This window comes from Papio anubis, chromosome 9, assembly GCF_008728515.1.
Source record: "Papio anubis isolate 15944 chromosome 9, Panubis1.0, whole genome shotgun sequence".
Taxonomy (NCBI): Eukaryota; Metazoa; Chordata; class Mammalia; order Primates; family Cercopithecidae; genus Papio; species Papio anubis.
Genome location: NC_044984.1, coordinates 59,093,134 through 59,156,235, shown reverse-complemented (window position 1 = coordinate 59,156,235; position 63,102 = coordinate 59,093,134). Strand labels below are relative to the sequence as shown.

Here is a 63,102-nt window from a genome sequence, read left to right as displayed (position 1 = left end):
CTACAGAGCAAGACTCCGTCCCAAAAAAAAAAAAAAAAAAAAAGAAGCAGTCTGACCATGTTTTGGTAGAGCAGCTGTGCTGTGCTGGGGGATTCCTTCCACCCTCAGTTGGTTTGGACTCTTGAAAGCCCACAGGGTGGAATGGCTGAGTTTTGCAAACAGCAAAAATGTGTCCCCAATTTTAGTATTTTTTAAAGCCATCAAACCTTAGACAGAATTTAGGAAATGCATATTAATACATAGTATACCATGAGTAAATAAGAGCTATTAATGCAGAATGATATTCAAGTCATGAGGCTTACAGGAATTTTGGGTATCTAATTTCCTACTTAATTATTATTACACAAGATTTCAGAGTGACAGAATATAACCTTTCCTTTGCAGTAGCAGAAAGAAACCTCAATACATATCAGCTAAAAATTAAGCCTCTGTCTCTCATCTGTATTAAAGTGATTTTCTTTTTCTAGAGACAGAGTCTTGCCCTGTTGCCCAGGCTGATCTAAAACTCCTGGGAAAGTGACATTGTTTTAAAAGAAGTGATGTAGGCTGGGCACAGTGCCTCATGCCTGTAATCCCAGCACTTTGGGAGGCCAAGGTGGGTGGATCATGAAGTCAGGAGTTCAAGACCAGCCTGGCCAACATTGTGAAACCCCATCTCTACTAAAAACACAAAAATGAGCTAGGCATGGTGGCAGGCGCCTATAATCCCAGCTACTCAGGAGGCTAAGGCAGGAGAATTGCTTGAACCTGGGAGGCAGAGGTTGCAGTGAGCCAAGGTTGCGCCATTGTACTCCAGCCTGGGCAACAGAGTGAGACTCTGTCTCAAAAAGCATAAATAAAGGAAATGATGTGCCTATTGTACCAGCACTTCAGTGGCCACCAGCAAAGTCTGGTTAATATCAATTGGCTAAGCCATTTTGTCTAATTGGTTGTCTAGTGCCTCTTCCATCATGAATGCTTTCTGCTGGGCATAAGCATGTGATACAAAGATCTTCACACTTTGTGCCTATTCCTTTTTTTTTTTTTTTTTTTCTTCTGAGGTAGAGTTTCACTCTTGTTGCCCAGGCTGGAATGCAATGGCACAATCTCGACTCATTGCAACCTTCGCCTCCCAGGTTCAAGTGATTCTCCTGCCTCAGCCTCAGGCATGTGCCACCACCCCCAGCTAATTTTTGTATTTTCAGTAGAGACAGGGTTTCTCCATGTTGGTCAGGCTGGTCTAGAACTCTTGACCTCAGGTGATCTGCCCGCCTGAGCCTCCCAAAGTGCTGGGATTACAGGCGTGAGCCACCGCACCTGGCCATTTTGTGCCTATTCCTATATGTTCATCCACATGCCACAACTCCAGACCTCCCTTTCTCCAGTCTTCTGATTTTCCTTCCAGGCTCATGACCAGCCAGCCGACACCATTCACCACTGCCAATGAGACCATATATATTCTAACCTCAGACCACTTTTCCTTCTACACAAACTGAATGGTCAGGTGCACCACCCAAAGCTCCTCCTGTTACTGTGTTGTTGTTGTTGTTGTTAACTACTATGATTCAAGGCCAATGCTGAGTGATTGCAGCTATCATCCATTTCTACCTTGCACCTATACACCACACTGCTTTGTCTATAAACCAAGTTGGGGCTTTTTTCTCCTCCTTCAGCTGGTCATACAGGCCCTTGGGCATGAGCTGAGACAGGAGCAGTGGTGTAACTATGACAAGTGATATGGGAGTCTGGGCTACCTATTCATGCACTTGTTTGTTGCCCTCTGGTCCTGTTTGTGCTTGTTCCCAAATGTAGTGTTTTAGCTTACAGAGGATTAATGCTGGTCCTGACCAACTTAATGACTTGGTAGATCCAGGAGAACCCAACTCAGAAAGCATGGTCATTTGGTGCCTTGTGGTTAAGAGTTCCATCTCTATCTGGGCTCAGTACACTAGGAGCTATTTTTCAAATGGTATATAATTCCTGCTATAGATGTCATGACCTTGCCCCAAAACCCTGTGGGCCTGCCTTGTGATTTTCCTACTGGGGTTTGCAACACATTGCATCTTACACACGGAATACCTTAGGCTCTGCTGGAGTATATGGTCCAAGCAGAAGGGCTACTTAAACCACAGCTAGGACCTGCTACCAGGATGGGCGTCATGGATATGTTGTACAGAACCCCACTCTCAGAAGGTCTTTACTCCTGGTTTAGTGCTGTATTATCACCATCTTGAAATGGTGAATAATTTTGTTTTTAAATTTGGTGTTTTGGCTGGGCACGGTGGCTCACAGCTGTAATCCCAGCACTTTGGGATCTGCCGAGGTGGGCAGATCACGAGGTCAGGAGATTGAGACCATCTTGGCCAACGTGGTGAAACCCCATCTCCACTAAAACACACACACACAAAAAAAATTAGCTGGCCATGGTGGCATTTGCCTGTAGTCCCAGCTACATGGGAGGCTGAGGCAGAGGAGTCGCTTGAACCTGGGAGGCGAGGTTGCAGTGAGCCGAGATCGCACCACTGCACTCCAGCCTGGTGACAAAGCAAGACTCTGTCTCAAAAAAAAAAAAAAAAAAAAGAAGAAGAAGAAATTGGTGTTTTATAAGTGCAGTCATATGGGACAATGGTCATGTGCATGAGAAGTGGAGTTATGCCAAACTAGGAGGTCCAGCAGGCAGCACCAGGCACCATGTGATTGTCACACATGCAAACCTGAGGGCAGTCATGGGCACTTAAGGGCCCCAAAGTAGCTAGGTAGGGACCAGTGCCGGCTGACAGCAGCAATAGCTGAGAAGCAGCAGCAGTGGTGGAAGCAGTAGGAAAGTAAAGGGATTCTGCATAAAGCCAGCCCTGGGACCTGCTGTGGAAGCCTAGCTTGCCTGGCTACTTCCCAAATCCCATCTCTGTGGCATTTGCACAAATCTTAATTTTCAGGCTTGAGAGACAGGACAGAAATTGCCAGTTCAGGTAGTACACACTGTCATTAAATTATTACCAAAAAAAAAAAAAGCATACTCAGACATTGTAATAAACCATATCAGGGAACTATTACAATTCTTCAGAGTTTAGAGTCTCTACTTTCGAAAACTTCTGCAACGTGGCAAATCAAATATCCCCAGTTTTAGAAATATAAATTTAAAGATGTTTGTATTTGACAAAAAAGAACACTATTTTCATAGGAAGTTTCGGATGAGCCAATTATTAATTAAAATTACTTTTTCCTTGTAATTAGAGGTACGGTGATAGAATGTATAAATAAGCACTTTGAATTGTATAAAAGTTTGAAGCCATGGAGTTTTTCAAATGACCTTCAAAAGTTACTGGAAATGTCAAAGGAAATGTTACAATGTAATTGTTACGCCAGTTACAATTTTACAATTGCAAAATTACAATAATTTATACTTTACATTAAAAATTAAGTTCAACTTGAAACTGATCCATAGGAAGAGTTAAATACTTTTCAAAAAAATTTTTCAGCCAAGTCCAGTGACTCACACCTGTAATCCCAGCACTTTGGGAGGCCAAGGCAGGTGGATCACAAGGTCAGGAGTTCGAGACCAGCCTGGCCAACATGGTAAAACCCCATCTCTACTAAAAATACAAAAAGTAGGCCAGGCGTGGTGGCATAGTGGCTCACGCCTGTAATCCCAGCACTTTGGGAGGCTGAGGCAGGCAGATCACGAGGGCAGGAGTTCAAGATCAGCCTGGCCAGATGGTGAAAGCCTGGCCAGATGGTGAAACCCTGTCTCTACTAAAAATACAAAAAAAAAATAGCCTGGCGTGGTGGCACACGCCTGTAATCCCAGCTACTTAGGAGGCAAAGGCAGAGAATTGCTTGAATCTGGGAGGTGGAGGTTGCAGTGAGCCGAGATCACACTACTGCACTCCAGCCTGGGCAACAGAGGGAGACTCTGTCTCAAAAAAAAAAAAAAAAAAAAAAATTACACAAATTAGCCAAGCGTGGTGGTGCATGCCTGTAATCCCAGCTACTCAGGAGGCTGAGGCAGGAGAATCACTTGAACCTGGGAGGCAGAGGTTGCGGTGAGCCAAGATTGTGCCATTACACTCCAGCCTGGGCAATAGAGTGAGACTCCGTCTCAAAAAAAAAAAAAAAAAAAAAAAAATTCCACAGGAATCGTCAGTTCTACATGTACTGAAATTTCCTTCTTTCTAATGTTTTTTGAGACAGGGTCCAGCTTTGTCACCCAGGATGGAGTGCAGTGGTACAATTACTGCTCACTGAAGCCTCAACCTCCTGGGCACAAGCAACCCTCTCATCTCAGCCTCCTGAGTAGCTGGGACTACAGGTGCACACAACCATGCCCAACTAATTTTCATATTTTATTGTAGTGATGGGGTTTTGCCACGTTGCCCAGACTGGTGTCAAACTCCTGAGCTCAGGCAATCCGCCTACCTCAGCCTACCCAAGTGCTGGGATTACAGTCATGAGCCACCACAACTGGCCCATGTGCTAAAATTTCTATTTTGAAATAAGTTGTCATAAATTTATTCCTTTGCTATACAGCCTATAAAATAGTCTTAACAGCAATAGTGACAGTTATATCGGAAGAAAGATCCTTCTCAAAATTAATGTTATCAAAAAATATTTGCAGGCCAGGCACAGTGGCTCACGCCTATAATCTCAGCACTTTGGGAGGTTGAGGCAAGCAGATCACGAGGTCAGGAGCTCAAGACCATTCTGGCTAACACGGTGAAACCCCGTCTCTACTAAAAATACAAAAAATTAGCTGGGCGTGGTGGCGGGTGCTTGTAGTCCCAGCTACTGGGGAGGCTGAGGCAAGAGAATGGCGTGAATTCTCCTCCAGCTACTGGGAGGCGGAGCTTGCAGTGAGCCAAGATTGTGCCACTGCACTCCAGCCTGGACGACAGAGTGAGATTCTGTCTCAAAAAAAAAAAAAAAAAAAAAAAAAAAAAAATTGCAGTCTTGCATTTGCAAGAGTCACTGATATTGCTTTCAATTATATCCATTGAAAATGAATTTGCTGAAAACATATGATGGCCTAGGAAATGAATTTGCAGGCCAGGCATGGTGGCTCACACCTATAATCCCACTTTGTGGAGGCCAAAATGGGAGAATCACTTGAGGCCAGGAGTTTGAGATTAGCTTAGGCAAGGTAGGGAGAGCTCATCTCTACAAAAATATGTAAAAATTAGCTGGGTAGCATGCACCAGTAGTCCCAGCTACTCAGGAGGCTGAGGCAGGAGGATTGCTTGAGCCCAGGAGGTTGAAGCTGTAGTCAGCTATGATTACACCACTGCATTCCAGCCTGGGAGACAGAGTGGGACCCTGTTTAAAAGAAAAAAACATTGAATTTGCAGAAAAGCAAGTCAGAAGAAACTTGCAATCAAGATATCACATAATAAAGTCTCATTATTTATATCATATAAATTTAAGATTATGTTGTTACTTATATATTATTATTATTATTTTTTTTTTTTTTTTTTTGAGACGGAGTCTCGCTGTGTCTCCTAGGTTGGAGGCGTGGCTGCATCTCGCCTACCGCAAGCCTCGGCCTCCTGGGTTCACGCCATTCTCCCGGGCCAGCCTCCGAGAAGCCATGTGGACTACAGGCTCACCACCACGCTCAAGGTTTTTGTATTTTGCATGAGACGGGTTTCACTGTTAGCCAGGACGGTCTCATCTCCTGACCTCGCGGATCCGGGCCCCGCCTTCGCCTCCCAAAGTGCTGGGATTACAGGCTCTTGAGCCACCAGCCTGCACTTTATGCAGAGCATTATTATAACCCCTATATATTTTGTAAGTAATAAGATACTTTTAAAGAAAAAGTTTTATATTTTAGTAACTTAAGTGGCACATTTTTTCTGCTTTTTGAACAAAGGACCCCATATTTTTGTTTCACACTGGACCCCAGAAATTATGTAGCCAGCCTTGCCTGTTACAGAGCACTTTTATGCTCCAGTCCCCATCAAAGCTGGCAGCCTTTCATATATGGGCTGGGTCAATGTTCCTAAGCATACAACGTATTTCACCCAGAATCCAGAGAGTTCTACCAGGCACTGTGCTTCTTTCTCACTAGTAAGAAATGCAAAATGCAGCAGTTTGTTTTTACTTTGGAGGCAATGCCATGACACACTCCAGGACCCCTAAAAATCTTTACTGAAGTACCAAGTTTCTAAATTTTCACAGAGCCTGTCTCCCACCCCCTGGAGCACGTGTATCTCAAGGTGTCCAGATGCTAGTCACTTCTTTTTCATCATGCCTGATCAGCATGATGTCATCAATGTATTGGATGAATAAGATGTTCTGCAGGATGCCCGGGCAGTCTCTGGATTTGTCAGGGCTGTATTATAACACATAGTCACATAGTACATATTGTGACACAGAGATGAGTTAACATAACCTTGGGGCAAAACTGTAGCTGTCTTTTGTTCATTCTGTATGAATGTGAAGTTTTTCTGAGCCTCTTTTCTGATTGGGACAGAAAAGAACGCATTCACCAAATTGGTGGCTGCTTACAATTTACCTGTGGTCGTATTGATCTTGTCTAGGAAAGGTATCAAATCCAGCATGGCCACAGCATCAGGACTAATACTTGGTTGAGCTTGTGGTAGGCCATGATCACTTCCCATGATCCTTTCTGCAGGGGCCAGACTGGTTACTTAAATGGAGATATGATAGGGACCACCAAGATTTGGCAATTTTGTTAATCTTTCCAAAGGATCAGCTTTTGCTTCTATTGATTTTTCTCTATTTTTTTTCTATCCTCTGTTTCATTAATTTCTGCTCTAATTTTTATTATTTCCTTCCTTCTGCTTGGTTTAGGTTTATTTTGCTTTCTTTGGTGTCTTAAGGTAGAAGGTTAAATTAATGATATGAGATCATTCTTCTTTTTTAAATATAGGCATTTACAGTTGCCAGTTACTCTTCAAGCTCTATCTTAGCTGTATCCCAAGTTTTAGTATGTTGTGTATTCATATTCATTCATCTCAAAGTATTTTCTAATTTCCCTTTTGATTTCTGTTTTAATCCACTTATTATTTAGGAGTATGTTGTTTCATTTCCAAATATTTGTGAGCTACCCAAATTTCTCTGGAACTCTTATCATGTTCTCATTTTGTTTCATTGTGGTGAGAGAATATACTTGTATTATTTTTATCCTTTTGGATTTATCGAGGTTTGTTTTATGGCCTAGTACATGGTCTAGCCTGGAGAACATTCCACAGGCACTTGAGAAGAGTATGTACTCTGCTCTTGTTGGGTGGAGAGTTCTGTAGATCTCTGTTAGGTCTACCTATTTTATAATGTTGTTCATGTCTTCTATTTCCTTGTTCATCTTCTGCCTAGCTACTCTATCTATTATTGAAAGTGGGGTGTTGAAGTTTCCAACTATTATTGGGTTGTCCATTTTTTCCTTTATTTCTATCAGTTTTTGCTTCAAGAATTTTGGCACTTTGTTTCTTAGGTTCATATATAATTGTTGTATCTTCCTGATGGATTAAACCTTTTATCATTACAGAATGCCCTGTTTTATCTCTATTCATATTTTTGTCATAAAGTCTACTTTTCTTTATTACTAGTTTCCAGAATTTTGATTGTGATGTTTCCCAGTATGATTTTCTTTGTTTTTTCTGTATGGGGTTCATTGAATTTCTTGAGTCTGATATCAGAGTTTTCTCTATATGTAGACAGCAACTATTATTTCTTCAAAAAATTATTTCTTCCTTCTAGAATTCCAATTATGTAAATAGTAGACCCCATGATTTTGTTTCACAGGTCACAGGTGCCCTGCTCATTTTTGTTTTCACTTTTTTCCCTCTTTGCTTTATTTTGGATATTTTTCTCTTGCTATATCTTCAAGTTGACTTATCTCCCCCCTGCATATTGTTTAATCATCTGTTAATCCATGTAGTGAATTTTCAGATATAGGACTATACAGTTATAGATTTTATTTGTAGTTATTTATTTTTGAGACAGGGTCTCCCTCTGTCACCCAGGTTGGAGTGCAGTGGCATGATCATGGCTCACTGCAGCCTGGACCTCCCAGGCTCAAGTGATCCTCCCATCTCAGCTTCCTGACTAGCTGGGACTACAGAAGCATACCACCAAGCCCAGCTAATTTTGTGTATTTTGTTTGTTTGCTTGTTTGTTTTGTAGAGGTGGGGTTTTGTCAAGTTGCCCAGGCTGGTCTCAAACTCCTGGGCTCAAGCCATCTGCCCACCTAGGCCTCCCAAAGTGCTGGGATTACAAGTGTGTGCCACTGAGCCTGGCCCAGTTATATATCTTCTACCTCTCTTCTCAATTGGCTCATGATTTTCTTTAGATACTTGAACAAGTTATAATAGGAGTTTTAACACACTAATCTATGTTATCTTCTTCATCCCTATCATTTATTATCTGTTTCTATTGACAATTTTTTCTTCTGGTCATGGGGTTACATTTTCCTATTTGGGAGCCTGTATGGGGTCACATTTTCCTATCTGGGACCCTGTAATTTTTTTTTTTTTTTTTTGAGACGGAGTCTTGCTCTGTCGCCCAGGCTGGAGTACAGTGGCACCATCTCGGCTCACTGTAAGCTCCGCCTCCCGGGTTCACGCCATTCTCCTGCCTCAGCCTCCCGAGTAGCTAGGACTACAGGTGCCCGCCACCAGGCCCGGCTAATTTTTTGTATTTTTAGTAGAGACGGGGTTTCATGTCATTAGCCAGGATGGTCTGGATCTCCTGACCTTATCATCTGCCCACCTCAGCCCCCAAAGTGCTGGGATTACAGGCGTGAGCCACCGTGCCTGAGCCCTGTGTAGTAATTTTCTTATTGGACGCAGGACATTGTGAATTTCATACTGTTGAATATCTAGGTTTCATAGTCTTCCCTAAAAGAGCGTTGAGCCTTATTCTGGAAGGCAAGTTACTTTCCTTGCAGATTAGTCTGATCTTTTGAGGACTGTACCCAAGCTTTGTTTCTGTGGGTGCAGAGTACATTTTACTCATGATAGTTTAGCTCCACTATTAGGGCATGACCTTTCCAGGTTCTTAAGGAATGCTCCTGATGATCAGGGAGGACTTTCCCCTATGGCTGGTTGGATCTCAAACATTCCAACCTCTCTGAGAGTTATTTATTTTACATTACCTTGGTCATTCTTTGCTTTGCCTTCTGGTGGTGTTGCACCCTGTGAATGCACATCTCAGTGTTCAGCAAAGTTTCAGAAAGACATCTGGGTAAACTTATGGAGCTTTTAAATCTATACAGCATCCTTCTCTTTGGAATTCTTTCCTGCAAACTTCCAGCTGCCTCGATCTCCCTCAACCTTGATCTCTCTCCACCCAAAGTTAGCAAGTCAACTTTGTCAGGCATGAGATACTCTTTCCTGCTCTCTGGTTCAGAACGTCCCTCCATCAGGCAAAAAGTTGGAGCAATTGTTTGCTTCTCTTTACACGTGGATCACAGTACTTCACTATTGTTCCTTGTATAAAAGCATCTATATTGCCCTGTTTTCTAGTTGCTTTTAGCAAGAGAATTAGTCTGGCACTGTTACTCCATCATGGCCAGAGATAGAAGTTTTGAGGTTATTAAATGTTAAGTGAAAGTTATACTTCAGAGGTCATGATGAAAAGTACTATTGTTCCTATAATGAAAATTCCACAGGAATTTTCCAACTAATAGCTGAATTGGATCCATTTTTGCGTAAGCTCTTGGAAAAACATGTCAAAATGAAAAAATGACTTATTTTACTACAAAGATTTGTGGAAAAAATTGAAATAATGAAAAAATATGTTTAAAAAGTGGTAAGTCAATGGTCGGGCACGGTAGCTCACACCTGTAATCCCAGCACTTTGGGAGGCCGAGGCAGGCAGATCACCTGAGGTCAGGAGTTCGAGACCAGCCTGACCGACATGGAGAAACCCCGTCTCTACTAAAACTACAAAATTAGCTGGGCGTGGTGGTGCGTACGGTAATTCCAGCTGCTTAGGAGGCTGAGGCAGGAGAATTGCCTGAACCTAGGAGGCGAGGTTGCAGTGAGCCGAGATCGCACCATTGCACTGCAGCCTGGGCAACAACAGTGAAACTCCGTCTCAAAAAAAAAAAAAAAAAAAAAAGAAGTGGTAAGTCAAACACATAACCAAACACCAAATAATACTATATATTCTATTCTGGATATGACAACCACTGATTAGTTGGCAATTATTAGGCACTACTTTCTAATAGGAAACCCTATGAGCAATTTTTAAACATTTTTAGCCAACTGAAAACATCTGAGACATTATTCAACAAAGTAAAACAAGATTGTTATTTTAACCTGTGGTTAAACAGCATTTACAATCAGTCATCTGTTAACACAGCTATTATAATGATTAGGAAAAAGGGCTGCACGGTCTTTAAAAAACAACTTGGCTAGGCTGGGCGTGGTGGCTCATGCCTATAATCCCAGCACTTTGGGAGGCCAAGGTGGGTGGATCACCTGAGGTCAGGAGTTTGAGACCAGACCAATATGGCAAAACCCTGTCTCTACTAAAAATACAAAAATTAGCTGGGTGTGGTGGCGCACACCTGTAACCCCAGCTACTTGGGAGGCTGAGGCAGGAGAATCGCTTGAACCTGGGAGGTGGAGGTTGTAGTGAGCTGAGATTGTGCCACTGCACTCCAGCCTGGTGACAGAGGAAGACTCTGTCTCAAAAAAGAAAAAAAAAAAAAATTAATAGGACACGAAACCAAAGTGATAAAGATGAATGAGAAAGTAAAGAGAAATCATCCTGACATTGAGAAGTAAAGAGTAACAAAAAAAAGTTTCAATCATAAGAAGAACAGTAATTCATTAAGAGGAAGAGAATAATCATTTCACACTGTATACATATATGAAAACATGTACACCTTAAATATACATAATGTTGTCAATTATATCTCAATAAAGCTGGAAAGAGGAAGAGATAAATTGCAAATTAAAGTAATAAATAGGCTATTAAATTGATAATTTGTGAATTATATAAACTCATTGAAAAATATTCAAATTTCTTTCTGATTTGATCTCACACTAGCATTGAGGAAGATGACATAAAACTCACAATACATGATTACAATGAGTACCTTGATGACAAATGAGTGACTTCAATTCAAAAACTACATAAGATTAATAACTGTGTAAGAAAAGGCCAGGTGTGGTGACTCACGCCTATAATCCCAGCACTTTGGGAGGCCGAGGCTGGTGGATCACCTGAAGTCAGGAATTCGAGACTGGCCTGGCCAACATGGCGAAACCCCATCTCTATTAAAAATACAAAAATTAGACGAGCATAGTGACGCATGCCTGTAATCCCAGCTACTCAGGAGGCTGAGGCAGGAGAATCACTTGAACCTGGGAGGTGGAGGTTGAAGTGAGCCAAGAGTGCAGACAGAGCAAGACTCCATCTCAAAAAATAAAATAAAATAAAATGCAGAATGTCACGAAATGCCTATGTTAAGAGGATATTTGATAGAGTTTTCTGAAATTTGACAAAAATACTAAACATATATATATATAAAACCAATAATGAACTGTGCAGGTGAAAAATAACTTTTCTGAATTATCACTAATAAAAAGCAAATACTGATCAAACACACTAGCTAAAAAACTAAATCATCTTTCTATTCTCTTTAGAAAATATGATAAACTATCATCAAATGAAGAGATGATTAAAGAGTATATAGCCATATAATGTAAGCGGGAAAAAGTATGAAGAAGTATGCCTGGCGGTTACTTAACAAAAATGTTACTTTAAATTTTTGCATTATTTGTAATATTTTTCTTTTTTTTTTTTTTTTGAGACAGAGTCTTGCTCTGTTGCACAGGCTGGAGTGCAGTGGCAGCGATCTCGGCTCACTGCAAGCTCCGCCTCCCGGGTTCACGCCATTCTCCTGCCTCAGCCTCCCGAGTAGCTGGGACTACAGGCGCCACCACCTCGCCCAGCTAGTTTTTTGTATTTTTTAGTAGAGACGGGGTTTCACCGTGTTAGCCAGGATGGTCTCGATCTCCTGACCTCGTGATCCGCCCGTCTCGGCCTCCCAAAGTGCTGGGATTACAGGCTTGAGCCACCGCGCCTGGCCTATATTTTTCAACTTTTAAAAATGTATAACGTTGTATTTTGTTTTAGTCTAAGTACATATTCAGTTGTGTACCTACTTTTGTATCTAAAATTATTATTCTTTTTCTTAAAGAACCCCCACTCGCCAAATGCACATAAACTTCAGGCCCCACAAAATTTGAATCTGCCCCTGTTAGCTACTTTTCTCTCCACCTAATTGGTCTACCCTTACCCATACTTGTCCTCTTCCAATCTGTTCTTCATGCCACAGTCTAAAGGATCTTCTAAAAGTTCATGTATGATTATATTTCTCTTATATTCTTTCAGTAATTTCCAATTAGCCTTACTATAGAAACCCAAGTCCTCACCACCTCTCTCCCTCTGCTCTAACCACACTGGCTTCTTCTAGTTATTGCAATGCACCAGCTCAGGACCTTTCCATATGCTGTACTCTGTGCTTAGGAGACATTCCACCCAATACTCCATTAACAAATTATCTCCTACTCAAACTTCAGATTTCACTCAAAGATCACTTCCTCAGGGCACCTTAGACTAAGTGAGCCTCCCACCACCTTAAATGCTCACTGCACCCTTTACTTTTCCTTCATAGCATGTCTATTTGTAATCATATACAAGATACAAGATTAGATTGTCAATCTCTCTGCCATTAGACTGCAAATTCCATGAACGAGAGACAGTGTCTCTTCGGCACTAGTGTAGCAGTGTTACCGGAAAGGGGTCCTGATCCAGATACCAAGAAAAGGTTCTTGGATCTCAGGCAAGGAAGAATTCAGGACAAGACCATAGAGTAAAGTGAAAGCAAGTTTATTAAGAAAGTAGAGGAATAAAAGAATGCCTACTCCATAGGCAGAGCAGCCCGAGGCTCCTGGTTGCCCATTTTTATGGTTATTTCTTGATGATATGCTAAACAAGGGATGGATTATTCATGCCTCCCCTTTTTAGACCACAGAGGGTACCATCCTGACATTCCCATGGCATTTATAAACTATTATGGTGCTGGTGGGAGTTTAGCAGTGAGGACGGGCAGAGGTCACTTTCATCACCCTCTTGGTTTTGGTGGGTTTTAGCCCGCTTCTTTACTGCTACCTGTTTCATCAGTAAGATCTTTATGACCTGCATCCTGTATCTTATATCTTTATGACCTCCTATCTCATCCTGTGACTTAGAATGCATAACCATCTGGGAATGCAGCACAGCAGGCCTCAACCTTATTTTACCCAGCCCCTATTCAAGATGGAATTGCTCTGGTTCAATCGCCTCTGACAGCAGCATCCTGAACAAAGTGGTCAACTAATTACACAATTTCTGGCCTCAAACAGTTTATAATCTAACCTTGAAAAAAAAAAAAAAAAGAAAAGAAAAGAAACAATTTTACAATTTGGGACATCAATACAGTGAAATAGGTTTTTTTTGTGTGTAAGAAAGTCTTCCTGGAAGTCTTGAAACGTGACTACCTAAGGATTAGTTCTTCTAACTAGCTTGAAAAATTGGCCTAGGCCAAGGTTGTAACCAAGTATTCTGGTTGTCTAGGAACTGCTCTGGCCATATTTCCGGCATAATTGTTTCTTGCAGAAAAACTACTTAATTTTTTTAAAGTTTATTTTGCCTTCTGTAGGCTTACTTAAAAACAAACAAACAAACAAACAAAAAACAGTATTAAGATCCTTTTGTGGTTCATAAGCCTGATGATTGGGTTTTCACGCTATTGTGTGAGTTAACGACCCCTACCTCAAACCCGTACCTCAAACCTTGTTAGGACTCAGCACATTACTCCTCTGTGGTGAAAAAAACAAAGTAATAAAGGTAATTCTTTTTTTTTTTTTGCATAAGCCCTATCCTTGTACACATGAGGTTTCAAAGTGTTTCCATCATTATTTTTACCTTATAGTATAGTGTTTTCACGAGTTTCTGTATTTTTATTTATTTTTTATTATATTTTAAGTTCTGGGATAGTTTTCACGAGTTTTAAGAGACTCTTCTTGGCAAACAGATCAACTCAGAGAAAATACTTTTACCAGCAAGGAGGTTATACCCTGTTATATTAGTCTGGGGACATGACTTGACAGTTCACCTTGCCAGGAAGATCTCTGTGATTTTTTGTTTGTTTGTTTGTTTTGAGACAGAGTCTCGCTCTGTTCCTGAGGCCTGAGTGCAGTGGCTCACTGCAAGCTCCGCCTCCCGGATTCAAGCCATTCTCGTGCCTCAGCCTCCCGAGTAGATGGGATTACAGGTGCGTCCCACCATGACCGGCTAATTTTTGTATTTTAGTAGAGACGGGGTTTCGCCATGTTGGCCAGGCTGGTCTCAAACTCCTGACCTCAGGTAATACACCCGCCTCAGCCTCCCAAAGTGCTGGGATTACAGGCGTGAGTCACCGCGCCCGATCAGCTCTGTTTTTATAGACGTCAGGAGAGGGGCAAAGTCAAATTGTTCCAGAGCAGCCACAGAAATATCTGGAACTAGTTTCAAGGGCTATTCCCCGCTAAAGATTACTTAATAATGCAGTTGGATGACCATGTTTCAAGATTTTTGTTCGATCTGTACAACCTCCAAAATCTTCCAAGAGGGTGTTTAAAAAGTCAGCAAGGACCATTAGGATCAGGACATCCCTAAATTGTTTCAAACTACGATGTCAGCTGAGGAAAGCAGAACATAATCAGGCTTTGGAGTTAAGAGAGCAGGCTTTCGAGTTAAGAGAGCTGAACTGGAATCCAGTTCCAAATTTAATGGCTGAGCCAAATGAGAATGTTAAGACTTATTTCACAAGTTGTAGAGAAAATAAAAAACGATTAAACATCTGGGCCTTGAGTAAGTGCCCCTCGACTTGGAGATTAAATATGGTACAGTCTACTTTCCTTACCAGCTGATAATAGTATCTGTTAAGTACAGTCCTCTTTTCCTTAATCTGTTGCTTAGTATTTGCCAACTCTTTCCTGCTTTTCATCTTCTCTTCCCTCAATTTAAATCTTCCCACCAAGCACTCAGAAACAGGTCCTACCAGAACGCAACCCGAGCCTGCGCGTGAGGTATGCACGGGTCTCGACCTTTTTCCGGTTCTCCGCCCTTTTTTCCGGTTCTCCGCCCCTTTTCCGCCACTGCCTGGTGCCTCCCTCCCGGCTGCGCCTGTCCGCGGCCCCGCCCACGCCGACTGTCACGTGACCGCTCTGCGTGCTCCGCCCCCTGTCCCCGGCTCACGTGATCGCGCCTAGCGAGAAAACGCCTGACCCCAGCCACCGGCCTTCAAGGCACGGCTTTTTCTTCCTTCGGCTGGTTGGCCTCTCGCCCTTCAGCTACCTGTGCGTCCCTCCGTCCCGTCCCGGGGTCACCCCGGAGCCTGTCCGCCATGCTGCTCCTGCCTCTAGCCCCAGGTCGGTTCCGGCAGGGCAGCCCCCGCCACCTGCCCTCCTGCAGCCCAGCGCTGCTGCTACTGGTGCTGGGCGGCTGCCTGGGGGTCTTCGGGGTGGCAGCGGGAACCCGGAGGCCCAACGTGGTGCTGCTCCTCACGGACGACCAGGACGAAGTGCTCGGCGGCATGGTAACTCTTCTGTTTCTGCCCCGCCCCTCTATCTCTGGGGCTGACTCCCCGGTTTCTTGCTCTCTTTCCCGGTGCCCATCCCCCCTCCCCGAACTGGCTGTCTTATCCCTGGGTAGATTTGGTTTTCCCACGTGAGGCCCTTTATGCCGGTGTTAGGGACTGCAACACTCTTTTCCCTTCTGGATTGAGGCACTTGCGTACAGCACACACAGCTTCCACTCTGGACCGTACTGCTGTGGAGTTTACGTTAATATCTCAAGATAAACATGTGGAGACCAGTGGAGGATGGGTTGAACCAATGAGGATCAGGTGCTGGCTAAAAGCACTCAAACCCTGATTGTTTTTCTTTTGGATTAGAGGATCAAAGACAAGTCCAGTCCCTTTTATGAGGGACCTAGACCACCTCCACATTTGTGCCTGTATACAATGTCTGTATCTGATGTCTATAAAAATAAGACTGGGCCGGGCGCGGTGGCTCACTCTTGTAATCCCAGCTCTTTGGGAGGCCGAGGCGGGCGGATCACAAGGTCAAGAGATCTAGACCATCCTGGCCAACATGGTGAAACCCCGTCCCTACTAGAAATACAAAAATTAGCTGGGCGTGGTGGCGCACACCTGTAGTCCCAGCTACTTGGGTGGCTGGGGAAGGAGAATCGCTTGAATCCGGGAGGCGGAAGTTGCAGTGAGCCGAGGTTGGGCCACTGCACGCCAGCCTGGCGACAGAGCGAGACTCCGTCTTAAAAAAAAAAAAAAAAAAAAAAAAAAAGCCTGAAGTGAACTAATCTGGTAGGCCGACCGTCGAACTATTGAGGGTGTGTTTTGCCTCACAAGAATCAAGAAAATTCAATTAGTCTGATTGAACACCTGACTGTTGCATTAGAGACTGTCAGTGTTTCATTTTCTATCTAATGGGTGTTGTCACAAGACTTCTTTTTTTTTTCCCCCGAGTTAATTTTGCTTGTGTATTGCAGAATTCTGGAATATGTGACCTTTGGAAACATCCACTCCAACCCCTGCCCCATGGAGGTCCAGAAAGCAACTTGCCCAAGACATGAGTAGTTGAGGCAGAGTCCTCTAACCGTGGGTTCAGCATTCCTCTCTACGCTTTAAAACCAAATGTTTTATTGCTTTATTCGTTTCAGTTCTCTTTTTGCTTTCAGCTGAATGCTGAGACTATGAAATACTCCAGGCAAGATGTTCCTAACGTCTTGTGTAGTTACACACCCTCGCTCAGTGTCCTTCAAACCCCTGGTCCCAACCCGTGAGTGAGTTGTGAAATCAGTTTAGTGACTACCAACGTTTTTTATTTCCTCTGGAATAGAGTAGAATACAAAATGGCCGTGTGTGAGTGTGTGTGTTACACTTGATAAAGGTAATCATTATCTATCTTTCTTCCCGAGTTGTAAAATATATTTCTTTTTTTTTTTTTTTTTTTTTTTTTTTGAGACGGAGTCTCGCTCTGTTGCCCAGGCTGGAGTGCTGTGGCCGGATCTCAGCTCACTGCAAGCTCCGCCTCCCGGGTTCCCGCCATTCTCCTGTCTCAGCCTCCCGAGTAGCTGGGACTACAGGCACCTGCCACCTCGCCCGGCTAGTTTTTTTTTTTTTGTATTTTTTAGTAGAGACGGGGTTTCACCGTGTTAGCCAGGGTGGTCTCGATCTCCTGACCTTGTGATCCACCCGTCTCGGCCTCCCAAAGTGCTGGGATTACAGGCTTGAGCCACCGCGCCCGGCCTAAAATATATTTCTTAGGTTGTGCTCAAGAGCTTGAGTCTTTTATAGCTGATGTTTAAGATGCTTGCATTTTGATTACACACTTCTTCCTGCCATATATGCTTCATTGTCTGTTAGTTTCTACCAAGCCATGTTGACATCAGTCTTGATTTAATTTTCCTCCTACACTTTAGTTTCACTACTCTTCCAACTACTGCACTTACTTGTCTGCTCACAACATTCCTTTTTTATTTAAACAACAAAAAAAATTGTGTCCTTGAAGAGTGTTTTGTCCAGAAAAAGCAAGCCTTCTCTAGCAGTGACTACAGTACTCAGTTAAAAGGTCAGGCTTTTTTAGGTGTTGAAAACAAAATTCTTTACTTAAATATGAGGTATTCAAAGTTCAGTTTCTTCAATTCTTATAAACCACGGCTGTAGTCTGTGTGTATTTGAGGTCTCTTCCTTTTAGTATGTTAATCCAATTTGCTTCGTTAAGCCAGCAGCAGATTTCTTGAGTCAGGGTCTTGCTCTGTTATCCAGGCTGGAGGGCAGTGGTATAATCAAGGGTCGTTGCAGCCTTGAACTCCTAGTCTCAAGCAGTCTTCCTGCCTCAGTCTCCCTAGTAGCTGGAACTACAGGCACACATCACCACGTCCAGCTAATTTTTAAATATTTTGTAGAGACAGGATTTCTCCAGGTTGCCCAAGCCGGTCTTGAACTCCTGGACTCAAGTAATCCCACCACCTCAGCCTCCCAAAGTGCTGGGATTACAGGCATGAGCCATTGTCTCGGCCGAGATTTTTTTTAAATAAGTGTTTCTACTGGAAAGAGGTACCAAAATCGAGTAGAGGAGATAAGTCAGATTTAATGTTCCCAACTCAAGAATTCTGGATTCTCTTCTAGCCTTTTTCAGAATATTCTACCACTAATTGTCAAACAGGACTCCAAGGGGAAGAGCTAAGACAAGAGCATTTGAGAACTTACTTGGAGCTGAGCAGAGCATGAGGATTTTTATACTTGTGCTTCAGTCATCACGGGAGTCCTCTACTGTACATAGTATCCGTATCTTAAAAGGAAACTAAAACTGGAAGGTGGTTAAGTGACATGACTAAGGTTCACATAGCTAATACTGGACAAAGCCTGGGTATCTTATGATCTCAGAGTACCATGCTTTTTCTCCTATTCTAGAATACTGTGATGATAATCAGATTTCATTCCACATACCCATACCAGCATAATCACATCATAGGTCAGTGAGTCTGCAGGTGACATTCGGGGATGCCAGTGACATCATGGAACTCCTTAATTTACATGTACAACTTTGTATATAATATCTTCATTTTGGGGGAAAGAGAGCTCTAACCTAAAAAAGATTGCAGATTGCTGCCATAGTTGGCAAAATAAACAGTGGTCAACCCCTACCAGACTAACTCAGGTCAAAGGATTGTAGATAGCGCTTACAACATGATTTAGATTTATAGTGGAATTTTTCAGGCATCTTTGAAATGTTCTTTTATATAGTAGCATCATCTTTAACATTTCATTGTATTTGTTCCACGTATCTGTGGGACTCTGTTTTTATTTTTTATTTTGCCAGGACACTGTTCTTACCACTTTCTTGATTTTACTTAAACATCATTGTAGTGTGGTGGACACACTGTTCTTCACAGAAGCATAAGTTGCTCTTTTAAAAATCATTCACGGCTGGGCGCTGTGGCTCACCTCTATAATCCTAGCACTTTGGGAGGCTGAGGTGGGCAGATCACGAGGTCAGGAGTTCAAGACCAGCATGGCCAGCATGGTGAAACCCCGTCTCTACTAAAAATACAAAAATTAGCCGGGCATGGTGGCATGTGCCTGTAGTCCCAGCTACTCCGGAGGCTGAGGCGGGAGAATCACTTGAACCTAGGAGGTGGAGGTTGCAGTGGGCCAAGATTGTGCCACTGCACTCCAGCCTGGGTGACAGAGCAAGACTCCATCTCAGGGGGAAAAAAAAATCATTTAAGAAAAGTGACATTGGCCTGGCGTGGTGACTCACACCTGTAATCCCAGCACTTTGGGAGGCCGAGGTAGGCAGATCACGAGGTCAGGAGATCGAGACCATCCTGGCGAACATGGTGAAACCCCGTCTCTACTAAAAAATACAAAAAAATTAGCCGGGCGTGGTGGCGGGTGCCTGTAGTCCCAGCTACTCGGGAGGCTGAGGCAGGAGAATGGCGTAAACCCAGGAGGCGGAGCTTGCAGTGAGCGGAGATCGCGCCACTGCACTCCAGCCTGGGCAACAGAGTGAGACTCTGTCTCAAAAAAAAAAAAAAAGAAAAGTGACATTTGGCCAAAACCTCAGGCAAGTGATGGAAGAAACTATGATAAAAGGTAGGGGAAGAAATTTTTTTTTTTTTTTTGAGATGGAGTCTTGCTCTGTCACCGAGGTTGGAGTGCAGTGGCGCCATCTCAGCCCACTGCAACCTCCGTCTTCCACGTTCAAGCGATTCCCCTGTCTCAGCCTCCAAAGTAGCTGGGTTTACAGGCACCCACCACCATGCCTGGCTAATTTTTGTATTTCTGGTAGAGATGGGGTTTCACCATTGGCCAGGCTGGTCTCAAACTCCTGACCTCAAGTGATCTGCCAACTTAAGCCTCACAAAGTGGTGGGATTACAGGTGTGAGCCACTGTGCCAGGCCGGGGAAGAATAAATATGTCATTGCTTAATTGAAAGCAAAACAATTTCCATTTTTAGCCACAGAATTATCAGAAGTGTCGTTTCAGAACAACTATACATGGAACCAGGAAAGTAAATGATTCTTTAGGGTTTTAATGAAAAGGATTCTGCTTGGGGTGAGCAGAGAAACATGTTTGCCCACATGAGGACATGAAATTGGCTACTGCTTAAAGACTCTTGCGTGACCTTAACTTGATCAGCCGCTGTCTTTGCCTAGATCTTAAGGATTCATTTTTCCTTCTAGTTTGCATAGAGACACATACACATTTTGGGTACAGTATGGTTTCTTGTTTAGGACTTTTTCAATTAAGCACAGATGATTATTATCTTTTGTACTATTGTTAGCAGTATAAAGATGACAGTTAATAACTTTTTTTTGAGACAAAGTCTCACTCTTCTTGCCTAGGCTAGATTGCAGTGGTACAGTCATAGCTCACTATAACCTCAAACTTCCGGGCACAAGCAATCCTCCCACCTCAGCCTCCCAAGTAACTGGGACTACGGGCATGCACTACCATGCCCAGCTAATTTTTGTATTTTTTGTAGAGCCAGGGTCTTGCTATGTTGCCCAGGCTGGTCTCAAACTCCTGGTCTCAAGCAGTCCTCCTGCCTCTGCCTTCTAAAGTGCTGGGAAAACAGGCGTGAGCCACTGCACCGGGCCTAAAGTCTAAATTCCTATATGGCCCTGCATCACTGACTCCTGCCTACCTCTCTGACCTCATCTTACCTCCCTCTCCCTTCTCCTCAGTAAGCTGCTTCCATCACCACACTGGCTTCTCTGTTTCCTCCCAGGTGCCTCTCTCCTTCCTCTGGCAGCCCTTGTATTGCTATATACCCAGCCTGAAACATCTTCTGAATCTTTGCGTGACTGACTCCTCATCGCATGGCTCTCCGTACAAGTTACCTCCTGAAAGAGAGGCCTTTCCTGACCACCCATCTAAAGTAGTTCCCCTTTCCTCCCACCAGCTGCAATCACATCATCCTGGTTTATTCTCTTCACAGCACTTATCACCACCTGAAATGACTGATTGTTTACCTGTTAGTTCTTTTAAGTCCCCGAGAGTGCAGGGATCATGAGGGCAAGGACTATCCTCTGTCCACCACTGCCTAGATTAATGCCTGGCACACGTTGTGTTTAATAAATGTTATTACACAATATTACCGTAAATCAGATATTCTTTCATAGTTTTACATATTTATCAGTTTGACAATTAAGTCCTATACAGTCAACTCTGGTCCTTTTCTCCACTTACTCTTTGAATCTTCATTTCATCTTCGAATGTCCTCATAGTAACTCAGGTTTTTTTTTTTTTATCAAGCCAGTGTCTCATTAAGCCCAGTATTCTTTTCCTGAGGATGGTACCCAGTGATGGCTTTGAGGAGAGTATGGTTGATGACTTTGCTTCGGAAGGTTGGCGAAGATCTTCTGCATCTCTGGCATCTCTTGACAGCCTCTTCTGAATCTACTCATGAAATTATCAGAGCTTTTTTTGGATAAGTTAGAATCCTCATCCTTTTGAGTTTATGGATTCCGTAGGTTTTGTATTTATATAAAACAATGGGGAAAAGTCATTTATACATTATTAAAAATGAGGCTCCTGTTAACCTGCTTACATATTTAGATTAGTGATCTTTAAGGAATTATTTCACAACAAAATATACTTAAAACTGCATTCAGTATGGTCTTAGATTTCAATGGTATCTCAGAATCATCATGAACTGACTCATATTACAACTAAAATGACCTCTTACAATAGTGCTTTTTTTGTCTGGAATCTGAAGAATATTAGTATTCCTTTTATTCGTATTTAAATGACTCTTCATATGTTTGTCCTCACTCTAGGGGGAACTTAATTGTCTCTGTACTTGTAAGGATCTTAGATTTTGAACAAAAGATGAAAAGCAGGACATAAAGTAGTTTCTGAGTAGCCTTTTGCCTGACAGTGTTCTGTGTACACCTGCTTACCACCTGGTTCAAGTCCTTATCCTGAGGTGCTGGTGGGTCTATGCAGACAACAGTAGCTGGTAGTTGAACAGTGTGCGTCTGACCTCCACCACTGAGTGTGTGAGGTTTGAATCAGTCTCAGCCCTGGGGCCTTGTCTGGCTTTCAGAATCCAACTGTTGTCTTACTTCTGTTCTATAGGGCGGAAGGTTCCCTTTGTATATCATTTCCCACATCCTACTTCTAAAGATTAATTCATGGAAATAGGTCTGCCCTCTCTGCCTTATATGGGGGCAGATGACTAATAAGGGCACAAAGATGTTATTGCCATTGACTGAACTTTCCCTTCCTGCAAGCATTTTGACCTCCTGCACTTCTACACAGGATGGAGCTGGCTGGAACCAAACCTGTCTCTAGAATCATACAGGACTGTCTTTGGCTGTTGCTTAGAGCTGACCATTTGGGAATAAAAGATTGAGTAAGATGTAACCAAACAGGAATTCTGGCCTGTGTGTCTCAATTTATTGGAATAAATTGTTTAATGGATAATTACTTACTTTTACAGACACCACTGAAGAAAACCAAAGCTCTCATCGGAGAGATGGGGATGACTTTTTCCAGCGCTGTAAGTTTGAAAGCTAATTCAATTTTGTTAATTTAACTGTTTGTATTCTAAGAAGAAACACTCTTCTCGAGAATCTGGTATGATCTATGTGGTTTTTTCCTTGTTAAATGCCTGATCTGAAGGATTTATTTAATGTGATAAACTCTTTTCGTTGAAATATTGCCTCTTATCAATTGAAGATGAATTGCAGATATTTCTAAGCCAGTCTCAGAACTAGGGAATTTTATTTTAAACCTCACCATTTGAGGTTTGAAAATGGATTATAAAAAAATCAAGATATATGTATGCTGTGTAAACTTTTCCATGGTAAAAACCCAATTAACCCTGATAGCCAAAACTGACAAATAGCAACACACACACCCCATAAATATAGATGCAGAAATTCAAAATAAAGTATCAATTCATTTTCAAGAACCATGTACATAACCAAGTGAATGGTAGTCTAGGAATGTAAGGGAAATTCCTTGAATAGTAGCACAGTGTTAAGTTTAAGTGCTCAGACTCTGGAGCCAGACCGCCTAGTCTGGAATACCCTCTCTGCCTCTTTTCTAGCAGTGTGACCTTGGACAAACTAACCTCTCTGGCCCATTTCCTCCCCATTTATAAAAGGGAGTACCAAAATCATCTTCAGAGTTGTTGTGAGGTTGAGTTAATAGGTGTAGAGCACTTTTGTCAGTGCCCGACTTCTTTTTTTTCTTTTTCTTTTTCTTTTTTTGAGATGGAGTCTCGCTTTGTCGCCCAGGCTAGAGTGCAGTGGCGCGATCTCGACTCACTGCAACCTCCGCCTCCCGGGGTCAAGCAATTCTCCTGCCTCAGCCCTCTGGGTAGCTGAGATTACAGGCACCCACCACCATGCCCTGCTAATTTTTTGTATTTTTAGTAGATACGGGGTTTCACCATGTTAGCCAGGCTGGTCTTGAACTCCTGACCTCAAGTGATCTGCCCTCCTTGGCCTTCCAAAGTGCTGGGATTACAGGCATGAGCTACCTTGCCCTAGCCAATGCCTGAGTTCTTTTTTTTTTTCTGAAGCAGAGTCTCGCCCTGTCACCCAGGCTGGATTGCAATGGCACGATCTCAGCTCACTGCAAGCTCCGCCTCCCAGGTTCATGCCACTCTCCTGCCTCAGCCTCCCAAGTAGCTGGGACTACAGGCGCCTGCCACCACACCCGGCCAACTTTTTGTATTTTTTTTAGTAGAGATGGGGTTTCACTGTGTTAGCCAGGGTGGTCTCGATCTCCTGACCTCGTGGCCTCCCAGAGTGCTGGGATTACAGGCATGAGCCGTTGCGCCCGGCCAATGCCTGACTTCTTATAGTATATACTACGTGGTGTTGCTTATTATATGTCTACCAACATGATACAAGTAATTGAAAGAAGGAAAATTTATTGTTCTTCCCAATAGATACTAGAAAATACTCTGAAATTTTAGCATTCTTTCCTGGTAATGTATTAAGCAATTATAAGAATACATCCTGACTATGATGACTATTTCAAATACATAAGGTAAAAGACTCAGGGCATTGTTGTTAGGGATGAAACAAGTGCTCCATTTAATGTTGTTCCGACTAGTCATTGTCATAAGTCTTATGGAAATAAGAGGTAAAAATATTGGAAAAATTACTTCTGATTGTTTGGATTTTCTATCTAGGAACACAGGAGAATTATTGAAAACCCTTTAAAATCACTAGAATTCAAGATAAAAATGAAAAAATGAATTTTTTTTCTTCCATGTAATCAGTTAGAAAAATAGAAGGTGGGAGACAAAGAAAATATTCATAATTGTTTATTTTTATTTTATATAAAGGTAGAGAAAAGGTCTCACTCACTATGTAGCCCAGGCTGGTCTGGAACCCCTGAGCTCAAGTGATCCTCCCATCTCGGCCTCCCACAAGTGCTGGGATTACAGGTGTGAACCACCATGCCCGACCTCATTTATAATTTATAAACTCTCTAAGAGTAACTGGTTGGGGCCAGAAATGGCTATGACCTATGTAAGTTACAAAATGATGTGAGTGGTAAGATAAAAAATATTTGATACATAGATATGCACATCATTTTATATACATTTCTTTTCCTTTTTTTTTTTTTTTTTTGAGACAGGGTCTCAGTCTGTCGCCCATGTTGGAGTGCAGTGGCATAGCTCACTGAAGACCTGAACTCAAACTCCTGGGTTCAGACAATCCTCCTGCCTCAGCTTCCCAAGTAACTGGGACTACAGGCATGCATCACCACACTCGCCTAATTTTTTTCCACTTTTTTTTAGAGATAGGGTCTCGCTCTATTGCTCAGGCTGGTCTCAAACTCCTGGCCTCAAGTAATCCTCTGCTTCAGCTTCCCAAATAGCTGGGATTACAGATGTGAGCCACTGTGCTCAACTAAGACACAATATTATATAATAAAATGTTTATTCTAGTTGTAATCTTAACAAGATTGTTTTAGACTCAAACGATTCCAAAAGTTATCTGGAATAATAAATAGATGAGAATAATCAAAGTAATTTTTTAAAAAAATTACAGTGGCTGTATAATCCTAGCACGTTAGGAGGCTGAGGCAGGTGGATTGTTTGAGCTCAGGAGTTTGAGACCAGCCTGGGCAACATGGCAAGATCCTATATCTACTAAAAATACTTAAAAATACCTGGGCATTGGGCCGGGCACAGTGGCTCAAACCTGTAATCTCAGCACTTTGGGAGGCCTAGGCGGGCGGATCACCTGAGGTCAGGAGTTCAAGACCAGCCTGCCCAACATGGTGAAACCCCATCTCTACTAAAAATACAAAAAATTAGCCAGGCGTGGTGGCGGGCACCTATAAACCCAGCTACTCGGGAGGCTGAGGCAGGAGAATTGCTTGAACCCGGGAGGTGGAGGTTGCAGTGAGCCGAGATTGTGCCACTGCACTCCAGCCTGGGCAACAGAGTGAGACTCCGTCTCAAAACAACAACAACAAAATACAGGCATGGTGGTGCCTGTCTGTGGTCCCATCTACTTTGGTAAGTTGGGGTGGGAGGATTGCTTAACCCTGAGGTGGCGGAGGTTGCAGTGAGCTGAGATCGCACCACTGTACTCCATCCTGAGTGACAGAGTAAGACTGTCTCAAAAAAAAGAAATTGCTCTACCAGATGCCAAAATGTAATATTAAGATAAACTGTGTACTGGCTATAAAATTGATCAGAAAGCAAAAAGGGAAAGAGTTAAGAGTTGCCAATTTAAACTTAAGAAGTCAAACATCTAATAAAATTAAAAGGCAAAAGTAAAAATGGGAAGTATTTGTATCATGACTGAATTCTTCCTTAACTTAAATCTTATGTAACAAGAGGCCAACAGCCCTAGAGGAAAAAAATGAGCAAAGCATATGAACACACAAACAGTTGGTCGGTACCTGTGGAGAATGTTCATCCTCACTGTTATTTTAAAATGCCAAATCGAATTTGAAAGGCAAAAAGGCTTGCTAGTATTAAAAGGATAATACCCAATTTTGGCATGAGTCTGTGCTCAAATGCTCATTCCTTCTCTGCTGGTCCAAGTGTAAGCTAGTATTACCTTTCTGTGAAGTGGCTGGGTGATGTGGACCAATATGATTGGGTAGAATGGGGAAAGTCTGTTGCTGACAGTAGCTAATGGAAATATAATTACAGTAGGGAAAAAAGTCTGTGTCCAGTGTTTAAAGTGATATAGGAAATGTGTAAAGCTGCAGATCAGCCTGCAAATGAACCACTGTGTCTCAATTAGATCCTGGTAGTATTCTATCTTTGGTTAAGACCCGTCTCTCACCATGCTGTGCTCCTCATGTATAAATATTATTTCTGGCTGGGTGCAGTGGCTCACACCTGTAATCCCAGCACTTTGGGAGGCCAGGGTGGAGGGATCACTTGAATCCAGGAGTTTTAGATGAGCCTGGACAACATAGGAAGAATGTTATCTCTACAAATAAAAAAATGAAAAAAAAAAGCCAGGAGTGGTGGCAAGCGCCTGTACTCCAGGCTGTTTGGGAGGATCACTTGCGCCAGGAAGTCGAGGCTGCAGTGAGCTGTGCTTGTGCCACTGCACTCCAGCCTGGGTGACAGAGTGAGACCTTGCCTCAAAAAAAAAAAAAAAAAAAAAAAAAAAAACCTCTATGGCGGATGAGAATAGAATTACTATTATCCTGCAGAAAGAAGCCACTTGAAAAAGAAATCTGTATTCTCAGTTTGTTTTATCTGCTTTGATGTCTCCACTATGTGACTTAAAGCAGCCCTGAAGTATGTCATGTGTAGAAAAAAATACATATATTCCATGAGAAACAACATATTTGAAGTTAGAGTATTAAGGAGCTTTTCTTTACCCTCTTTAGCAATGATGAGAAGTTCATCTTTCTTGTGTGACTTTGTCCTTTTTGCTTCCTTTCCTTTGTAGTATGTGCCAAGTGCTCTCTGCTGCCCCAGCAGAGCCAGTATCCTGACAGGAAAGTACCCACATAATCATCATGTTGTGAACAACACTCTAGAGGGGAACTGCAGTAGCAAGTCCTGGCAGAAGATCCAAGAACCAAATACTTTCCCAGCAATTCTCAGATCAATGTGTGGTTATCAGACCTTTTTTGCAGGGAAATACTTAAATGAGGTATGTTGAATGATCTCTTTCTTTTTTTATAATGACTTTTAAAATGTGAATATAATTCATGTTAATTTTATTATTAGTATCAATTAATGTTAAAGGATTTCTTGGTGTACGCTGTTTTCTGTGAATCTGCCTGTTAAGCAAGATCAAGTACCCACATCATGTAAATATGTTCATATAAGTACACATGTACATATTTACATGATTTGGGTAAGTACAGTGTATTTATATGATGTGGGTACTTGTTCTTCCTTTCAGTAGTCCCAGGAGCATGTATTTAAAAATTGTCCTAAGAGTGCTGCTGTCTGATGCATCATCCCTTTTTCCTCAGGAATTCTGTTTGTCATGTGGCTGTCATGGTATCTTTGTTTCCATTCCCTGTTACCAGTACCTAACTGAAGACATTTTTTCATCTTAGAATCTTTCCTCAGATTTTTAGAATCTTTTCTGAATTATAACAACTTAATGCTTAACTCATTTTGTAATGTGAAAAGTGGCAACAAAATGTGGAGAGATTAGTGATGAAGTACCCAGAGTCAGGGTCCTGCAGGTCATTAAAGTATATGGCCAGCAGCTGGTACACCAGCCTTGTAGACCTAGATGGAGGGATACGCCTGGTGACCTGTCAAGGCTAGATTCCATGTGCCCACATTCACACACTGGCCTTAGCTGTTACCCAGAGTCCAAGCTTAAAGGAAATAGTTTGTTTCAGAATGTTTGGGGTTAGCTCTTACAGTTAAACTAGGGGTTCAAGACAAAGAGAAAATGTACTTATACTCTTTATCTGTAGTTGCTAGAGATCTTAATACCTGATCTGGATTTTCTGTTAATTCTCCCCTCCCCCCAATAATTGGGGGAATCTGCAACCTTGTGAGTCTGCAGGAAGATGAGTCAGTTTGAAAAGGATCATGAGAACTAGGAACTGTGGATACTGGGTCATTTGGTTGGGGCTGTGGGTCATAAAGACAGCTTACACTGCTTTGCATGTTGAAGGACATCTGATGTGTATATAAAATTAAGAGCCCATTAAAGTAGAAAGATTTTGTTTTCAGGGATTAAATTCTGCCTTAAGTGGATGGCATTAAACCTTGTAAGGATAAAGGGGGATAATTCTGTGGTTTCTTTATTTTATTCATCTCATCAGATAAATCAAGTTCGAAAAGTGGGTTTTATCTGCAGGGCAACTGAAATACAGATTATCCCTTATCCAAAATGCTTAGGATCAGAAGTATTTTGCGTTTCAGATTTTTTGGATTTTGAAATGTATGCATGATATTGAACAGTCCAAATCTGAAACAGTCCAAATCTGAAAATGTGAAGTGCTCCAGTGAACATTTCTTTTGAGTGTCATGTTGGCACTCAAAAAGTTTTAGATTTTCAGATTTGGGATGTTCAATGTATAATAAGTCAATAGCTCATAGTCTGATTATTTGAACTACTTAGGGTCAATTGGACTATTCAGTCTATGGTATCAGCAGGTCAGCATTCACCCCATGAATAGGCTGCGTGGGATAGGCTGTGTGGACTTTTTCTGTAGTGGGTGAGATAGTAAACATTTCAGGCCTTGCAGGTCATATGTCTCTGTTGCTACTATTCAGCTCTGCCACTGTAGCGTGAAAGCAGCCACAGACACTACACTATGTACAGGAATGTGGCTGTCTTCCAATAAAACTCTTTATCATTATTAAAATTTGAATTTATATAATTGTCACATTTCACAAAATATTCTTATTTTGATTAACTTTTATATTTGAAAATTGTTAAAACAAATTCTTAGCTTGCTGTTCATACAGAAGTCATCAGGCCAGATTTGGCTCACTGGCTGTAGTTTGCCAACTCCGGCTTTAGAAGTTCCTAGGATTATTAGAGTTTATTTTTGACTAGTGTCTGTTTCAGGCACTGCTAAAAAGATTCTAAAATTTCCTGTTTCTTTCTGGTCTGGTCATATCTAAGGACTTGTAACTGTCCCTACTTGTCTTGCTTTTCAGTACGGAGCCCCAGATGCAGGTGGACTAGAACACGTTCCTCTGGGTTGGAGTTACTGGTATGCCTTGGTGAGTGATTACTGAAGTCACTGACAATTATATGCAGCCCTACAGATGCAGAATATGTTTAATTTAGCTCTGATATTGACATAACTTTATTTGCTATTACAATTAGTCATTTTAAAACCTTAAAATTTATTGATTTGTGGCCACGTGTAGTGGCTCATGCCTAGAATCCCAACACTTTGGGAGGCAGAGACAGGAGGATCTCTTGAGTTCAGGAGTTCGAGACCAGCCTGGGCAAAATGGCGAGACCCCATCTCAACAAAAAATTTTAAAATTAGCTGGGTGTGGTGGCATGTGCCTGTAGTCCTAGCTGCTCGGGAAGCTGAGGCAAGATGATCACATGAGCCCAGGAATTTGAGGCCGCAGTGAGCTATGATTGTGCCACTGCATTCCAGTCTGGGCATCAGAGAGACCCAGTCTCGTATTTTTAAAAAAAAAAAGGTCTATTGACTTGTGAGTCAGTCCTTTCTGGGATGTGTTTCCTGCATTGTACATGGTTTAGCAAAGTAGTTTGCTTTTCTACCTGATCTACTTCTGGCTTTTTAACTAGAATGTACAATTGAAACTGTGCTTGTCTTTAATAAAACCCTAGTCAAAAACTCCAATTCAGTATTGACTTGAGTAATTATCTTTTTAATGTCTTATCACTGCTCAGAGTGTAGTTTAGCCCAGCATGGATTCAGACTTCTACTTTGTGCACTGACCTCGTAACAAATTTGACTTTCCTCTTTTTAATAGGAAAAGAATTCTAAGTATTATAATTATACCCTGTCTATCAATGGGAAGGCACGGAAGCATGGTGAAAACTATAGCGTGGACTACCTGACAGATGTTTTGGTGAGTTGCAGAAGCCCTGTAGCTCTGTCCTTACAGGGTTGGCTCACATTTGATTGAAGACTCTGCCTAGAAAACCTATAATCTTATTTGTTTGTGTTGGGTAATATAAATGCACAGTAACTTGGTCTAACTGCCCAAGAGTATTTCCAGCTGATTACAAACTCCTGAGGGTGTTTTCTTTGTGTATAAGCCAGGCTCAGCTCTAATGCTCTTGAAATTCCAGCAACAAATCCCTTTTCCAAAGGTTAATCTTGTCGACTATAGAGATTACTTTGTAGAGGTTTTACTTTGTAAGGGTACCTACTCTTGACCCCAGTTTTACTCACAAACTACAAGATGGCAGCTTCACAGGCCCCATTATGAGGATGGAGGGATAGGGATACTGGATTTATTTGGGCATTGGGTATTTATATATAAAAATTACTGAAAGCAGGTTAAATTGGGACTTTCCTATTCTGAGGCATTTCTAACGACAGTCTTTCATAGTATTATATATTCATTCACTCAATAGTTCAGCACCTAGTGTAGCCAGTATTCAGCTGTAAATGAAGCAAAGTCCCTGATTCTGTGGAAGGTAATTTTACTTACACACACACAGTCTTATGTGTTGTGTCATTAGCTGGTGATCAGTTAGAGAAATAAGTTAGGGTATGAGGTTACTTAGATAACATTTAAGCAGAAACTCGAAGTAGGTAAGAATGAGCTGTGCAGATCTGGGGAATAGTGCTACAGAGTCAGGGAACAGTAAGTGGGAGGGCCCTGAGGCAGGAGTGTACCTGGCATATTTGAGAAACCACAAGGAAGCTGATGGGACTGGAGTGAAAGGTAGATGGAGGGGTTATAGGAGATAGATACAGTCAGTATCTTTTGAGTTATTGTTGGGAATAAATGAAATTACTTCAGAACAATGAAAAGCAATATATATGTAGCATGCTTTCATTTTCATAAAGTATCTTCTGATAAGCAAAGGAAAAATGTAAGTCCATGTATTAAAGCTCTAGTGGGATGTATTTGAATCTAATGTTATTCACTTAGCTACTTCAGTGCATAATTTATGACATCTACTTTCTGCATATTTTCATAAGTTTAAGGTAACTTAATCTACCTTTCCCACCGTTTTAAGTTGACTCTCTTTTTACATTCTTTAAGGCATCACATGTAGATACCATAATCTCCATTAGTGTAAGTTAATACTAAAATGGCCAAGTTACTGTTTCCTTCTTTGTGGGAGACATGATTTCTAGGTCATATAAAATCATCAAGATCTTCATTGCCTTCTTATGTTGGTATGCTTCTCAGTCTTTAAAGTATTGCCTAAAAACCAAATATATTTGTTCCAACAATATGCTTGCAAATGGCTATGACATGAGATCATGTGCTAAGATTGCTTAAAAGCTAGTAAGACCCTGTGCTGTCTGCTCACCAGAAGACATTTATCTATTAAATACTCATCTATTGAGCAAGGTAGGAGATGACAAATCTTTTTATGTGTCAGGCTAATGTGTCCTTGGACTTTCTGGACTACAAGTCCAACTTTGAGCCCTTCTTCATGATGATCGCCACTCCAGCGCCTCATTCTCCTTGGACAGCTGCACCTCAGTACCAGAAGGCCTTCCAGAATGTCTTTGCACCAAGAAACAAGAACTTCAACATCCATGGAATGGTAGCTTCCCGCATCCCTTGTATTCAGCCGTACTCAGTATAATTAACTATATGATATACTTGTCAGGAAGCCTTTGAGCCATGTAGTGGGTTTTTCTTCACAATGTTTTAGAGGTAATTGCATCCGTTCCTAGTACAACCGATAGTATACTTGCATTGCAAGTACAGATAAAGTTCCTGCTACACATCCATTGAGCAGCTGGATAGTTGACAGGGAATGGTAAAGAATGCCATCCTTCCCAATTTACAGGCATATCACTCAGGCTCTCCTGGTAACCTCTGTGCAGGCTCTCCTCCCTCCTGGCATAGCCGGGACTGCACCAGCCTCCTGGTGGCTCTCACTAGCCTTTGAGGCATGGGAAGAAGGGGTGGCACAGAGCAATATGGATGGAAAGGGAAGTTGAATGGAAAAAAAACCAGGTGACATGATTAAAAGCCACGACAACCCATATGTTTGCCTCATGTGCCAATTACTTATACTTCATTTGGCTTGGTGTATAGACAGTTCCCTGGTTCAAAGATGGAAGGCCTCCATTGCCTCAGGTCTGTTATCCAGAAATTGTAATTCCTTGTAAGGTTATAGAAAGAAGGAGTCATAAAGTCAGACTCAGAACTACCACTTTCTAGCTCAGTTCTGACCATGAGCACGATGCTTAACTGCATTTTTTCATGTGAAGTGGGAGCTCTTGATCCCTTATGAACTACTGTATGAATTCAAGTACATAGAAACAATTAGCATATTGCCTGGCACATTATGGGCAAGTGCTTGTTAAATACAATTTCAAAGCTGAGTGAACTGGGTTTTAAATTAGAGGACCATTCGCAATCTGTGTTCCAAAAGAAGTTAATAAAAAGTTCCCATGGTCAAGTAAGTTTGGAAAGTTTGAGTTAAATAAGTCACTCTGCTGCAGGACTTCTCAGAGTTATTCATGATCGAATGTGAATTTCTAGCAGGAGGATATGCTATATAGCATTTCCCAAACTTAGTAACACTTTGAGGAACATAGTTTGAGATATGGTGGCTTAGGGTTTTACGAATAGAGAAGAGAGGATAGTATATGGGGATGTTTTTGTTTAAATGGGAGGGCCCTCCAGATTTAGACTTGAAGTTTTAGGAAATTGCTGTAATAAGATTTTTCCTTAGGATCTAGGGTGACCGATGTCTTGGCTAGGCAAAACTTAGAGGAAGGCAGACCAGGTGCGGTGGCTTATGCTTGTAATCCCAGCACTTTGGGAGGCCAAGGCAAGAGGATCACTTGAGGCCAGGAGTTCAAGACCAGCCTGGCGAACATGATGAAACCCCATCTCTACTGAAAATACAAAAATTAGACAGATGTAGTGCACGCCTGTAATCCCAGCTACTCGGGTGGCTGAGGCATGAAAATCACATGAATCCGGGAGGCACAGGTTGCAGTGAGCCGAGGTGGGCGCCGCTGCACTCTAGCTTGGCCTTGGGCTGGAGTGCAGTGGTGCGATCTTGGCTCAATGCAACCTCCACCTCTGTCTCAAAAAAAGCAACTTAGAGAAAGGTAAAGTTACGTGCCCATTTTGTAATTGTAGTAGACCAAAGGCATAAAATCAGAGTTGTAAATGTAATCTCGTTTTAGCCAGTAGTTTCCCAGTGACATCCTCTAAAATTTCTTAATGCTGCTAACAGAGGAGCCAAGACCTTTTATGGTTTGGGAGGTGCTGGGAAGCTGAAAAATGAGAGATTGAGTTAATCTGCAGAAATTTCTATTTTAGGAATGCAGGAAGGGAGAGAAGGTCTGAAGTTGCTTAAACAGGTTCCAATTAGTTCCTTCTTACTGAATTATGAGTGAAATGATTCTATTTATCTACCCTAGTAATCCAGTATTTTGTTTGACTGTGGTGACTTGGTGTTAACATTTTTTTCCTTCTAAATTTTAGAACAAGCACTGGTTAATTAGGCAAGCCAAGACTCCAATGACTAATTCTTCAATACAGTTTTTAGATAATGCATTTAGGAAAAGGTAAGAGCTGCTGCTACATAACAATCTGAGTTGTTTTAAGGACTCTACAAATCAGCTCATGAAGAGGGGACCACCACATTGTTGTCTCTGAAACAAAAATAGAGGGAAGCAGGTCAGTGGGAGAGAGGCTTCGGGGCACCAGAAGCAGAGACATTCCTTTACACTCAATGAGGTGGCCTTTGGACCCCAGTACTAATTAGACTGCCCATTTTTAGGACTTGGCAAAAGTATTGCAAACTTGAACCATGTGGTAGAATTTTTTTCTCCTGCTTTAAAGAAAAGGTTACTTGGTTAAGAGAGCCCATTGTCATCTGTGACAAATGACCCAACAGCTTAGACAAGATCAAAATATTTGCCCTTGCTGTTTGGAATTTTCAAGAAATTATCTTAATTCAATTTTTAAAAATCCATTACTTTCTCTTAGGAAGTGTTTAGTGTAGACCAGGGATAAGCAAACTTTTTCTGTAAAGGGGCAGATAGTAAATATTAATAGGCTTGCAGGTCATACATTCTGTCACAACTACTCAGCTCTGCTATTGTAGCACAAAAGCAGCCCTGGGTAATATGTAAATGAATGAGCATGGTTGTAGTCCAATAAAACTTTATAAAAACAGACAGTGGGCAAGCTTTGGCCCATGAGTCATAGTTTGCCAGCTCCTAGTTCAAACATCTTAAGCTTTTTTGTAGCACAGTCCTATCTGAATTAATCTGTAGTACACAGTACTGAGAATGGACAGCTCTTTCTTCTCTTTGTCTCTACTCTCATCACTATTGCCAATAAAAAGTAAAGCTAACGGGTTATTTAAAAACGAGTTTATTTCTTTGGAAACAATTAACTTTGGAATGAATTATGTTCTGGAATTTTCTAATCTATTTTTTACAGTGGGAAGGTCTGGGGAATGGAGATTGGGGATTTGAGTTTTGGGGGAGAGTGTTTTGGGTTTTTTCTTTTTTTAAACGGGGGTGTCTTTGTTTTTGGTTGTTTTTGTTTCTTTGTTTGTTTGTTTTGGCAAGATAGTGATACCTCAGCCATTGCCCCTTTCTACCTTCTGTTCACATCCAGGTGGCAAACTCTCCTCTCAGTTGATGACCTTGTGGAGAAACTGGTCAAGAGATTGGAGTTCACCGGGGAGCTCAACAACACTTACATCTTCTATACCTCAGACAATGGCTATCACACAGGTCAGAGGCAGGGTTAGGTACTGCTGTGATCTTTGAGAATATGTCTTTCGTTTTTCACCCAGTGAGCCCTGGCAGAGAGTTCTAGTCTTGTTATAACTGGACATGCCAGAGGGAGTATCTTGCCCTCAGGACCCCTCCAGTTGGAGCACCACATCATTCACACATGGAGAAACCAGGTTTTATTATTTGCTGTTTCACACGCAAGATGACATGGTGTTCTAGAGTGGGGGCAGAGCATGAGCTTGATGGGTTGGAGGCAGACCGTATGGAAGGCATTTGAGACAGGAAGGCCAAAAGAAGGTTGTCTTGTGGGGAAAACTTTCTTGCCATTCATGGAATTTGTTTTTTGAGTGTTTTTGTTTTTTTTCAAAAGCTGCAGGATGAGTCAGCTCTGTGTCCTTGACTTTCATGCTTTCTACTTGGACCTTCTGTTGTTAAAAGCAAACATTTTCTTCTTTTCCACATATATAAATGTCCACTTGAATGGAATTCACTTGAGACTTGCTTGCATAGGAGGAGATCGCTTAGGCATTAATGCATTATTGTGATTATTTTTTTGATGAGGGGGTGTGGGGGGACAGAATCTCACTCTCTCACCCAGGCTGGGGTGTAGTAGCGCCGTGATTTCGGCTCACAGCAACTTCCATCTCCTAGATTCAAGCGATTCTCCTGCCTCAACCTCTCGAGTACCAGAGACTACAGGCACATGCCACCACGCCTGACCAATTTTTGTGTTTTAGTAGAGATGGGTTTTTATCATGTTGGCCAGACTGGTCTTGAACTCCTGACCTCAGGTAATCTGCCTACCTCCGCCTCCCTAAGTGCTAGGAGTACAGACGTGAGCCACATGCCCGGCCTGTGAATATTTTTAAACACAAAGTAGAGAATAGTAAAATAGCCCCTATTATCCCGCTTAGATTTTCAGCTGCATGAGGCCACTCTTTTGAATTCTTCCTACTCTCTGTGTGTTTTTCTTTTGTTGCTAGAAGGTTTTGAAGCAACTCCCATACACATGACTCCAGGATTCAACACCAGATTATGCATCTGACTCTGGTTATTATGTATCAAGATGCAGACCGCCAGCCACAGTGGCTCACACCTATAATCCCAGCACTTTGGGAGGCCAAGGCAGGTGGATCACCTGAGGCTAGGAGTTCTAGATCAGCCTGGCCAACATGCCAAAACTCCTTCTCTACTAAAAATACAAAAATTAGTCAGACGTGATGGCACATGCCTGTAGTCCCAGCTACTCAGGAGGCTGAGGCAGGAGAATCGCTTGAATCCAGGAGGTTGAGGTTGCAGTGAGCTGAGATCGTGCCACTGCACTCCAGCGTGGGTAACAGAGCGAGATTCCATCTCAAAAAAAAAAAAAAAGATGCAGACAGAGTCCACATACTACCTATAGTTATTGCGTCTCCTAACTCTTGTCATTTGCGATGAATTTGCAGGGAGAAGTGGGTCTTTTGTCCATCAGAATGTCTCACATTCTGAATTTGGCTAACTGCTGTCTTATAGTGCCTTAACTTGTTCATCTCTAGTCAGCATTTCCTATAGACTGGTAGATTCGGAACTTGATAGAAATTTGCATTTTCAGGTGATGGTGCATCCTCGCCTGCAGGTGTGTTCTTCCTATTGCATCATGTCATGAGACCCGAGGCATCTGGCTGTACTGTTTTTGGGGTGCTGGTGATTGATGGGTCAGGTGGTTTCAGCCTGAGCTCTTCCTTTGAGCTTTTCTTTTATTCCATTGATGATTGTTGCCTAAATTCATTATTCCCTCAGAAACTGCAAAATGTTGATTTTGTAATCCTGTCCTTTCTTTTGTATTTATTAGCTGGAATTCCTCAGAGAACTACTTTCCCTTATCAATTATTTGGTTATTTTGAGATGCAGTTTATTCAGGAAACACAGGATAGGTGTTTTTGTTTGTTTATTTGACAGTTTTTGGAGTAAACTTCATTCAGTTGTGATGAGGCTGAGTAGCATGCATAATTTTTTATGTATTTGTGTTTCAATACTTTCCTGTCATTATTTTTGCTCATTTTGTCCTATCATAAGCCAGGGAGTCCCTTCTAGTCATTTATTTAGAGAAGATAAATTCGTTGTTTTCCTGCCTTGTAGTAACAAGAGATGTCCAGGCAAATTTCAGCTTTCTATTAAAATACCAGAATCAGTAGAACAAAGTTGTTTTAGTTTTGACTGTGGATTAAATGAGTGAAACATAACATGAGCAAGGCCCCTGTCTTGGCTCCATCTTTACCTTGTGTGTTTTGTTTTCAGGACAGTTTTCCTTGCCAATAGACAAGAGACAGCTGTATGAGTTTGATATCAAAGTTCCACTGTTGGTTCGAGGGCCTGGGATCAAACCAAATCAGACAAGCAAGGTAGGTGCCTGGCAAGCTGGTGCTGTGGACAGGTAGGCATTTGGCCTGAGAAAATAAGGTGTTTCCTCCTGAGAGAGGATTGGGTTCGGTTCCTCTTCCCACTAGGGCTGAGCGGCAGAAGAGCTTTTAAATGGAAATAGTGATTCCTTTTTTTTTTCCCCTTAACTTCCCACTGCTCTCTATATCTGTATTTTCACCCCACATGTACATGTCCCATTAGGATGCGTAGCTTTCCTTTGTCTTTTGAGACTGGATCTTTGTTCTGGAGCAGTGACTCTCAAAAGAGGGTGTGCATCAAGATTGCCCTCCAAAACTGAAGAAGAAAAATGCTGCGTGCTTGGGCAATATCCAGAAAGAGTGTAATTGACTCACTTGGTCTGGAATACGGACCCAGCATCTGCCTTTTTCCTTTTCAAAGTTTACAGGTGATTCTGAGAGGCAGCCTGGTTTGGGGCCCACTGCCTTGTAGAGCAGAGCTCCTCTGGCTTTTCTGTGAATCCCCTGGGGATCTGGTTAAAATGCAGATTCTGCTTCTCCATTTCTGACCAGCTCCTGGGTGATGTCTGCTGCTGGCCTGACCTCGCTTTGAGTATAAGGCTATCGAAAACATGTCTTCTAGGAATTAGTCTTTCCCTGTGCCGGGCTCTTCCTTATGAATGCTTTGTTGCTTTCTTGGTTCTCTCCCTAGAACTGCCATAATACGCCACATTGTTCTGTTGTCATTCCCATTTGGTTTCAGTGTCTTTTTCCAAACATGGTACCTAATGCTGAGGCACTTTGTTCCTAGCAGTCATGAGGACCTTCATCCTCATCCAAAATACTGTCCTCCAACACTCAGGAGAAAAGAATTGACAGGCTCCACCAGCTATGTCTTCTCTCCTTTCTGGTATCCCAATTTCAATGTCAGTCCCAGTTCTGAGAGACCAAAGAAGATGAACAAATACACACTTTAAGCTGAAATTGCTAAGTGGGTTTTTAAATGGGCCAGACTTTCTGGGTATATTGGGTACTTTAATTTTGGAGCTTGATATTTACTTGTTTAAAATGTCTATTTTTCACTTATTTCCTTTTACAACACTCTTGATGGAGTTCTGTTAAAATTCTTTTGGAAGGGTAAAATGGCCTTCATAATTACCTTTTGTGTTTTTCCTTTGAGACCCACATTCCTAAAGCTAGTCACTTTTCCCTACAAATTTCAGTGCCTTCTAAACAGGCTCCCTCTTTCAAAGGAGATAAGCAAGTTTGGAAGACCATTAAATCTTACAAGTGTTTTCTCGAGGTTGTTGTTTGGAACTGATTGAGGAGACCATGTCAGCAGCCATGTTCTGTTTTTAGGAGCAGGGCTACCTCAGCCCACGTGGGAAGGAGGCTGAATGAGATCATAGTGAAATGTGTCGGCCAGCTGCCTGTGGAAAAAATTGTTCCTTTTTTTCTTTAAGTTAACATTGCCATCTAAATGTTAAAAATCAGAAACCTCACCTTCTCTAAGCAATCTAAATGAAGTCTGGTTCCTGAGAAGCCATTTCAACAATGTAGCTAACATGTATTGTTTGGTATGGGACAGGTGCTATTCTAAGTGTATTGCCTGATTCAACTCACTCAATCCTCACAGTTGATGAGATAGAGGTGCTGTTATCCCTATTTTGCAGATGAGGAAAACGGAAGCAGAGAAGTTGTTTGCTGAAGATCACATAGCTAAAAAGCAGCAGAGCCCTGCATTTGAACTGGGGCAGTCTGGCTCCAAAGTCTGTATACTTAACCATTACATTATAGCTCAGTCAACAAGTATTTATTATCTTCTTTGCCAGTACAGTACACCAAGGAGCCTTGCACATGGCAAGGAGCAATCAAACAAAATCAGTTTTGTTGTTGTTGGTTTTTTTTTTTTTTTTTTTTTGAGATGGAGTCTCGCTCTGTTGCCCAGGCTGGAGTGCAGTGGCGCGATCTCTGCTCACTGCAAGCTCCACCTCCTGGATTCATGCCATTCTCCTGCCTCAGCCTCCCTACTAGCTGGGACTATAGGTGCCCACCACCATGCCTGGCTAATTTTTTTTTTTTTTAAGTAGAGATGGGGTCTCAATCTCCTGACCTTGTGATCTGCCCGCCTTCTCCTCCCAAAGTGCTGGGATTGCAGACATGAGCCACTGCGCCTGGCCACAAGATCAGTTCTTAAATCCCTGTGTCAGGGAGCACAAGATATTTAAGCTACAGTGGTCAGTGAAAGCCTCTGAGGCATTTGAGCAGACGTGGATGTTGAGAAGGATTTAGCCATGCAGAGATCTGTGGGAATAGTGTCCTGAGCAGTACGGTAAATGCAAAGGCTCAGATGTAAGGATAAGCTAGGCTTGTTCAAGAGACAGAAGGTAGCAGTTGTACTGAACTCCTTGTACTTCCTAAGTGGACCTTCTTTCTCACCTCCTGGCCTTTGTACAAGTGACTGCTCCTTCTTTCTGCAATGCCCATCTCGCACCCCCTTCAGCTGGCCAAGTTAATTGTCCTTTAGGGCTTTGGTTTAGGGCTCCCTCTGGGAAGTCGCTTCATACTTCTGCTCCCACATGGGGTAGATGCCCTTCCTATATGTTCCCAGCTGGCCTCACACTTGTCACACCCTATTGAGTTTGTCTTTTTTAGTCTAGGATGTCCTAGAAAAGAGGAACTATCTAAACTTAAAATATCCATCCCCTAACATATACTGGGGAACATCCACATTAGTTGAATGGATTTTTGCCAAGGTTGCAAAGTAAGTGGCAGATCAGGGACTGAAAGTTAAGTCTGTGCATTCTCAGAACCCATGTGTTTGTACATTGCTGCATTGACAGGTGTAATTTGAGAAGCATGAAATGCCCCAGCTTTTCCCTGGCACAGGGAATGTCAGAGATGATGGGTAATGTATCATGTGTTGGCAGCACAGTTGACTCAGTACCAGCCGTTCTGTGTGAGTGGCACTGGCTTGTGAGTTGGGCATAATGAGCTGAGCTGTCAGCAGCCTCGACAGCCAGATCAGTGCACATTTAACTGACTGGTGGACTTAGCTGCGTGTTGGCTATGCGGGAGAACTGGGACAAGGTCGTATGTATAGATGTCAGAGATTGGCTATTGACGTTTTCTCCTCTGACTGGTTTAGCTTTGGTGGTAGAAGTTCTGCAAAAGGAATTCTAGAAAGGAAAAGGTTAGTAGGAAAACTAGAATGATACAGCATGGTCCCAGGGAAATAAAAGTGAACTGGGAGTCAGGAAGACCACCTATTGGCCTTGGACAAAATCAGCCTTGGTTCCCCTAGTTTTGTGAAAGTAAGAGAATGTTAAGCCTCCATTATCAAGTGGAACCCACCTTCTTCCTTGTCAGGAAAACTGGAACTGAGGGGCAAGTCCAGCTGAAGCAACCAAGATAATGGGATTCTGCACTTTCTCATGCAGTTACAGTGCTTTTCACTAAGTGAATTTGGGGTGCTTCCTGGTGTGCTTGGAGCCTTTTCTTTGATAACTACAGAAATTCAACATCAGGGTTTGGGTGTCTGTTTGGAAACCTGATGTGTTCTGAGAGCCCATTGCCATCTTGTTCTTTTCAGTAATTATGCAACAGTGTCATTCTTTCAGAGCAAGAATAAGCAGGTTCTATGCGTGATACCCCTTGATTTAAGCCCCAGGAGTGTTTGTTTGTTTGTTTGTTTGTTTTGAGACAGAGTCTTGCTCTGTAACTTAGGCTGGAGTGCGGTGGCATAATCTTGGCTCACTGCATCCTCCGCCTCCCAGGCTCAGGTGATCATCCTACCTCAGCCTTCTGAGTAGCTGGGACTATAGGCACATACCACTATGCCCAGCTAATTTTTGTTTTGTGTGTGTGTGTGTTGTTTTTTTTTTTTTTTTTGTAGAGATGGAGTTTCATTACGTTGCCCAGGCTGTTCTGGAACACTGGGCTCAAGCAATCAGCCCTCCTCCCCTCATTACAGGCATGAGCCGCCACAGCCAGTCTACCCCAGGGTTTTCTAGGGACTTTCATTGGATTAGGATATTTATATACTTGATTGCTAAGAACATTCTCAACCTGAGAGAGTGTGATTTATCAAATAATTTATTTTTTTGGCTGGGCACAGTGGCTCATGCCTGTAATCCTAGCACTTTGGGAGGACAAGACAGGTAGATCACCTGAGGTCAAGAATTCGAGACCAGTCTGGCCAACATGGTGAAACCTCGTCTCGACTAAAAATACAAAAATCAGGCTGGACACGGTGGCTCACGCCTGTAAACCCAGCACTTTGGGAGGCCAAGGCGGGTGGATCATGAGGTCAGGAGATCGAGACCATCCTGACTAACATGGTGAAACCTCATCTCCACTAAAAATACAACAAATTTAGCCAGGCTTGGTGATGGGTGCCTGTAGTCTCAGCTACTCGGGAGGCTGAGGCAGGAGAACGGCATGAACCCGGGATGTGGAGCTTGTGGTGAGCTGAGATCGTGCCACTGCACTCCAGCCTGGGCGACAGAGCGAGACTCTGTCTCAAAAAAAAACCAACAAAACAAAAAACAAAAACATAAGCCAGGTGCGGTGGCAGGTGCCTGTAATCCCAACTACTTGGGAGGTTGAAGCAAGAGTATCGCTTGAACCCAGGAGGTGGAGGTTGCAGTGAGCCGAGATCTCACCATTGCACTCCATCCTGGGCAACAGAGCAAAAAATCTGTCTCAAAAAATATATTTTTGGTCTTGTCAAAGCTTTTTCTGTTCCAATCCGTAAATGAATTTTTTGTTTATTTGAGATAGGTACTCTCTCACCCAGGTTGGAATGTGGTGGCTCAAACATGGCTCACTGCAGCCTTGGCCTCCTGAGCTCAAGTGATCCTCCTGCCTTGGCCTCCCAAAGTGCTGGGATTACCAGCGAGAGCCACTGTGCTCAGCCCATAAATGAATTTTTAAATTTTTACTAGACAAAAGCAATACCCTGAAACTAATGTTTATCAAAGTCATCACATTGATGGGTGAATCCATCCAAATTCTTGGTTATATAAAAACCAGAGGTAGGTGTAATTCTTTTTAACTCTTCATTCATACTTGCTGTTCACTAGAAGTCTCCCATCTCCTGATATAGTATGCTAATTTTGAGACTGTTTGCTTATTCAGATAACATTTTAGAAGAGGAGGCAGTTTATCCATTATATTTAGGGGAGTGTGATAATTATAGATTTCTAGGGAGAAAGAGTCCTGGAATGACTTGTGCTTACGGTACTTGTGCTGAATCTTAGTGACTTTGGATTTGTACTGGATCTTACCCCTTTCTCTCCAGAGAGCAAAATGCCATTAAAAAGAGCCTCGGCTGGGTGCAGTGGCTCACACCTGTAATCCCAGCACTTGGGGAGGCCAAGGCAGGCGGATCACTTGAATTCAGAAATTTGAGACCAGCCCGGCCAGCGTGGCAGAAACCCCATCTCTACTAAAAATTAATAATACAAAAATTAGCTGGGCATCATGGTGTGCACCTGTAGTCCCAGTTGCTCTGGATGCTGAGGCAGGAGGATCAGTTGAATCTGGGAGGTCAGGGACACAGTGAGCTGTGATTGTGCCACTGCACTCCAGCTTGGGTGACAGAATGAGACCCTGTCTCAAACAACAAAACAAAAAGAGCTTCCCCCCACCTCACCAAAAAAGGAGCAAGCCTCCCATTATACAGATGTTGGCTCTTGCAATTTTTGGTGAGATGACAGTCACCATTTTATATCTCTGTGGGTTTTTTGATGTTTCCTCTTTTCTTTTAAAACTGCCTTGAACATCATAGTATCTGAGGAATTGGCTTCACCTCATTCATGTTACAGGCGTCACTGAAGATCTGCTTGTCACACTTCAGGGTCTGTAGATGGCTTGTTGTCTTGATCTCATTCTGGAGATGGTGTCTCTCTTTGACCCTCCTTTCCTCCTGTGACCTCTTCCATATTGACACTCACACTTGATGACTGTTTTCCAAGCTGCTCAGTTTGCCTGGGGGATTTGGAACCAGGAAAGTTATCTGTAGCAGTGGGTCTTGTATCATCCCTAGAGACATCGTTTTTTGTGTGTGAGGTTTTTCCCTCACTGAGTAACACATGGATTGCCTTTCTCCTAAAGTGTCTGCCTCTGGGCAGTAATTCCTAACAGCTGCAGAGTTAGACTAATTGATTCAGAGCCAGGATATTTATCACTCTGCCCTCTAAGAGCTGTCCTAGCCATCAGGAAACCTGGCCCCTGATAATATTCTGAACATCCTGGCTCTGAATCAATTAGTTTTTTTTTTTGCCTTTCCTATCTGTACTTTTGGTTTTGTTTTCTTTCCCTTTTTTTTTTTTTTTTTTTTGGAGACGAAGTCTCGCTCTGTCGCCCAGGCTGGAGTGCAGTGGCCGGATCTCAGCTCACTGCAAGCTCCGCCTCCCGGGTCTACGCCATTCTCCTGCCTCAGCCTCCTGAGTAGCTGGGACTACAGGCGCCCGCCACCTCGCCCGGCTAGTTTTTTGTATTTTTTAGTAGAGATGGGGTTTCACTGTGTTAGCCAGGATGGTCTCGATCTCCTGACCTCGTGATCCGCCCGTCTCGGCCTCCCAAAGTGCTGGGATTATAGGCTTGAGCCACCGCGCCCGGCCGGTTTTGTTTTCAAATTAATAGTTGCAGGGCTGGGGTGTTCTTGTTTTGTTTTATTTCCCTGTTTGGCCTCTCCTAAGATGATCTAAGTGTTCTCAACAGTTTTGAAGACTGTTATTTCCTGTCAGTAAGTGATGGCTTTTCCAGTTATAAGCTGGTAACTTTGCTCCAGCCACTCTTGTGTTTCATTTCTTCACCTATAAACACTGTGTCCACGGACTGCGATGAGGAATAAATGAGAATAAACGTCAAATACCTGGCACAGTAAACTGTAGTTCCCAGTTTTTCTCATTTCCTCTTTGTTTCCCCTGATGGAGTGTTTCAGCGCTTGAAGATTTTTCTAGCCTGTGACCAAGTGACTTCTATGCTTACGTTCTGTCTAGGCCTGCACTGTCCACTTGTGGCTGTTGAGCACTTGAAATGTGGATAGTCCAAATGGAGATGCGTTATTATTGTGAAATACCAGATTTCAAAGACTTGGTTCACAAAAAGTTAAATCTCATCGACTTTTAAAAAAATAGTTTACATGTTGAAATATTAATATTCAGATATTTTTATAGGAGGTTAAATGAAATGTATACAGTTTTACCTGTTTTTATTTTAATGTGGTTATTGGACAATTTTTAATTGCATGTGGGGTCCCTTTTATATTTCTATTAGGCTACTCTGGATTAGGCCCTGTAGAGGTGTTGTCTGCAGAAGGAAAATAGTCTGATAACCAAGGAAATAAGTCAAAGCATAAATACAGGGCAATGCCTTTAGTTTCTAGAATGTTTAAAAACATCTAAGTTTTTTGCTCTTAAAAAATCTTGTATTGCTATATTTTTGGAATAAATTTTCTGCAGCCTTCACAGCCTGTTGCAAACATATTTTGGCAGTGTTGTCCCTTTGAGAAGCTATAAAAAGAGCTAATAATTCTCATTGGTGGCAAACATTCCATTTTTGAGGTCTTCCAAAATGTCTGGAGTTCATTTGAAGTCAAATTTAGTTAATCTGAATAATCAAGTTGTAAGACACTTCGTATAAAATAATTAGACCAACATTTTTCTCATGATTCACAGCAAACTCAAAGCAGTTCCAAAGGAGTTTTCAAAAAAACATTTTGATCAATAACAGAATGGGTAAAATAAATATGTCACTTCCCCAGAGGATATACTATTATACAAGCCTTGTAAGACTTTATATTTTGTTGTAAGTTATTATAGTTATATTTGAATCCATAAAACAGACCAAAGCATGGGCTGTATAAAAGGTAATAGTAAGTGTTGTTGTCTCGTGGGTGGGGTGGGGGGAAGAGAACTTTAGTATAGATAGAAAAGGAAAATGAGACCAGCTGTGTTTTAGATTGTTTTTCCCTCTTTCGCATAGATGCTGGTTGCCAACATTGACTTGGGTCCTACTATTTTGGACATTGCTGGCTATGACCTAAATAAGACACAGATGGATGGGATGTCCTTTTTGCCCATTTTGGTAAGTATAGAGCCCTCAATCAGGCCTGAGCCAAGACCACAATAAATTCTGGGTTATGTAAAGACTTAAAAATTTAAACATTAAATAATAAATTTGGGGGGCAGAAAAATCTTGTGGCGGGAAGGAGTTTTCTAAAATAAAAAATTAGACCACATGTGAAATGTAGAGTTCTGTTTCCTCCCCTCTTTTGCTCTTCTCCAAGAATACCCACCATAAATAAAGAGAGGTGGGAACACATTGGCAGCATATGTAAAAAGAGTCATTAGTCCAAATACATGAGTTCTTAACAAAGATTAATATCCCAGTGGGAAAATGGGCAAAAAAAGTGGCTAATCAACTTGTAGAAGAATTAAAAATGGCAAAACAAATGCAAAAAGATTACTTCAGTGCTAATCACAGAAATGCTTAACTGAAGGAGACCTCTATCTGTGAACTGGCAAAGATTTTTAAAACACCCAAGATTTTAGAAGTCTGAGAATTTGGAAAGTACTTTATATACTTTTCATACAAGTGTAATCAGTATAACCTGTCAGAAGGTTAGTTTAATAAGACATACCACTTCAGAGTACACACGTCAAAAACAGACAAGTTAACTTCTGCCTGTCTGGTGAGTGAAATGTGGCATTTGGTCTTACTGTGCATCTGTTTGTTTAATAATGAGGTGAATTATTTTTTAACAGCTTAATTCCCATACCATACAATTCACTCATTTAAAGTGTTGGCTGGGCGCGGTGGCTCACGCCTGTAATCCCAACACTTTGGGAGGCCAAAGGTGCGTGGATCACCTGGGATCAGGAGTTCAAGACCATCCTGGCCAAAATGGTGAACCCCTGTCTCTACTAAAAATACAAAAAAGCTGGGCATGTTTGCAGGCACCTGTAATCCCAGCTACTCGGGAGGCTGAGGCAGGAGAATCACTTGAATCCAGGAGGTGGAGGTTACAGTGAGCGGAAATCGCGCCATTGCGCTCCAGCCTGGGCAACAAGAGTGAAACTCCATTTCAAAATTAAAATCATTTTTTAGGTGTCCAATTCAATAGTTGTTGGTATAGTCACAACCATCATCATCATCTAAGAGCATTTTCATCACCCTAAACCCCCAGACACAGTAGTCACTCTATAGGAGAAAACTGGAAATCCACATATCTAGTAGAGAATTGATTAAACTGTGGTGCAGGGAATTGATTAGATCTGTTGCTTCCATTCCCACCACGAATCTACTTTATGTCTGTATAGAATTGTCTGTTCTGAACTTTTCATATAAATGAAATTACATAACATGTGGCCTCTTGTAACTGCTTTTTTCACTGAGCATAGTGTTTTCAAGGATCATATCACTGTAACGTGTGTCAGTACCTTGTTCTGTTTTAGTGCCAAATAACCTTCTGTGTGTGAATGTATCACATTTTGCTTATCCATTCATCAGATAATTTGGGCTGTTTCCACTCTTTGGCTATTATGAACAATGCAGTTGTGATGTTTTTGTTTGTTTTTGAGATAGTCTTGGGCTGGAGCGAAGTGTTGCTGATCACAGCTCACTGCAGCCTCAGTCTCCCAGGCTCAGAGGATCCTCCCACCACAGCCCCCCCAAGTAGCTGGGACTACAGTGGCTGGCTACCACATCTGGCTAATTTTTTTTTTTTTTTTTTTTTAATTTTTAGCAGAAATGAGGTCTTCCTACATTGCTCAGGCTGGTCTCAAACTCCTGGGCTCAAGAGATTCTCACATGTTTTCCAAGAAGATTTTAAGGGGAAAAAAAAAAACTTCCCCCTTCAGCCTCCAAAAGTGCTGGGATTATGGGTGTGAGCCAACACTTGCTATTATCTGTCTTTGTGATTATTGTAGTAGGTGTGAAGTGGTATCTCATTGTGGTTTTGATTTGTATTTCCCTGCTGACTATTGATGGTTAGCATTTCATCATGTGTTTGTCAGCCATTTGTATATCTTCTTTGGAGATGTGTTCATATTTGGATCCTTTGTCCGTTTTTTTGTTTTTTTTTTTTTTAATTGTGTTACTGATCAAGGAATCACTTTTCATTTGTGCCTTTTTGTGTTTCTTCCCTTGAGAAATGCCTCTGCGTTTTTGTGTATCATAGTCTCCTTTTATGACTTGTCTTTTCCATATATTAAGATATGGGAGCCAGGTGCAGTGGCTCACACCTGTAATCCCAACAATTTGGGAGGCCAAGGCAGGCTGATCTCTTGAGTCCAGGAGTTCAAGACCAGCCTGGGCAACATGGCAAGACCCAGTCTCTACAAAAAATGCAGAAAATTAGCCAGGCATGATGGTGTGCATCTGTAGTCCCAACTACTCAGAAGGCTGAGGTAGCAGGATTGTTTGAGCCAAGGAGGTGGAGGTTGTAGTGAGCAGAGATCATACCACTGCACTCCAGGAATTGAATGTATATATTGTTTCTTTTAATGTTTAGTGTCCTTTGTATATTTATAAAGATGCTTCTAAACTTTGAAGCCAGAAAGCTATTCTCCTATATTTTCCTCTGAAACTTTTGTAGCTCTGCCTCTTACATCCAAGTCCTTGATGTATCTAAAATTTCTTTTCTTGTAAGGTATGAGTCAGGGATTCAGTTTCTCTCTTTTTTTTTTTTTTTCTCTATAGATACTTAGTTGTCTTTTTTGCTCCATGGATCCATCTATCCCTGTGCCAATATCATTTTGTGTTATAAAGCTGTGTAACTAAATCTCGATTTGCATAGGCATACCTCTCTGCTTATTGTTCTCATGGGGATCCTAGCCCCTGTCTTCCACATAAACTTTAGAATCGGCTTTTCAGATTACCTGAAAAACGTTGGCTTTTGGTTGGAATTGCATTTAAGCTATAGATCAGTTAGAGGAAATTTTACATCTTTTAACTTTTCATACAAGTCTTATACTTTGTACCTTATTAAGTTTTTTTCTAATTAGAAAAAAAAACTGATTCACTCTAGGGGTAAAAATCCTTATGCTGTGTATAATTTCTCCGCACAGTTCTCAAAGTGCCACTTAAGACTTGGTTCTTTTCCTTGTTCATGTTTTGTTTTTGGAGGTTATTCCGATGAAATACTGATGTATTAGAACAGTTAATTAGCCATGTGTGGCTACTTATTTAAATTAAAAATGAAATTCAGTTCTTCGGTTGCACTAGCCGCACATCATGTGCTCAGTAGCCATCATATTGAACAGCAGAGATGGAGAATGTGTCAGCCAGCAAGTTCTGCTGGACTAGCAGTTGGCAGACTACAACCTGTGGGCCAAATCTAGCCCACCCCGGTGTCTGTAAATAAAGTTATATCAGAACACAGCCACGCTCATTCATTTATGTATTGTTGATGGCTGCTTCCCTGCTACCTGAGTAGCAGGGAACTGTATAGCCAGGAGCCTAAATATTTACTCTGTGGCCTTTTACAAATAAAGTTTAACAGCCCCTACAGACCGTGAGTCTCAGACTTGGTCAGACATCAGAATCACTCGGAAACTAAAATACTAATGTCTGTGCCTCACCCTTAGAGATTCTGATTTAATTGGCATGAGATAGAATCCCTTGGGATTTTTCAAGTTTCCCTGGTGATTTTTAATATGCAGCAAAGTTCAGGAACCACTGATCTAGGCTTCACAGATGCTTTTTTCTCCCCTGGACACTTTGACATTCTAGGGTGGGATTTTGAAGTTCACTCAATTCTGACAGTTCACTCAATTCCACCTTCCAGCTTCCATGGCTCAGGTTTGGCAGCATGAGCTTTTTTTTTTTTTTTTTTTTTTCCCCTCTCGTTTTCCAAGACAGTCTCGCTCTGTTGCCTAAGCTGGGGTGCAGTGGTGCCATCTCGGCTCACCACAACCTCTGCCGCCTGGGTTCAAGCAATTATTCTGCCTCAGCCTCCCAAGTAGCTGGGACCACAGGTGTACGCCACCATGCCCAGCTAGTTTTTTGGTATTTTTTAGTAGAGACGGTGTTTCACCATGTTGGCCAGGTTAGTCTCGAACTCCTGACCTCAGGTGATCTGCCCACCTCAGCCTCACAAAGTGCTGGGATTACAGGCGTGAGCCACCGCGCCCAGCCAGCGTGAGCTTTTTAAGTCTCCAGCGAGTCATGATTTCTGAGATCCTGAGCCGCACAGGATTGTTCAAGTTTCATTGTAGAACAGTAAGTTAGGAAATAATTGCTATCTCTAACTCCCCCTTTTCAGGTGGCTGCGGCATTCAAGGCCTTGCACAAGCTGTTACCCATTCCCCCACTGTACTCACCCATGTTTAGCATTCTTTAGAGCAGTGATTCTCAGGCAGGCATTCCCTAGAATTGCCGGTGGGACTTGCTTAAACCCAGGTTGCTGTCTACCTATGTTAGGAACTAAGAATTTTCATTTGTAACAAGTTTCCAGGTGATGCTGCTTGTCCTGGGAACCACACTTTAAGGACCACTTTTTTAGAGCAGTGCTTCTCAGTTTTTTACTATGCATGGAAGTCACCAAGAGGTCTTACTAAAATGTAGGCTTTGGCTTGTTAGAGCTAGAGTAGGACCTGAGATTCTGCGTTTCACCAAGCTGCCAACCAGACTTTGACCATTTTAAGAGCAGCTTCTAACCTGGTCTTCCTGTCTTTGCATATCTCCATTCTGTCTCTAGATTCTGCCACTAAGCTTACTTTTCTAAATCACTGCCTTGATTGTGTTACCTCCCTGCTCAAAAACCTCCTATTGTTTCTAGGACAAGCCTGGGCAGCATGATGTTCAGGGCCTTATCCTGTGTGGTACCAGCCTGCCTCTCCACCCTCACTGTGCACTGCTTCCTTGTCTGAAACCTGGGTTTCAGGAAGCCACACATCTAAGTGGTCTGCGTTCAACCTATATTCATGCTCTTTGAATCTAAAACTTGTTCCTATTCCTAGATTCTTTCTCCTTTCACCATTTGTGTCTTAAACTTGCTCCTTTCAAATGCTGCCACTTATTTCCTTCCACACCATGAAGGTGCATTGAAGAGTGAGTGAGTTAATGTACTATACCTTCATTCTGACCATAAGAGGTGCTTTGAACCTGTTACAGTCCTTTGCACACAAGTCTGTGGAATATTTCCTTATTGTCCTTGTTTCTATTAGGTTATAAGTTCCTTAGTCTGAGCTTAAAACAGTTCTTACATAGAGCATATGACAGTATTATTTATTTTAGTCTGGACTTTCAGCAACTTGCACTGTAACTTTGATTCTTGCTTAGCTACCTTGTCAGGTTCCATTGCTGACCTGATTCATGGAAGTAGCCTTGGAAAGGAACTATTACATTTTCAAAGCATTTGACCATCACTTGTAAAGGCCCTGAAGTACCAAACATGCTGCTCAGTAGCTTTCATGTGCACCTGTTTTAGTCATTCCCTTCAGTTACTGAATGAACAGTCCAATTACTTTTGACTCCCAAGTCCCCTTTAGCAGTCAATTACTTTGTGATCTTTATCATAGTCTATGTGCCTCACAGAAACTCCACTTACTCTTCTATCTAGAGAGGTGCCAGTAACTTGACCTGGCGATCAGATGTCCTGGTGGAATACCAAGGAGAAGGCCGTAACGTCACTGACCCAACATGCCCGTCCCTGAGTCCTGGCGTATCTGTGAGTAATAGCTTGAATTGACTTAGACAGATTTCTCACTGACAACGTGGCAAGGTGCTGGTTTCCATGTGTCAAGTATTGAAATCTTTCATCTGAGTCCTCTTCATTTGTCACTGACTGTGAGTGGTTAGTAGATGGACAAAGGTAAATCCAGTGATCTTGGAAATGATGCTGCCGACCTGTCATCAGAATGTGCACTGTTAATTCTTCCAATTTATGTAGCAAGTGCATGTATCCACCCATGTTCTTATCAATTCCTCTTCCCTGTTTTTCTACCCCTTCCAATAACAGTACCAGTTTTTTAAATTAGGGATGTTACTGAGGCATGAAGTAGAGAGAGGTGGTTCCTGCCTGTAACCATGCCATTACGAGTGCCTACATTGGCGGCAGCCAGCCAGGTCACAAAGAGGGGAACAGCCATGTTGGCCTCACTCCGGAGAAGGGAAAATCAGCTTCCATTTGGAGTTGATTGATTCTTCTAACACCAAAGTGTTACAGTGTAATAAACCAACCAAAAGTACAATAACAGATCATATGGTAGACAGAAGTTAGATTTAAGTTGTACTTGGTGATAAAAACACTCATAAATAACTTAACCTGCAAATGACTCCACAAAACTCATTTTAGCCTTCTCCTCCAACTTTTTAGGGTGATAGTTCCTAGTAGCTCTTAGAAATGAGTCATTTGGGCCGGGTGCTGTGGATCACGCCTGGTAATCCTAGCAGTTTGGGAGGCCGAGGCGGGTGGATCACCTGAGGTCAGGAGTTCGAGACCAGCCTGGCCAACATGCCAAAACCCCATCTCTACTACAAATACAAAAATTAGCCGGGTGTGGTGGTGCATGCCTGTGCTACTCAGGAGGCTGAGGCAAGAGAATCGCTTGAACCCAGGAGGTGGAGGTTGCAGTGAGCCGTGATCGCACCATTACACTTCAGCCTGCATGATGGGAGTGAGACTCTATCTCAGAAAAAAAAAGAGTCATTTGAGTTGATTTCTTCTCCTTGCCAACCCATACATTTTACAGGTGCCCATTATAAGTAATTCTTGTCAAGAGTTTAGCAGACAAGGATGGCAACAGTCTACAAATGGAACAACCCATATACCTTGATCAAGTTAGCCAAAGGAACAAAGCCTCACATCTATTTTTGAGTTACTGGCTTCTCCATGGAAGGTTTTCTAATTGCTCTCAAATTGCATGTCTGGCACGAGCCAAGCTGATTGCCCTTCTAGGCAACTAGGTATTTGTTACTATGGAACAACTGTCTTCATTTAAATTTTGAAATATCCCTACAGCAATGTTTCCCAGACTGTGTATGTGAAGATGCTTATAACAATACCTATGCCTGTGTGAGGACAATGTCAGCGTTGTGGAATTTGCAGTACTGCGAGTTTGATGACCAGGAGGTAAGAGGGACTTCTGCCTGCACTTCCCCCACTGCTTTCTTGCTGGTGCTTTGCTGGCTGGACTTGGTGGCATAAGATAGCAATTCCAAGGCTGCTCCCTAGGGAAGAGGTTGTGTTTCTTATCTGTGCCTCACTTTAGGTTTCCTTCCGTTGTAAGGCCATGTCTCACTTCTCTAATCTTTCTGGAGTTCTCTCCATTCCTACCACCACCCAAATACATACTTTAAATGCACAGTTCATGTTTTCAGAATGATAAATGCTTTGTCTGTTCGCTTCCCTGGTGGTTTGGAGTGAAAGAACTTTCACTTTTAAGTGAAGTCAACTTCACTTGAGTTGGAGCGTTTCCTAGAAAGCTTACCAGCACCTGGTGTATTCAGAAACTCCTGTTCCCACCACAGCATAATCCACTGCTGCTCCAGTAGATTAGAGTAGGGGTCAGAGGCCCAGGAGTCCATCCATGGAAGAAGGTGGTTTTTGGCCAACACAGTTTGGTGTGGATTTATCTGAAGGATCCCATGGACTCTAGTCCCTTGTGGTTTCTTACTGTTTATCAGCATATGCTTACCCGCCCCATCTGGCAACCCTCATCTGACCATCTGGAACAGATGCCCATCTGTGTTTCTCAGAAATGGACTCATTCTCCACTCCATTTGCAGCTGATAAGCACTTTGAACAAGCAAGAGAGCTTCCCTCAAACTTAGTTCCTGTTCCCTGCTCCCCCATGATGTTTATCAGTTCGATAACTACTTTATAAGTGATAGTGTGAGGGCAGCTACCTGAAGCCATTATAGGCAAAATTACCTACCATCTTTCTAGCCTAACGTTTGACTCCAATTTGGAGAACAGCATACAGATTATAGAGGGAAAAGTACTGCGTTAGACCTGTCTTATTTTAGAAATAATAATTAGTACTGTGTCCTTCCCCAGTATATCCACAACTACTTTTTAAAATAGGAAAACTTAACATTTGTATAACACAGGCAAGAGTACTTTCATATCCATTCTCTTTTGAACTTCACAATTCTAGGGCAAAAATCACCTTTAAATGTTCGCTCTTGCTTTAGTAACTTTATTGCCAAGTCTTGTTTCTGAGACCTTGCCATTGGAAGCTCCTGCCTTCTCTTCTGTTTTAATTACAGAAGATAATGCATTTCTTCCCCATACCCCTTCTTGCCTCTGCCTGAAGGCACACAGGCTGTGTGGCTGGAGACCTGAAGCAACTGAACCCCCAGAACAGATGCTCCCTCATCTCAAGGAAGCAGTGAGCTCTTTGAGGATCTCGAGACCAGATTGAGAGTCTCCAGGGCCTTGATTTTTTTTATCTACCTCCTCCCTTCCCATTTAGAAATAAATCACATTAAGAGTATTTCTTCACAGCTAACCCTTGCTCTTTTCTTTCCTCCATTCTTTCGTGTCCTCTAGGTGTTTGTAGAAGTCTATAATCTGACTGCAGACCCAGACCAAATCACTAACATTGCTAAAAGCATAGACCCAGAGCTTTTAGGAAAGATGAACTATCGGTTAATGATGTTACAGTCCTGTTCTGGGCCGACCTGTCGCACTCCAGGGGTTTTTGACCCCAGGTAAGTTTCCTTTCTCTTCATTTACTTGGCCAAGTTTTTTCTAGTAGTCATGCTGTTCTTGAAGGCAAAGGGAGCCCTTTTTGCTGTGAGATGATGATTATTCTGTTTTGGAGGGAATACTGTGTTCTTAGTGCACCAGCCTGTTGTGCTGGGAAAATAAGCTTTTGAAACTTTTGTTCTCCACTGCCAGTTGGTGCTTTAGCCAGAGGTACAGCCCTGCTCCCCACCAAACACGGGGTTCTTCTTTTCCTGCTGTGATTATTGTCATGGTACTACTTGATTGCAATGGTGACACTTGGGGCTTCTTTAAGTAAGCTGCGACCCACTGCTGTCCTATTCCCTGGAGCTTCCGAGAGTATATGTCTTCATTTCATTTCTCAGAAACCCCTACGACAGAAACTTGAGTGTTTGCTGGTGAATTTAAGATATTAAACACACAATGAAAATAGAAGGTATAAACTCAGGTGTTGAAATATATAAGCCCACTGCACGATATGGAGGTATAAAGGATGTTTAGCTATCACCTGTTAAGTCAAATTTGTTCCCCACACTGTCCCTCTTAGTAAGTTTTCAGCAGTAACACTGGGTGTCAGTACACCATGCATGGAGCTGCTGGTGGCAGGAAGCTTGTTATTTATCTTTTGCTTGAAGATCATGAAGTTTAAAAATCAAACTTTCCCTGGGAAAGGAATATTTTAGTTCTTACCTTCAGAATGTAGGAGAGGGAAGAATGATGTCCTAAGTTGATGGAAAGTTATCACTTAATTTTTTTAGCCATCTTTGTACTAAATTTTATCTTTAGTCCAAATTAGAGACAAATGAATGTGAATGAGTAGAAAAAGTCGACAATAGACTATTCATTGTTTGCTTTTAAATAATGTATATAATGCCAAAGTGGCAGGGACACCAGTAAACTAAAACCAGATACCAATATAAGGAGATAATACTTATCATTATTTTATATCACTTAAACGAAATAACTTTTTATATGGATAATCCCATTAATACAATAAGAATGGTCATGGATTTTGACCACCCGCTTTGGTCTTTCCTCTAAGTTAGTGAAATAGGTCCTAGCTTGGTACGAGTTACCTGAAATAGGAAGTCCAGTCCCGAAAATAAAAGCACAAGACTTCCAGTTTACATGTGCTGACTTTGCAATTTCCAACAGTTACTTAGCTCAGAGTGTCCTTTTAAACCAAATTAAGTTAGATGTCAATAGCAGTTAATGCTTTTTAACCATATACTCTCTGGCTGACTCTGTGAACTTAAAGCCAGCATCTGACTAGATCTTAAATGGAGGGTCAAGGAACTGGACCTCTTGGATTATGATGTGTGGCCAAACAGTCCCTGACCAGGCCACTGCTAAGACATGGACCTGCCTGGCTGGTTGGCCAGTGCAAGGTGGATGCAGCCAGCTGTCTGTTTCTTCTGAACATCTGGCTCTAAGTGTTAGAATTCATAGAATTTTCATACAGCCCTTAGAGCCCAAAAAGTAAATTTCAAATGAGGAAATTGAGCTTGCAGTTGTGATTTGCCCAAGGGTCACCCTATAAGGAAGTGAATACATTATTTCCTAAGCAAGTTTTGTTTGGTTTTTAACTGCAACAAATTGTCTTCCTCACATTTTAGAAGTTTATAACTAAAGTTCTAGATGCTGGCTTTGCTGATGTTAGCCAGGACCTAACCTGATTTTCTGTTTTAAATACCTTAGCCCTTATTATTCCTTTCCTATCAAACATTTGGGCCTGTTGAGTCCTCCAAGATGGGGTCATCAGATGTTGTGAGCCCAATCTAGCCCCACCTGCTGGAACACAGCCTCACACATTCTTTTACCTGGTTTTGGCTGCTTGTGTGCTTCAGCAGCAAAGGAGAATGGTTGGGACAGAGACTGTATGGCTCCAATACCCTAAAACATTTATTATCTTGCCCTTTACAAAAAATGTTGGTCAATTGCTGTTCTAAAATGCAGTAGTCCCCCGCTTATCCACAGAGGATCTATTCCAGAACCTACAGTGGATGCATGAAGCCCCAAGGATAGTGCCAGGCCCAGTTGCCATCAGTCAGAAGATGTTTCCATTCGTGTCTTCTACCATCAAATTTTATGCCTTTTCCATCTTAACTAAGCTTTTGTCATGCACTGTGGCCCTAACTTTTGCAGTTTAAGATGTGGCAGCCAAACTAGAATTCTTTTTTCCTTCTTCATGATTTCACAGATAGAAGATTCATTCTTGGCTGGGCACAGTGGCTCACATTTGTAATCCCAGCACTTTGGGAGACCAAGGCATGCAGATCACATGAGCCCAGGAGTTCTAGACCAGCCTGGGCAACATGGTGAAACTGTCTCTACAGAAAAAAACAACACAAAAATTAGCCAGGTGTGGCCATGCCTATGTTCCTAGCTATTCTGGAGGCTAAGGCAGGAGAATCACTTGAGCCTGAGAGGTGGAGGTTGCAGTGAGCTGAGACTGTGCCACTGCACTCCAGCCTGGGCGACAGACTGTGACTCTGTCCCCCTGACAGCCCTCCCACCAAAAATGACTCATGCTTATGGTGAGTCTGCTGTAGATCTTAGCAGTCTCACTGTACGATTTTTTCTTTCCTTATTAAGTCAAGAGCATTCACTTTTTCACTTAAGGGAATCACTTTATGGCTTCTCTTTGGCATTTCTGAATTGGCAGCACCACTACTCTTGTGGTTTGGAACCATTATTAAATAAAATAAGGGTGACTTGAACACAAGCACTATAATAATGCAACAATTGATCCACCCCTACTCCCTCAAAAGAAAAAAAATCTCAAATCTTGCTGCCTTCTGACACCTTTCAGGATTAACCTACTTGTTTTTCTCCTCTTGACTTGCACTGTGTGACTTTGTGTGTGCTGACTGGTGATGCAAATGTTCGGAACTGTCGAGGGCTCACGTTTTGTACCATAGACTTTCTCACTAGAGTCCCTTCTGGTGATTTGTTTCTTTTACACCAATTCGTGCTATCCTTTCCACTGAATAATATTCTGAGTGAGGAAACTAGCGAGAGCTAATGTTACATTTGGTTTTTCCTCCCCAGATACAGGTTTGACCCCCGCCTCATGTTCAGCAATCGCGGCAGTGTCAGGACTCGAAGATTTTCCAAACATCTTCTGTAGCGACCTCACACAGCCTCTGCAGATGGATCCCTGCACGCCTCTTTCTGATGAAGTGATTGTAGTAGGTGTCTGTAGCTAGTCTTCAAGACCACACCTGGAAGAGTTTCTGGACTGGCTTTAAGTCCCGTTTGAAAAAGCAGCCCAGTCGGCTGACTTCCTCGTGCAATGTGTTAAACTGTGAACTCTGCCCATGTGTCAGGAGTGGCTGTCTCTGGTCTCTTCCTTCAGCTGATAAGGACAGTCCTGAGGTCTTTGCTCTCACCATATTCTTTTTGTCCTGGGGCCACAGTTCTTGATTATTCCTCATGTGGTTAAAGTCTGAATTTGTAAATCCATTCAGATAAATGGCAGTACTTTGGGGGACACACACACACACACACAGATACACAGATACACCTTTTGATATATAAGCTTGACCTAAAATCAAAGGACCTGTGTAGCATTTCAGATTGAGCACTTCACTATCAAAAATACTAACATCACATGGCTTGAAGAGTAACCATCAGAGCTGAATCATCCGAGTAAGAACAAGTACCATTGTGATAGAGAAGTAGAGATACATTTTTTTATGATGTTCATCACAGTGTGGTAAGGTTGCAAATTCAAAACATGTCACCCAAGCTCTGTTCATGTTTTTGGGAATTCTAGGCTGGTGCTGCACTGAAATAGAGCAGTAAGCTTGTGATAAAGGCCAATTCCAGATAGCTCTTGAAGGTGATAGCCATCTACTTTCCAGTGGCTGCCAACCACAGGGAGTGCCGGTGAACCCTGGAAGGATTGAGCAAGGTCCCTTCTCTTGAGACTCGCCTCTGAGATCTGAAAATAAAGTGGCTTAGAAACATCAGCAGTGAAGAACTGCCAAGAGTTGGTGAGGGTTGTCTCTTATAGGGTGTTCTGAAGACAGGGCTCTTGGACAGATGGAAGGGCTATACCCGGGATAAAGGAAGGAAGTGCCTGTCCAGCAGGGAGCTTGAATTTCAGTTCCATGTATGAAGTCGTTGGCTCTAATCTGCATTTTTCTGCCTTTCTCTTCATTTGTTTCAAGATGGAAATTTTTCTTACAGTTGGTGCAGAGTATCAACTACTTTACCCTACCTTCTCCCCTTTTAGATGGGTTCTTCCTGAGTTTTGGAGTATTGTTAATTATCAGTATTCCCCCTGTCAAAATCAAATCTATTCAGGTTTCTTCACTGTTGAGAATATGTAAATTTTTTTATTTTTGGCAGGGGGTGACAGAGTCTCACTATGTCACCCAGGCTGGAGTGCAATGGCATGATCTCCGCTCACTGCAACCTTTGCCTCCTGGGTTCAAGCGATTCTGTCTCAGCCTCCTGAGTAGCTGGGATTATAGGCACGCACCACTATGCCTGGCTAATTTTTTGTATTTTTAGTAGAGACGGAATTTCACCATGTTGGCCAGGCTGGTCTTGAACTCCTGACCTTGTGATCCACCCACCTTGGCCTCCCAGAGTGCTGGGATTATAGGCGTGAGCCACCACGCGTGGCCGAGAACACCTAAATTTTTATGTTTCTTGACTCAAAAACCAGTTCCATTTCTAATGTTTTCTTCACAAGAAGGCTAATTGGTGGTGAGACAGCAGGGGAGGAGGAAGAGCTGTGGTTTACAACTTGTTCAACTCAGGCAATAAGCGATTTTAGCTATATTTAAAGTCTTCTGTCCAGCTTTAAGCACTTTGTAAGACATGGCTGAAAGTAGCTTTTCTATCAGAATTGCAGATAGTCATATTGGGCTAATAGCCATTGGATTTATTCCTTTACCTCACATGATCCCAGCAACTGAGGTGGTATCTAGAGGTGAAATAGGCAAGTGAAATGGACACCTCTGCTGTGAATGTTTTAGAAGAGGAAATTCAAAAAATGTTGTAACTAAAAGCAAACTACATTGTTGAATATGGGTATCGGCTTTCTTTTTCACTTTGATTCTTAACATTATCAGTCAACTTCCACATTAATGAAAGTTGACCATAGTTATTTCCAAATAAAAAGAAACCAACTCTTACCAGGTCTTGGACTGTGATGTCATTCAGTTTTTTTGCTGGTTATTTGCAGATTATTCAGTTTTATGCTGGTTTCTAAGAGCAGAACTCATAAGAGTGACATAGTCAGCTGCTGACGGCACCTCTGCCACGCCACTCTTACGCTCAGTTCAGTGGGTGAGCTTGTCTGGTGGGGTGTGGTGCGGCCCTGTCTCTACGCTCTTCTATTTTTGGTATATTTCCTGTCTAACCTTCAAGTAGCTTTCAATTCTGCTTTTTTTTCTTGGACTGGCTCCATTCTGAATCTGTGCTAAAATCTTTCATAAAGAGACCTCAGTTGATAGCGTAACAGACTACACAATGCACTGATGTTTTCATAATGTTTTAGGGACCCACTGCAAGAAGCTTGCCTCCTCCTTTTAATTGTATTCATTTAGATTTTGATTTTCCATGTTAAGAAGGTGAGGTCCATGTTGGTGCCCTTCAGAATAGAGAACCATATAAATATTAGGAATGAACAGAGGCCTTAGGAATGAATAGAGAGTTTGCCTTATACGATTTCCTGTTACAAAGCTCTCCCTCTCATGCAAAGTAGGGAACACCTTTTGAGCATCTTTGGATTTGACAAACGGTGCTGTTGCAAACACTCTTTTTTTTTTTTTGGAGATGAAGTCTCGCTGTTGTCACCCGGGCTGGAGTGCAATGGCATGATCTCGCCTCACTGCAATTTCCACCTCCTGGGTTCCAGCAATTCTCCTGCCTCAGCCTCCCAAGTAGCTGAGATTACAGGTGCCCGCCACCATGCCTGGCTGATTTTTGTAACTTTAGTAGAGACGGGGTTTCACCATGTTGGCCAGGCTGATTGAACTCCTGACCTCAGGTGATTCACCCGCCTCGACCTCCCAAAGTGCTGGGACTACAGGTGTGAGCCACTGTGCCCGGCCCGCAAACACATTGTAATTGACAATAGTAGGGCTCTTGTACAAAATAGTCATGATGGCCATGGAAGTTTTACCTTATTCTGTGAGAAGTGTTCTTAAACTTATTAAGTGTCTAAACTAAGGTTTAGTGCTTTTTTAGAGGAAAGTTGTCCCAGGATTCATACTAAAGAAAGCAAAAGTTATTTCAACTGATCCACCAGTGGAATTAGATGGGTAGAGTTAGGTTCTTGAGTTTTATCACCACTTAGTTCCCACTGAATTTTGTAACTTCCTGTGTTTGCATCCTCTGTTCCTATTCTGCCCTTGCTCTGTGTCATTTCAGTCATTTGACTTAGAAAGTGCCCTTCAAAAGGACCCTGTTCACTGCTGCACTTTTCAATGAATTAAAATTTATTTCTGTTCTAGTGGGAATGTGTCCTTTGTTTTAGTTCACAAATAGTAATTTTGACAAGATGCTTTCTTCTGATGCAGTTGGTTTTAATCACTCACCTAGTACTGGAAATGGGCTTTCTAGTCAGATCCTATAGTCTCTATCTGTATAGCTCTTACATACATGGCCCCTACTGATTGATAACCCCTGAATGAAGTACCATATAGAAAATATTTCCCGATAAATCTTTGTGTATTTACAGCTTTGGAGAAAAAGTCTTACCTTGGCTGGCTTTGAAACAGACTAAGCTCGCCTTCAAAGGTGGTTTGCCATGTAATCGATTGCTCTAGATGAGGAATGACTTCTTACGGGGTCAGCAAACTTCTTAAAGGGATAGACGGCCAGTATTTTAGGCTACCAGGCTATGTGGTCACTATCACAGCTACTTACCTTTGCTGCTGTAACACAAAAATAGCCATAGACAATAGATAAGTGTGTGACTGTGTTCCAATACAATTTATTTTCAAAAACAAGTAGGTCATAATTTGCCAACGCCAGAGCTTATAGGTTGCCTCATATCTTAGCAATTCTGAAGACCGCATAGAAAACAATGTTAGACACTCATAAAATTGCCAGATTACTATCAGAAAAACAGGTGATTTGGGCCAGGGGCAATGGGGTTCACGCCTTTAATCTCAGCACTTTGAGAGGCCGAGGCAGGAGGATCACTTGAGCTCTCTGGAGTTGGAAGACCAGCCTGGGCAACATAGCGAGACTCTGTCGCTATAAAAAACATCTAAATTGTAAAAATGAAAAATAGGTGATTTGGATATATCACAATTTTAAGGTCATTTATTAGGGTCTGGGATTTGTACTCTTCTTGCAAGCTAATTAAGTAGGTCTGTTATTTCATGAGACTCCTGGGATAAAGACAAAGGACTTTAGTACAGCACAGCAAGCAGTAAGAGCCTGTCAGTTCACACTTACACCCAAGTCCTACAGGTACGATGCAAAGGGCCCGGAGGGATGCCTGCACATGCAGTGGGTTTTGTTACAGGAAAAGAACATTAGGCTTGGGGAGCCTTCGTCCAGGCTGGAGTGCAGTTGTGCAATCGTGGCTCACTGCAACCTCTGCCTCCCGGGTTCAAGCGATTCTCGTGCCTCGGCCTCCCGAGTAGCTGGGATTACAGGCACACACCATCACGCCTGGCTAATTTTTGTATTTTTAGTAAAGATGGGATTTTTGCCATGTTGGCCAGGCTGGTCTCAAACTCCTGACCTCAGGTGATCCACCCGCCTCGGCCTCCCAAAGTGCTGGGATTACAGGTGTGTGCCACCGCACCCGGCTGAGCCTGTTGTTTTATAGCAAGCACTCAGTGAGGCTGCTCTTTGTTCCAGAAAAAGACATTAACTTATCTGCTCACTACAGACAACGCTGAGGAATGTCCAGCATAAAAAGTGGTCAGCCTGGCGTAACATGGTGAAACCTTGTCTCTACTAAAAATGCAAAAATTAGCTGGGCGCAGTGATGCGCGCCTGTAATCCCAGCTACTTGGGAGGCTGAGGCAGGAGAATTGCTTGAACCTGGGAGGTGGAGGTTGCAGTGAGCCAAGATCGCACCACTGCACTCCAGCCTGGGTGACAAGAGTGGAACTCTCAAAAAAACGGCCAGGACCTTGCGTTCTTGACATATCCAGCAAGGAGGTACAAGGATGCTTGGGGTTCATAGTGGATTGCCTCTCCCAACAGCTTCAGCTGTTCAGTAGCAGGGGATCACCTGGCCGGATGTTTCTTCCCCCTCCAGAAGGGCTAGAATGCTAGATCAGGCCAAAAATAGCAATTGTAGACCTAAATGCTTAAGTGAGATTTTTTTTTTTTTTAACCTGGGACCTAAGGCCAAGAAACATGGGAAAGAAAAGTGGGTGCTGCTGGCCTTTCAGATTTCAAGACAAGACATCAAGACCTTAAAGTGATGAAGAGGGAAAGGATAACAAGGTTAAGCATCAGGTCAGATTTAGTTTTGAGAGCTACCTCGTCTGGTCTTTGTCTAAATACTAGAGAATGGCGGAAGAGAAAGGAGAGTCCCTGTGATCACTGACCAAATACTAACAGAAACGCAAGATGGTACAGAGCACCCATAAAGTCACTAAATTACCATCCTAAAAACACTGGAAATTTGATTACATCACAGTCAAGCCATCAACAAGGAGGAAGAGAATCTTCACTTGCAGAGACTCAGAGTGAAGATACAGACTCCATTAGATCCATTTTTTAACTTATCCCAGCTATTCCCACTGAAACGACTCTGCCCTGTAGAACCAAATCCCCTACAGAAGTGGTGTTTGTTTCATCTTTCTCTACCACCAGTGGATTTATTTTTATTTTTTGAGACAGGGTCTCGCTCTGTCGCCCAGGCTGGATGCAGTGGCCCTATCTTGGCTTACCACAACCTCTGTCTCCCAGGCTCAACTGATCCTCCCATCTCAGCCTCCCAAGTACCGGAGACTATAGGTACACACCACCATGCCCAGCTAATTTTTGTATTTCTTATAGAGACGGGGTTTTGCCATGTTGCCCAGGCTAGTCTTGAACTCCTGGGCTCAAGAGATCCACCTGCACTGGCCTCCGAAAGTGCTGGGATAATGGGCACGAACCACTGTACCCAGCCACCACCAGTGGATATAAAGGGCTGGTCATATGTGTACACGAAAGTCTGTTGAGGCGAGAGCTGACA

General features: G+C 42.3%; 1 protein-coding gene and 1 pseudogene across 1 annotated transcript; both read left to right on the top strand.

Moving 5' to 3' along the window:
* The first annotated feature begins 13,697 nt into the window (after positions 1 to 13,697).
* LOC116269085 lies at positions 13,698 to 13,817 on the top strand (annotated as a pseudogene).
* Positions 13,818 to 15,218: 1,401 nt separating this feature from the next.
* On the top strand, positions 15,219 to 57,425 carry GNS (glucosamine (N-acetyl)-6-sulfatase). The gene is made up of 14 exons (XM_031650600.1): positions 15,219 to 15,571; positions 22,510 to 22,569; positions 26,960 to 27,166; positions 29,152 to 29,217; positions 29,953 to 30,051; positions 31,547 to 31,714; positions 33,622 to 33,704; positions 34,768 to 34,886; positions 37,167 to 37,270; positions 45,239 to 45,340; positions 50,820 to 50,927; positions 52,221 to 52,331; positions 53,754 to 53,914; positions 56,982 to 57,425. Exons 1-14 carry the CDS (start codon positions 15,380 to 15,382, stop codon positions 57,058 to 57,060), a joined length of 1,659 nt encoding a protein of 552 aa, XP_031506460.1. The 5' UTR covers positions 15,219 to 15,379; the 3' UTR covers positions 57,061 to 57,425.
* Positions 57,426 to 63,102: the final 5,677 nt, after the last annotated feature.

Excerpts from the sequence above, each read along its gene's own strand:
- GNS (XM_031650600.1), top strand. The coding sequence starts at position 15,380 with ATGCTGCTCCTGCCTCTAGCCCCAGGTCGGTTCCGGCAGGGCAGCCCC. Across the intron at positions 30,052-31,546 it reads ACTACCTGACAGATGTTTTG|GCTAATGTGTCCTTGGACTT; the intron begins GTGAGTTGCAGA and ends TTTATGTGTCAG. Across the intron at positions 34,887-37,166 it reads AGACAATGGCTATCACACAG|GACAGTTTTCCTTGCCAATA; the intron begins GTCAGAGGCAGG and ends TTTTGTTTTCAG.